This window comes from Varanus komodoensis, unplaced genomic scaffold, assembly GCF_004798865.1.
Source record: "Varanus komodoensis strain SLA01 unplaced genomic scaffold, ASM479886v1 scaffold14_1, whole genome shotgun sequence".
Lineage (NCBI taxonomy): Eukaryota > Metazoa > Chordata > Lepidosauria > Squamata > Varanidae > Varanus > Varanus komodoensis.
In genome coordinates, this window is record NW_025335438.1 from 1,736,448 (window position 1) to 1,800,710 (window position 64,263).

The 64,263-nt window shown below is 41.8% G+C and overlaps 4 protein-coding genes across 7 annotated transcripts in view; 2 read left to right on the forward strand and 2 right to left on the reverse strand.

Moving 5' to 3' along the window:
* The first annotated feature begins 1,336 nt into the window (after positions 1-1,336).
* On the forward strand, positions 1,337-14,992 carry TP53INP1 (tumor protein p53 inducible nuclear protein 1). Of its 2 annotated transcripts, XM_044424156.1 has the most exons (5): positions 1,337-1,465; positions 1,873-2,052; positions 7,693-7,975; positions 8,696-9,083; positions 10,280-14,992. In XM_044424156.1, exons 3-5 carry the CDS (start codon positions 7,864-7,866, stop codon positions 10,527-10,529), a joined length of 750 nt encoding a protein of 249 aa, XP_044280091.1. In that variant the 5' UTR covers positions 1,337-1,465; positions 1,873-2,052; positions 7,693-7,863; the 3' UTR covers positions 10,530-14,992. The 2 variants fall into 2 exon arrangements, with proteins under 2 accessions (XP_044280091.1, XP_044280090.1); XM_044424155.1 differs by lacking the exon at positions 1,873-2,052.
* Positions 14,993-20,892: 5,900 nt separating this feature from the next.
* Positions 20,893-32,844, forward strand: CCNE2 (cyclin E2). Its single transcript, XM_044424003.1, has 11 exons — positions 20,893-20,921; positions 21,013-21,115; positions 21,942-21,992; positions 22,513-22,664; positions 24,344-24,479; positions 25,409-25,555; positions 27,017-27,112; positions 27,599-27,733; positions 28,686-28,797; positions 30,957-31,111; positions 32,629-32,844. Exons 1-11 carry the CDS (start codon positions 20,908-20,910, stop codon positions 32,725-32,727), a joined length of 1,200 nt encoding a protein of 399 aa, XP_044279938.1. The 5' UTR covers positions 20,893-20,907; the 3' UTR covers positions 32,728-32,844.
* A 692-nt stretch (positions 32,845-33,536) lies between these two features.
* On the reverse strand, positions 33,537-61,004 carry INTS8 (integrator complex subunit 8). Of its 3 annotated transcripts, none has more exons than XM_044424002.1 (28): positions 60,881-61,004; positions 59,528-59,725; positions 58,760-58,934; positions 58,196-58,336; positions 57,538-57,609; positions 56,866-56,917; positions 55,517-55,699; positions 54,443-54,550; positions 53,462-53,611; positions 52,624-52,724; positions 50,831-50,972; positions 49,931-50,001; positions 48,904-49,079; positions 47,605-47,738; positions 47,416-47,526; positions 46,400-46,601; positions 44,209-44,330; positions 43,393-43,577; positions 42,704-42,737; positions 42,281-42,337; positions 42,138-42,199; positions 40,503-40,621; positions 39,769-39,872; positions 34,971-35,021; positions 34,713-34,786; positions 34,568-34,632; positions 33,913-33,956; positions 33,537-33,754 (listed from the first exon to the last, which is right to left on the reverse strand). In XM_044424002.1, the coding sequence occupies exons 2-28, from the start codon at positions 59,655-59,657 to the stop codon at positions 33,638-33,640; spliced, it is 2,982 nt and encodes a 993-aa protein (XP_044279937.1). In that variant the 5' UTR covers positions 59,658-59,725; positions 60,881-61,004; the 3' UTR covers positions 33,537-33,637. The 3 variants fall into 3 exon arrangements, 2 of the variants coding, with proteins under 2 accessions (XP_044279937.1, XP_044279936.1); XM_044424001.1 differs by having other exon boundaries at positions 58,760-58,937; XR_006414076.1 differs by lacking the exon at positions 33,537-33,754 and having other exon boundaries at positions 34,713-34,782; positions 58,760-58,937.
* A 1,912-nt stretch (positions 61,005-62,916) lies between these two features.
* The window catches only part of LOC123020504 (neural-cadherin-like), a 53,758-nt gene continuing 52,411 nt past the window's right edge, over positions 62,917-64,263 (reverse strand). Inside the window, exon 32 of the mRNA XM_044424324.1 lies at positions 62,917-63,338. Within this exon, the coding sequence (XP_044280259.1) occupies positions 62,917-63,338 (422 nt within the window). The remainder of the gene's footprint in view (positions 63,339-64,263) is intronic.

Sequence of the window (64,263 nt, forward strand, 5' to 3'; positions counted from 1 at the left end):
CTTGAACTCCATAGACCTCAACTGTGAGGGATCTAAGGGAAATATGCATAGGAATGCTTCAGGGAATATGGCAGACCATGTCATCAGCCTCCTTGTTCGCTTAATTCATGGCTCAAACATAAAGTTATGGTACAGTTAGGTCCAAGAGATCCAGGGGAATCTCCACCCTGGCTGCAACCCATTAGTATGGCAAAAAGTGAAGGTTAAATTGTAAATCATACTGGAGGATATTTATAAACACTTACTTCCCAGTATCTGTGTGCCTGTCATCCAGATCTTGTGAGATTTGCTGGAGCAAAACATGCAGCATTGGAACAGTGAACTGCTGATTGAGGCCCTTCTTCAGAAGAGTGAGTTTATGCTGGTGCAGTTAAACTACAACTTGCAGGTTGAGAGAGAAATATTTTTGTTTCCTTATGTGACATGTTTTTTCAAGAACTGCTGGGCTTGGTGCTTTGTTCCTCCTTTCTGTTTATGCACATCAGGACATTGATCCCAAGGCCAGTGGGGCAGAATGATGCTTGTAGTTGTTTCTCATCACACCCCATCCCATCCTGTCTAGCTATAAATACAAATATAGCTATGTACCTCTGTACGGAAAGGGAGAGGGCCTTTGCTGCAAGTTTTTACTGGGGACACCTGATGGTTTCTGACCTCTACTTAACTCCACCCAGAGAGTCTGTTATTTTCCTTGCTCAGGTATTGGAAGCTTCCAGAAAACAGTGGAGCTCTGAAGTTGTGGGAAAGTTGTGCGGGAGCCGGTAAGATAACGCCCTCTCCGTCTCTGGATGTTTACTGATCACCGGGATGAGAATGTATCATCTCTGAGCAGTAAGGAGTGTGGAAATAAACAAGGAGAGAGCATTTCCTGGCTTTTCCCCAAGCCTCCTTCCGCCCTTTCTCCGCTGATCTTGTTTTTTTCCACTTTGCCATCCCTCTCTTAGCCTCTCTGTTCACCCCCCTCCCCGCCTGCTTCCTTCCCCCCGTGCTTTCTCGTTCTCCCTGTCTTTTCTTCCTCCCCCCCCCCCCAGCTCCCTTCTTCCTCCTCCCCCCTTTTGTTGCCCGGGCTTGCTCCCGGCTGCAGACTTGTCTTGCTCTGTAGTTCAGGGACGCGTCACGTGCGTTAGTGACAGCCTGTCCCGGCGCGGCCCCGAGCGCGGAGCGGCTCACATTGGTGCAGTCGGAGCTGGAGTCCACCCTCCGCCCCGCGCGCACTCCCCGCACAGCCTCCACAGCATGGGAAGGGAGCGGGGGAGGGCGGCGGGGCGGGGCCAGGGGCGGCCTCTGCTGATCAGCTGTTCGCAGGGTTCTATAACAACAAAAGATTCTGCGGGGAGCTGAGACGGCCGATGCAACAGGGCTCGGGAGCCCAGGAAGAGCCGAACGGGACCGCCGCTGCCTCCCCGCCATCTACCTCTATAGCTGCCGTCCAAGCTTTCTTTTGTGCCACCGGGGTTTGCGGACGGTGAGTGAGGGCACCTCTGTCTGCCTTTCGTCCCGGGCTGGGTTTCCACAGTGACCGTTCTTACACGCTCCGCGATAGATGCACGGTAGCGCTGCCCGGGCATGTTCTGCTCAGATGCGCTTCCGAACGGGCGAGTCTCTTTCGACCACTTTTCGAGCCGGGACTGTTTTAAGAATGTAGACGGGGAAGGCCACGAAATTCTTCCTCGTCGCTGTCTCTGAACGTTCGTGTGTATGATGGTGCGTGTATTAAATATCTGTGGGCAGAAGAAGCAGACAAGGCAGCGCTTTGGAAGAAATCTGTCCCGCCTCCGTAAAGTTGGGTGCCCAAAACGGATTCATGCGGGGAGGGCTGACTCCTCTAGAATAATAGTTTCCCCCTCCCTCCTCCCCACTTCTTCCTCAAAGGTATATTTATAGGGAGATGTCCCTCGGAGCTTTGTCGTGACTGCACCCCACAAGCCACTTGTGGCGTAGTTTTGTTAGCGGCAGTTTCCTCGAGAGCAAGCGCGCCACTAAATTCGATGAGGCTCACTTTCTGATAAGTATACAGCCTAGGACTGCGTCTATGAAGCTGCGAGCGTAAAGGTACGATCTATTCAGTTACTCCCGAGTAGCCCCATTAACGTAATTAGGACTCCACCAAAAGAGGGCAGATCTCTCTCTCTCTCTCTCTCTCACACACACACTCACACGAGAACCGCAAATTTAACCCGATTTTCGGAAGAGTCAACCGTTTTAACCGGCAACCCCATCAGCTCTTAATATTAAGATTCAAAAACACACAAACCCTCAATCGTAAACGCGTTTAAACTTCCTAGGAAAGCCGGGTTGATTTGCTTTCAGTGGAACTCCGATTCAAATAGAGGGCTTTGAAGAGGAAGCTCGGCGGGAAATCCCACGGGAATTTACTCCCTTGCAGTTGTGCATAGGATTGCAGCCACCAAATCGGTTTAAGCTGACTGCGGATCCGTGGCGCTTGGAATCCTGTTTCGGTAGCTAGAGAAGCGGCTCGTGGACAGTAGCACCTGGGTCGTGCGCAGTCCTGCCGCGAAGTAACTCCCGTGGGAACAAACTTTACGTAACAGAAGCAAGGAGGAAGCGAGTGCCTGATGTGCGCACTCGGGCCGCCGAGTCGGCATTCAACGGTGGCGGGTGACGGACGAGGTTAGCCCTACGCTGGCTGCAGGAGAAGGGGCTCCTTCCTCGCAGAGCTACGGGCCAAAGGCGGTCAGCCGGCCAGAGCCCTGGCGTGGACAAAGGGACCTCTCCGGCCTTGGAGATGCCCTTTCCAAGCTTGCGGCTCTCCGGGGGCGCGGAGGATGTGTGCCGGAGTTGCAACGGAAGCCGGGCGGCGCGGCCGTGGCGTGCAGCGGCCCCGCGCGGCAACCCGCGTGCTCTGCCGACGGGCGCCACTTCCTCTGCCCCTTTCGCGAGCGGGCGCGGTAGCTGCGTCCGCAGTTTGTCCGCCCGCCCACTTGTCTCTGCCCACCCCCTGGGGTGGGGGTACTTGATCCGCCCAAGGGGGTGGAAGAGATCGGGTTGCCTTTCTTCCTTCGCATATCCTGTTGTGTTGACAGGATCGAGGGACTGCCCTGTATTCTTTTTTAAGCCTTCCTCTTCCTCCGGGCGGGCCTTGGACTCTTTCTCTGAGCGGCGCTCAGGTGTGACTAAGCTTAGCGGAGCAGCCGGCGCCGTCGCCGAGGGAGAGGTCAGCCTGCGATCAAAACAAATTTCTGACTTGTATTATTTCTGACTTGTATTACTCCAGACTCCTCCAAACCAGCTATTTTCAAATAACTCCCATTGCACCTCTTCAGCCGGGAATGATGGGAGCTGTAGTTCAGCACATCTGGAATTCAGTGGTGTGGGGAAGCCTGCATTACCCTTTTCTAGGGAGCTATCACGCACCTGGAAAGGGATCATTTTCTCTTATAGGAAGGTTTATATAACCTTATAAGGTTTATAATTCTTATTTCAGGTTTCCTTAATTTGGTGAGCTCCAGATGTTTTGGACTTTGACTCCCATCAATGCCAGGCAGCATGGCTAGTGGTCAGAAATTATGAAGGTTGTAGTTCAAAACACCTGGAAGATGTGAGGTTAAGGAAGGCTAGCTCAGATATGGAATCAGCGAGAACAGCAAACTGCATACTCTGAGAATAAAACGCATCCTTGCCCACAAAGAATGACCAGTTGTGCAGCCTGGTCCTAGCCATATCTGCACAGAAGTAAGACTAAATGAAGGGGTGTATGACCACCTCTCCATGCATTGAATTCCTTGACCCTTTGAGGAAGGAGAGTATATCTTTTTCAAGTTCCATAAGTGTTTATTTTTACCCAAAGTAGCCAGGATTGAGCAACTGTTCTGGTGTGTTTGTTTTCCTTTGCAAGAACATTTCACATCGTTTTCTGTAAGTCTGAGTCACTTAAATCTGGTGCAATCTCAAAGCATTGTTACAAATGTGTGCCTTTTTAACAAGGCTGTGGACAGAGGAAAAAAAACCTTAGCACTGCATCTAGTTTATAACTAGAAGACCTTTGCAGGATTTTTTTAAAAAAGCCATGTAAGTAGATCCATCCATATTTACATTTTCCACTAGAAACTATTTTCTATCTTCTTTCTACAGTCAATAACTATGCAACCTGTTTAAATAATGGCTTTTCTTTAAAGCATGGGGTAAGCAGAATAAGGTGGCAGAGTCCTATTGTACTACAGGCTGTATCATGTAAACCACATTGCCTTCCCACAAGGAAAACTACGGTAGGGTATGGATATGGAATTGGTTAAAGCATTCCCCCAGCCACTTTCTCCACCATTTGGTAACCTTTTACAGAACTGACAGTGTAGTGGTTAAGAGACTGCACATTGGATTTTTTTGTTTTTGTTTTGGTCTTTCAACACCTCTCTTGTTTATTGGCATATGTCTGAATTTTAGTAGTAATTGTTAAAAAGAATGGAATTTTTTTTGTAAATGACACTCTTTTACTGCAGCCTGAATGGGTGCAGTACATTCTTGCATTTCATTCTTTTTCATATGCAGATCAGAACCAAATCTACCAGATTAGAACTAGTTGGGCACTGTTTGCACTACTATAACTTCTAGGGTACAGATGCAGGCCTGCAGACCACATCCAACCCTCTGGGTTTTCCCAGAAAGCCCTGCCTTTTTTTCTTGATGAAAAAGAGCCCCTCACACTGAAAATTAGCATGCAGAATCAGATTGTGCTGGGTGCAGAACAATGACTGACTGGGAAAGAATGGGTGGTTTTAAAATTCTCCAATCAATGCATATTGGTGGGGGCAGGGGTGGAATCACAGCTCTTTAGGGAAGCGTGCCCAAAGTTTCATTGTTTGCTAGTAGTGTTTCCTTGGATTTTCAAACCCATGTCAACAAGGCCTTGTTGAACCAGCCTTGTGTACATGTGCAACAGAGGGTGTAGAACAGCAATTGCAAAGCACCCATCCATGGGGTGTGTACATCACTGCAAGCTGGCAAGACCAGAACACTGGAGAAACATATAACCAGAGCTGTTGGTCTCTCTTGGGGGTGGGTCATTCTGTTGTGGTTCTTCATTGGATGCAATTTCATCAGGCAATCACTCCTGATGGAGAGACCCAGTCAGGAAGTACATTCAGAACAGTGACTCATGCAGATGATGTCAGGTGGACTCTGGACAATGGGTGGTTCTTCAGCACACTCATCAGTTGGAGCCTTTTGGATCAGACCAAAGGCCCAGCTAGTCCAGCCTTCCATTCCTGCTGTGACCAGTCAGATGCCCACAAATTGGACAGGAGCGAAACTACAACCCTCAGCAATTGGTGTACGTGGATATACTGCTTCTGATCTTAGAAGTGGCATATGACCACCATGCCTGCTAGCCTTAATCCTCACAAGTTTGTCTAATACCCTTTTAAAACTATTCAGGTTGCTGGCCATCACTACATGTTAAAGCAGCAAATTCAATAGTTTATCTATGCACTGTGGGAAGAAGTACTTTGTTTTGTCTGTCCTGAACCTCCTCCTACCACCATCCTTACTTGCCTTTTTTTTTTTCCTCAAGTTTGAAAACTCCAAACATGAAAACTTTGCCTTTTGGGAGAGTTCCTTCAGCCTCCTTTTCAGATGTTTAGGTCTAGAAAAGCATAGACCTGGCCTATGAGAGTATGTTATTCCTGGCATATGTATTGACTGCTGGGTGCTGTTAAGTCAACCCCCTGGTGCCTGAGTACACAGGCTATTCAAATAGGCAGGTGGCACTCACTTAAAGCAGGTTATCTGCAGCTGGAATCTGGCTGCTGGAAGGTGCTGGGATTAATGAAAAGACAGAAGCAGTCCTGTGGCACTTACTTCTGGATTTAACTCCTGCACTTCTGGGCCCCCTGCTGGAAGCTGTTATATTGCTGCTCCTGAAATAGCAAAGTTAGCAAGGCCCTGGGGCAGTCATGTTTTTGGAAGGGAGGGGAAGCCCAAGGCTCAGCTTGCCTTTGCTGGGAGGCAGCAACATTTTTTATGATTTTATGATTCAATAAAACACCCTGAAAAAACTCCATTTTTTAAAAAAGTAGCTTAAAGTGCTGGAGTTTACGAAGTGGAGCTTCCATGGAGCACAGCCTGAGCACATCACTTTTTGGAAGCTAGCTGTGGCTTGAGATATGGTCAAGGAGATAATGGTCAGGATCTAACCTGGTTGGGGGCTAGTGCAAATGAGAGTTTTTTCTCCCCTTCCCATAATACTATAACCCAAGGTCACACCATGAAGCTGATTGGCAAGAGGTTCAGGACAAAGGAAATACTTTTCACACAGTGCAGAGTCAAACTGGAATTTACTTCCATGAGATGTAGTGAGGGCTAGCTTTAAGCTGAACGGCTTTAAAAGGGGATTGGGCACATTTTCAGAGGAAAAGGCATATCAGTGGCTCCTAGTCCATTGATGTAGGCTATCCGTGGTATCAAAGATAGTATGACTGTGTGTACTAGCTGCTGGGAAACTTGGGCAGGAGGCTGCTGTTGCACTCAATTCTGACCTGTGGGATCCCATGGACAACCATTAGCTCACTGTGAACCAAATGCTGGACTAGATGGACCCTTGATCTGATCCCCACGTTCTTAAGTTCTGAACCAGTTCCAGCAAGATACCCATAGTGACTGCTGGGGTGTGTACGTATGCTATCTCTCTCTCTGCTACACAGCTCAATAGCTGAAGCTCACTGGATGGTTGCTTAGAGGTAAGACCAAAATATTGGTCTTGTGCTACTATTTATTTATGCTTGCACCATGTCATTTGCACTAGTGCCTGAGCACCACTGGATCCTGCCCTATGTTTCCCTTTGCAAAATGTTGTCTCCTTCCTTGAGTCCTACATGGTGACCTCCTCTTCACTACCCTAGAATTGGCCCTGCTTTGAAGGCTCAAGGTGACTTCCAATTCCTTTGTGCACACTTAAGTACCTTGGCTTACCCTGCTGAGGTGCACACATCAGTAACCAACGACCAGAAGATCTGAGGTTCTGAGTTTGGTAAGAATTGGGGAACAAAGTGAACCACCAGCAGCCATGGTGCATCTAGGGCTGGCCCTTGAGGCCAAAGTGCAGGGCCCTGCAGCTGAGTCCCCTCCCTCCAAATGACCACCAAGAGAGCAGCATGTGATGAAAATATCAGGGCAGCAGAAGTAAATGCCATTTTATTCCTGTAGTCATGGTGGTACTATGATTTAAATGAACTTAAAATGCAAAGCTGTACATATGCTCAGCGTTATTTTTCACATCAGAGTTGGCAAATATTCTAACTAATCAGACATGCAGAAGACGTTTTTAAGCTTGGAGTAGCAGTTGTAGGAGCAGGGGAAGAAAAAGTTATTTGATGTGCTGCACAACTGAAGTATTATGCAAGGCTCTCAAATGGTTCCTCACCACAAGACCATTAAGTCCAGGATATAAGGTAACTGAACCACTGGGTCACACACAAAGCTTTTAGCATGTGGCAGCTTCATCTCCCCTTCTTCATCACAGAATTTGAGGGAAAGGGGGAATCAAGAAACTACCGTGCAATGTGGAAATGAGAACAACTTATCATACAGGTACACTAATCAGAGATTTTCTGTAACTCCTTGTAAGTAAGTGGGAAACCTGTTTATTCTGCCATGAAATGTGTGAAAGCCTCTTGGACAGTAAAGGTTTTATGCATGCCTATAGTATTAAGATTTCTTCTCCCCTCTTGTTCTTTGCAGGATCTTGTAGCACCTGCTTATAAGTCATGCCTCCCCATATTCTGTGCCTAAGCTGATAGTCTTTATGCACTTTAATCTTCTACCTGCACCCTTGGCTAGTACATTGTGGCACTGTACCTTAACTCTTGGAGACCGAGAAGTACTAGCTGCAGTCCTGCGATTGCCTTAGTAATGTTCCAGAGGCTGAATAATATGTTTGTGAGAGAAATCAATAACTTACCCAGTCAAGAGCCTGAGTTCAGCGAGAAAGAGGAGGAGGAGTGGATTCTGGTGGACTTCATAGGTATGATACCTGTTGAATAAACACTGTGCAGAGGGAGAAAACTTTAAGGCAGGAAAGGTTTCAGACTAAGCATGACTATATAAAAGAAAGAAGGAAAATCATTCAGACAAGTTTGTTTAGACTGGGAGGTGTCTTTTTTTAGAGTGTTTCCTGGGTCATTCAAGCTTTACCATATTTGCTTCTGTGAGTTAAATCCAACACAATATTCTCAGAAGTAAACTTGCATAAAGAGAATTTCCAAGATTGGGATGGCTTAGAGCAGGGGTGAGGAACATTCTTCAGCCTGGGCCTTCAGAATTTTAATTTGGGAAAGGACTTGGACCAAGATCCATCTGTGGGTGTGGCCAAAATCAGCCTGGGTGGAACCCAGAATGAGATTACTATCAATTCTAAGCCTACTCACACAAGTAGGCAGTGTAAACATCTAGCTGTCTGCTCAGAAAGAAGCAGAACTGAATCACTCAACAGCATTTTCCAGTAGTGTTCCAAGTATCAAGCCCTCTGCATGTCAGTTCAGGAATTCTCTATGCTGCCAGGAAACCTACTCCAGAGGGTTTCCCAGCACTCCAGAGCAGATTTTGAGGGGGAGCAATAAGTTGTAGGTCACACTTTTACCCTTTTACACATCACAGTATAAAATTGTGCATTTTTGTTTTCATCTGATCTCTGGCTGCTTCCATCAACTTTTTCCATCTGAATGGTTATTGTCACTCCCAATAGACACCTGTAGTAACTTTTCAATGGTTGAAGAAGAAGAGGAGGAGGAGGAAGATGATGCCATCTGTGAAGCATCACCTGTTGACCATTCGCCTGTCTTCTCCTGTCTGCCTTCTACCTTGGAATGTTTGGCTGATGCTAGCGAATCCTGCTTTATCCAGTTTGACTCATGTCCCATGGAGGAGAGCTGGTTTATTACGCCACCCCCGTGTTTCACAGCAGGTGGCTTGACCGCCCTCAAAGTGGAAACAAGCCCCTTGGAAAACCTTTTGATCGAGCATCCCAGCATGTCTGTATATGCGGTCCACAATGCCTGCCATAGCCTCAACAAGACCAGTTGTGGTGATGAGGAGGAGGAAGGGCCAGAGCCTCATGAAGCAAGCAGTTCTCGGTAAGTTCTGTGCTCCTTGATTCAGACACAGTCAGTGTTGTTAATTATTGAAAGAGTATAAAATAAGCATAGGTAAGAAGATTCTATGCAGGCTCTAGGATTTTGGGAGGTGAACAGTGCCCTTAGTGCCACCACCTCCTTGTGAGGGTCCACCTTTTCTTCACCACACTCTCCTCACCTGTCTTCAGTATCCCTACCCAATCCATGCAGCTGCCAAAAAGAAGGTGGAGAAGTGAGAGGGGTTGCTGCCCAATCTGCTCACTCCTATTGCTGCTTGCTTACAATTAGAAAACAAAGGCAAGGAGCAAGAATAGTTAGGCCAGGGGACTTCAGTTGTCAAAGGTGAGCCACCTGCCAAGTTGTGGGACTTGGCAAGTGCCCAACATTGCTGATGTCTAATGCAGGCTCTGCTTGGCTTCACTGACTTGCCAGCATCCCTGTAACACAGACAGATACAATGAAGTCAACCCAGATGCCTTCCATAAATAAAGAGATGGACAAATGTGACGCTCCACATTGCAGTGTCCTCCAAAGTCAGGGAGAAACTATCCAGGGGACTAACATTTCTGCCTGGAAAGGCCAGTGTGGAGAAGGCCAGGCATGCTGCAGTGGCGTATTGCTCCTGTTTTTGCTATTGCTAACATGAACCAGAATGTACTGTTAGAGTGAGAAAGAAAACAGCAATATTCCTTGCACTTTCTGTAGTGGGAATGGTGAACATCCAGTAATGAAAACTGCTTCATTCAGCACCATGGCAGGATATACACATTGTTGCGAAGGCCATAAGTTGTGCTGCAAACCTAGTTATCTAGAAAACTATTTTTCATCAGTATTTCTTTATCAGCCCTCGCACACAGAGTTCACCATTACCCACAGGATAGCAGCTTATAAAAAGGCAATGGGTTCAAGCAATGTATACAGATGCTATTTTTAAGACTTTCCACTTTCTTCAGAGACTTTCTGCTGATGGAGTCTTGCAGGATTTTCTGTCTCGTGGGACTACTGGTCATAACCATAGCCCAAAGAGCCGCCTTCATGGCAGCTATAGCAGGACACACGGGCTACTCCAGCATCCAGGCGAATCATCTGCCTTGTGTCTTCCACTCGGAGAATGTCTTCGCCTGCCCCCAGGAGTCCTATCCTGCAGGCAGTCAAAAGTTGCACTGTAACTTCAGTACCTTTGCTTTGAATTTTAGATCAGAAGCCCAGAATGAAATGGGCCAACACATCCGATGCTACATTGCCGCAGTTACTGCTCATTCAACCTTTCTTGAACAGACCCATAGCTTTCGTCCTCCCAGGTGGACAAAAGAACACAATGCAAGACAATATCTGAACAGAAACTGCCTCCGTCGCCAAAACCTTACCAGGGATTGCTACTCTCGGCAACTCAAGAACAACGGATTTTTTGTTCACCAGCCGTGCCAGCGTCAGTATAATTACTGAGGGTGTTTTACATTATTATTATTGTTTTTTTCAAAAATAATATTGGTTAACTATTGCTCGTTTGTGTTGGTGTGTGTATGTGGATAAGGAAGGCGAGATCTATCTATCTTAGACTGAATGTCAGTTGTTTCTACACAATCACTTAAGTGTTACAGTTAGGTTGTAAACCACATTGACGTGAATGCTGTACCGAAGGATGCCTTTACAATATTTTATTTGTGGCTCAGAAACATATCAGTTTAGTGGTGTTTGTGTGAATGGGCTTTTTTGTTCTTTGTGTGTGTGTGAAATTTTATGATGTACGGATGGGTTTGTTTTTATATTTGTATTTTTAACCAAGACATAGCAGGCAATTTTCCATCATATTGCGGTTACAGAATTTCTCAGGGTCAGCCATACACTTACAAAGATCTGTGTATACTGTATATCCTCTTAATATTCTAATACAGCCGTTAAAATGTGATGGACTGAATGGCATTAGACTCCTAATGAGGAGTGAATAATGTATGTAGAGCGGGGAGGGAGAAAATGGATTGTGTGACCCAATTTCCTCCTATCGACTTGTCTTTATCCTCCATGGTTTAATGCAGTTTACTCAGTTTCCTACACAAAGGAGGTACCTCACAGGAAGTATGAAGCAGCCCTAGAAATGAGATTTAGTGTAGCTAGATAGTACTCTTTCAATGCCTCATGTTTTGAAATATTACCATTTGGGTACTTCTTAAGAAGTGTCCCATGCAAACATCTCTAACTGTAAGAGGAAGCATTCAATTGAAAGACTCTGAAAACAAACCTTTATGTGTGGCTATCATTAGGAATGGAATGGATAAGCTTTGGGCCTCCACTTAGTTAGAATGACTACAATAAGTGGGCATCTATTTCTTTTTCCATTCCCTCTTTACATTTCAGTGCATAAGACACAAAACCTCTTGTTCAGTCCTGTTATCTCAGTATGTTGTTGGCCTGCACCAGGCCTTAAGCTTATAGTCATAACGCTGAAATGACTTGGACCTTTTTCTTAAATCAGCACCATGTAAATGAAAGTTATAATATTTGATTTTTAAATGAACTGAAATTCATAGTGGCCTTCTCAAAATGCCCTACTGAAATATACTTTGTAAAAGGAACAGGGTGTTTACCTCAGTAGGAATCCGTTGAGGCTCCAAACTGTGCAGATGCTGGTTTTATAGACAATCCAGTGTAGTGGCAACATCCAATTTCCTCACAACCCCATTTTACTTGACATACTACCAGCTTAACTAATTTAATGGATGTTCAAAGGAAAAATAAGAGGAGTTTATGCTTTTATGGAATTTATACAATCCTACGTGGAAAGTCCTGGCTGGCCTTTGTAGTTGCCCGATGCCAGACTTCACATTCTACTAGTTAATATTGAATCATCTGTTACTCAGTTTCTGAAACTCATCAGAACCATTTCTCTGTTGAATTTGGTTGTCCTGGATCTAGTCAGTTCATTAATGTTTTATTATATACAGAACCATATCTATATAATATGGTTTTATTATATACAGAACCATTTTTTTCATTCTTACTCCAGTAGCCATCCAATATTCTTGCTTTCATGAACAAACACCACAAATGCATTTTTAAACTCAGGAATCTTTCAACGTTTGGCACATACCTAAATATTTTTACCTGGAGGTTTTACTGATTGAAGCCAAATGCCAGCAAGTATAGTTCTGCAAGTTCATAGCCTTCACCTTTATTACTATAACTCATTCAATGTTTAACTTGCATTTTCAGGACTCTTAAAATGAGGATCACTTTTCCTACTCTTACCTTCTTTGTCCCTGTTACTGGTTTAGCAGGTATTTGAAGGAAGATCTTTTGCTAGCTGAGAGATACTAGTTTTCTCTTACTGTACTGGATAACACACTAGTGATGGAAGCTTATGTTTTAAAAGATAAACACAGGCATTGCACAAACATGCGCTTTTCAGTTCTTAATGTTGGAAATAATGCTGTTCTGGGAGGAATGGTGGCATATACAACATTGCATCAGACTCTTAATTACCTTACATATTTATGTTCTTAACTCTGTAATGTGCCTGAACGTCTTGGATTATTAGATTTGTGTGCTTTGTGGATAGGTATGACTTTTTATATAGTTTTTCTCCCTTCAAAAATGTATTAACTTGTAAAAGTGCAGGACTTGTACTGTATTGAATGGTGTTTCATAATTTTGCTGAAACTGAAACTGGTTTTTCATTTGTATTGTAAACAAACTGTGCCTTTTCAAGTGACTTGTACACAGCAGACTTGAAGACTACAAAAAGGGACAATTCTGTTGAGATAATTACTGTACATCAGTCTATGCATTATCAATGATAGCTTCTTTGTGGAGCAATTTTTTTCCTTGTAGCTGTAGCAGTTCTTTACATATTCACAATTCCGTTACCCTGATACTATGAGATCCATGTAGCTGTAATAACTCAGAGTAGCTTGTACTTCAGTAGCTACTTCTACAACCTTCTGAGCAAGGACAAAGAAGGCTTCAAGCCCTGTTAACACTGCCTGTTCACTGCAACCATCTTACAAAAGGTTAATGCAGTATATCAGGTGCATAACTTAGAGCCAGTATAGCTGGTTCCATATACCATTTATCTAGCTGAACAGCCTACACATTTTGGGCAGAGAGCCTCCTCTTTGGGTGTCGTCATCGTAAGCAGGCCTGGTCTATACCGGTAGCAGATCGCCTGATAAAAGTGGTTCCCAGTGCATTCTGAAGCATGCAGGAGGAAAAAAAAGTTCTTCCAAATTTTCATATCTAAACTTTCATTTTTCATTCATCCAAACGATTTGTTTTTCCATTATCAGTTTATTCTTTTTGTCTGTTTCTCCTTTGATTTCAGTAGAAGACAGAGCTGGTCTTCTACCGCCTCTACCTTTAATGACTTGCCGTCCAAGAGGAAGAAATTAGCAGGCATTCTGATATACACATAACATTAAACCTGCCAAATTCACTTAGATAGGACAAGTGGTTCCTCTTTCACAGGCAACTTTAAAAGGTGCACAGAAGCAATCTTAACTGCTGCTTAATACTAGATAGAGATTTCCAGCCTGCCAATTTCATATGGCTGTACCCAGTGTTCATCCTGCTTTGAGTAAACGTGTGCTTTAAATTGGACTCACATGGAAGACAGTCCATTGTGATCTGTCTTAGTCCTGTGCGCACTTCCACCACCACTCGCCCTTTTTTTTGTAACCAATATACTGTTCCAAACTAAGACTCCATCATAAAGTACATTAATGGCAACTCCTTAGATTTCATCTGTGTTTGTTTTCTCATTTAATTTTGTTATAAAATTGAATAGGGCTTGTTCAATGTCATTGTTTTTAAATAAACAAAATCATGTTCTTATGAGTGTGTCACTACAGCTAGGTAATTGACATGTCTGAATGCAGATGTGCATGTATAGGGGGAAAAAATGTCCCCGCGCCTAGAAAACTAGATAGCTGAGAGATATTTTCTAATAAGGACCTTCTAGAGATGCTTGTTTTCTAGATGTGGAGGCTTCTATTCCATTAAGTGTTGTTTGTGTAGACTGAGCTGTAGATCAATTCAACAGCACTTTCTTGATAGCATCATCCATGCACCTTGTACATACAGAAAAGTAGTGTTCTTACTGGAGAGGGGGGTGTCTGCCCCCACCTGGGGAACTTGCTCCTTTTGGAAACCTATTTAAAGGTGTAATCCTCAGCATTTCCTCAGACGTTGTGCAAACCCTTGTGTTTGCTAGATTTTGGAGTACGCAATTGTGTTTCATGTCCTATGGGCTTCCCATAGGCCTCTGATTGTCCCGCTGTGGGATCAGAATACTGGACTACATAGGCTTTGGTTACATCTAGCACTTCCCTAATGTTTAGTGGCCACAGTTTTTTAGTGGTCTTAAGATTTCATTGTATTAAACAACCAATATTTGCCTGTAACATAGGTAGGTGAACATAGGCATATTTTCAGCTTTTGCTCACTCCAAAGCCCAGTGGATGGAGCAGGTGGACATTTCAATTAATGCGTTGCACCCAGTCATGGCCCTGTTCTGCCTGCTCCTCCGCTATCTTAGGGCAGCAGATGGTACAATGAAACAGCTGGCCCGCCATGGCCTTATGTGCCTGTTGCAGCCATGCTGGCCGACCCTGCAGTTTCTTTTTTGTATCCGACACTGCTGTGTATGCAGTGAGGTGTCCCAGGAGTTTATCACACCTCATTCTCAATGTTGCTGATTTGTAGCATAGCAGACTTGCAAGGTCCCGCTTCATTAAGAGCCTCCAGAAAAAGAGGAAGAACAAATCAATGCAGCATCCCTAAAAGCAACAGGAAACATAAGGAAAAGCAATATTGGTTTATAGCTAATCTGTAATGATTGACAGTTTCTGTATTTCATGGTGCAAGCTGGAACTCTGGAGGAGCAGAATCAATAAAAGGGTCTACTGTGACAACGAGAACTCAATCTGGTCTTTGTTCTCTGCTTCCATTAATACCATTCTACAATACAAGGGAATATTTTGAGAATGCGCACATACTAACTACAATTGTGTATTTGCTGTTGCATCTCAAAACGCACTGTCTGGGTTCACAAGACACAGCAAAGAATCCTGTGCCGTTCAAATGGCACATGGATTTTTGCCTGAGCTTATCGGTCAGATGATCTCAGTTTCCTAGACAGTACAGTTCCTGCACTCCCAATGCCACCTTCCCAGCCTCACAAGCAAACTTCCTTGTCCCTTCTCCATTCTTGCTTTTGAACCACAACTTTTCCCCCCGTGATTGGTTTGCTACAGATCACCCCCCTCCCCAGTGTGCCTGCATGTCTGTGGTACTTTACGGCTGCTCCAGTCCCCGCAGAGATGTTATTAAATAAAAAAAAAGTTTTGCTGGGAGTGCCCCCATGTATTTTCATGCTGCCTCTCAATTTCCAAAAGTAAACAGGGAGATGGACACATCACAGGACCAGTGGGGATGAAGCAAGTGATGTAACTGTTAGGGAGCAGAAGGCAGTAGGGATCAAGAGCTAGAAGTGGCAACTTCTGTGGCCACTTTTGCCAGAAGACTCTGATGTTTCCATACCAGCAATGGTGAAACGCCAATCCTGACTGGAAACCTTAGAACAAACTGTTGATTCTCTCTCCCTGTGGAAACTGGACAACCATCTGCCACAGCAGGGGGCTGGACCCAATGGCCTTCATGGCCCCTTCCAACTATAGTCTATGATTCTATGAACTAATCCTTTTGTTCAGGAACTCTGAAACTGGGTGGTTGAGGTGGAAAATATCATAAACATCTTTTGATTTAGCACAATAGCTTTTTTTTTTTTTGGAGGGGTGAGTGTACAGCCACTGCAAAAGTATCAAAATCAGCATCAGAATCAACTGTAATGGTAACCCGGCTCTCCTTTTACACCTTCCACAATGCAAGCAGTCAGGGAGAGTATTGTAAACAGCTCCAGGAAAGAAGTGGAGCTAGTGCTGTGCCCAAATCTATCTGCTAATTTATATTCACTTATAACTTACTTGGATGTCAGTATTGGATTGTATCCATCAGCAGTGAAGTGCAGCCAAAGTAAACCATAGATCTGCAGTCATTTCATGTTTTTATACAACAGGTTTGTTTACTACAGCTACATCAATGTTACACCAGCATTTCTTACTGTAGTATTTCTTACTATTGTAAACTTAAAGGTGAAGGGCAAATGCACTTCATTTTTCTTGCCCCAACTCCTTTTGCTTGTCTATATGAGTATGATTTTCCGAATCCATCTTTATCCTTCATCATTTCTACAAGGCTATTACTGGAACACTGCCACACAAAAACAAATAACAAAAGACCTATTTTGATCCTCATGCTGTACTTCCTTAATATTGCCTGTTGCTTTGTCCATGGTGCCTATTTCTTTATTGCTGAGAGAGAGCAATGGCTGCACACCACTGATTTTAAAGGTAGGGTTAATAAACAAAGAGATTGTTATATATTTCAGGGCTTGGTCTATCATGCCCTTAGTATTGCCATGACCGGATGGCATGTAACAACAAAACATAATGCTTCCCATGGCAACACCACTCTATTCAAATACACTTCCCAAATCTATTTTGTAATAGTCTGTTTATGTTATGGACAAATGGCCAGCATGCATTTTAAACCTGAGGAGGGGACACATGTTGAATGCATGCAGGGGCAAGTATCATGGGAAGGCTGATAATTCAGTGGTAGACCACTTACTTTGCATGCAGAAGGTCCAAGCCTCAATCCCCAGTATCTCCAGGCAGAGCTAGGAGTCTGGTTATTAGCCACTGCAGTCTTTCATGATCTGGTCTCTCCTTGTGATATTACTCACAAAGAGGAAGGTCAAAATCTCTTCTTACTGATACCAGAAATGTAGGACAGGAAATAAACAAGTCAACTTGCAATAACCCAGGTTCAGGCTAGATAAGTTCAGGAAGTTTTCTCATTGTCAGAACAATACGACAGTAGAACCAGCTGCCTAGAGAGGTTATGGGCTCTTCCACGCTAGAGAAATGTAAAAAAGAAACTGGACAGCCATCTGAGTGGAATGGTGTAAATTGGTGTCCTACAACAGCAGGGGGTTCGACCCGATGGCCTTCATGGCCCCTCCCAACTCTACTAATCTTTGACTCTATGATCGTATCGTATTGCAGACCTTCAGCCCTGAAAGAAGGACCACATTCCCTGATCACACATTCCCTGTTTTATTTACTTGTTACTTTTATGCCCCACCTTTTCCCTCTCGCAAAGAACCTATGGCAGCTTCCTTTCCACTTCGTGAAGCCACGACTGCATTCAAATCCTTAGTTTAAAAAAAGATAAAGCACCCGTCCCGCCCGCTCCGATTGACCTCCCTCATCTGTCAGCCTTCAAGCAGGCTTTGTTTACATTTTGCGGACAGCTCCACGTTGCCGAGCCGTTCCTCCTCCTCATTGGCTGCGGCGCGCTCCGAGGCTCTGCCCAGGGGCGGAGCTCAGCGCTCGAAACTGTCTACGGCTGGTTGCAAGGGCGAGGGAAGCGAGCGCAGCATTCTGCCGCGGGCCTGACGACCTTAAAGGAAGGCGTGGGAGAGAGCAACTGGTGGCCGCCGCGAAAATATACCGGGAGTGGGCCGTGTCCTATGTGGAAAGGGACTCTGTGTCGGAGAGGTCCAGTTCTTTATCGATGAACGAGTGCCCTTTCCCCACAGTTTCCACGTGTGCCCAGCGCCTCCTTCCAGAGACTGGCTCCTGCCAAACTTCCTTCGTGCTTAGCCGTTCCAGAGCGGGTGTGGGTTTTAATGGCATAATACGGCGAGGTGTCCCGCCACCGTCTGCAACGATGGTGTTTGAGCGAAGTGCATTAGGCGGGACCGGGAAGGGGAAGCAGGACGTCCTTCTGGCGCGCCAAGACTGAGCACTACGATTACGCTGTGCTTAAGGGTGTGGGGGTCGGGAGGAGAATTAAGCGTGCGCAAGCTGTCCAGCGGTGCTTCCCTGCGTTGCACCGAAGAATGCGTGGGGGGCTACATTCGCCATTGCGTGCTCGATAAAACCGAGACAGCCTTGTATTTGCATTCGGATTTTAAATGGCGTTTCCATCCGCCACTGCCGCCGCCTCTTCCCCCTCCTTTTTCTGGGAAATGACAGCGGAAACCAGGCCAGGGTTATAGAGAGCGCGTGTTGGGGGAGACGGAAAGATTATTTCCCTGGTCGATGGCTGCACTGAGTATTAGGGTTCCTGGGGAGGTAGGTAAGTAGGTAGCAGGGCCGGCGGGCGGGAGAATAGGCAGCCTGGGAACTGAAGGCGGTGACGGGAGGACTGAAACCCACGCTGACGCATGCGCAGCGGTGCTCTATATAGCGCCTTGGCGCCGGCGCCAGCTGAGAGCAGTTCAGGTCTGGGCGCCAGGAGCCGCGGCAGCTGAGGTGCAGTACTGGGGGGGCCCCAGGAGGGAGTGACAGTACCTGGGGAAGGGCGGGGGGGTCGCGTCGCCTGCGCGCCCCGGGAATTAGGGCTGCCCCGGTGGCGGGCTGGAAAGGCGAGTGCCTGCCTTCGCGGGCTGGTGGTCGTGGGTGGGTCGGTGCGTGGATGGGTGTCCCCCCTAAATTTTGAGGGGGTCTTCATCGAAGTAGGCATAAGGGGTACAGGTTCGCGTGGGCTGGGGTGGCGAAGGTCCGCCGCAGGGGCTTGTTCGGAGAAGGAAGCGAGAAAGCAGCAGCGGCAGAAGGCGGGATGCCCGCCCTCCCGCTTGCCGGCTTGGTTTTTTGGAGGGAGAATGAGGCGCGGAGGGGGAAATAGCGGGGATCCCCGGCCCATCCGACCTCGGGGCCGCTCCGCGGGGCCTCGGTGGGGGGTGTCGGGGATGGGAAGCGGAGTGTCCATTTCCTTGGGACATTGCCCCGATTTGATTGCTCCCTCCAACCTTTTCCTTCTCAGTGGAGCCCTGGGCGTGATGGGAGGCTCTTCTTTTGGGAGGGGGGATTTCGGCGCCCCCCACCTTCTGCCCCCGGGGGGGGGAGGCCTGCAGACCTCCTGCATGCGCGCCCGAGCGGGGTGCCTACGAGCGGGTTGATCGGCCTGCCCTTGCTGGTTGCGCGTGAGTTTTGGAGGGAGAGTCCGCGAAAGTTTCTCCTTCGGGGCAAAGGAGGGAAAAGGGGTGAGATCCCGCCTGGCCGCCTCCCGGGCTGCCCCGTGCGCTTTACCTCTCTTTCACCCCATATTGTATGTGGGGCTCTGGAAGAAAAGCGCGGCATGTGTGTACGTGACGGGAAGAATCGCCCGTTCCCCCACTTAGAGTGAGAGGACGGGAAGGCGGGAGAGAGAGGCAGGTTGGGGAGCGTCCTCTGCCCTGCCCGGTCGCCCGCTTGGGTCATGGATTTGCCGCCTGGGGTAGCGCGGTGGAGGGGTGCAATCGGTGGTGCCTTTTGGGGGGTGGGGCGGGGCGGGAAGGTGCGTGTCTCTGTGCTTGCCCTCCTTGGAGGGAAGTTGCCTTACTGCAGCACGGGGGGAGGGAATCGGAGCTTATAACTCCCCCTTCTCAGTATTTCATTTTCCTGCATTGGTTGCGAATATATGGCTTCACTTCTCAGGATGGCTTAAACGGAGGCGGGAAAAGAGATGTGTGTGTAATGGGCGCTTTTCCCCCCACCTGAAATCACTCTCGCGTGGGTCTCCTCTCCGCCCGGCCTTGGGCCAGACTTTTAAATCTTTTTTTGGTCTGCGCCGTCCTCTATTTGCACCGACCCTTCGGGGGCGACGGCAGCTTCACTCGCGCGGTGGGTGGAAGGCGGCGGCGGCGGCGGCGGCAAGCGGGGAGGGCAGCCCGAGAGAGTCCAGCCTGCTGTCGCCGCCTCCTCCACTTACGCGGGTTTTGCAAATTGGCGCGGGGACGGAGAGTCCCGAAGAGCCGGCTCGGCTGCTTGAAGGAGGGGTGGCTTCAGGGGCTGCCCCCCCGCCCCCCGCCACCAGCTTGGCAGGGAGGTAGAGCAAATGGCAACCCCAGGCAGAAAGAAGGGAGGAACTCAAGCTGGTTTTTTGGGGTGGCTGGTCGGTGGAGTGATTAAGAACCGCAGAGGGCCCCTTTGCAGCAATAACCATTATAATAGAGTGCTGGGAAAAGCAGAAATTAGAGATTTTTTTGCATGTGTGATTTATGTGCACAAAATATTTTCCTGTACACAATTAGCTATTTATACACACACAAGTTATCCCAGTTCTCAAGCATGTTATGAGGGTGGTTTTTTAGGTCTTAGTAGATGGTTTCTGTTTGTAAAGTAAACAAAGCAGTATATTTATTGCAGTACAAAACTTGCCTGAATAATGCTTAGAGCAAGGCATTAAAATTGGGAACAAAATGGCTACTGGCAGATATTGAGAGGCAACAGATGGAAGCTGGCTGAACCTGAAATTGACTGCTATGCACACAGATGATGGGAAGGACGACCTTCACGTTTATGTTTATAAACAAAATGTTGCCTTGAGAGTTCATGTGGAGGGCCCTAGTCTGGGTGACTGGTGCATCGTTCTGCCATCTCGACCCCAATAATTCAGGTGCACAGAACTTTTTCAGTTTGGGCAATTTGCCCAGATGACTTCCTTTTCTAAGCGCAGCGTTGTCGCGAGGCAACAGGTGCTTGCTTCACTCTGGAGCCCTTGTGTGCTTCTGGCCGTGCATTGCTGTGCTTTGCTGGGACTTAGGGTGTGCCCTCAAGTTCACACATCAGCCTTTTGTTCTTGCTCTCAGAGATTGCTGCAACAGTAATATGGCTAGTAGTAGTGTGCTGGTGAGCTTAATTGTGCTAAATAGTGTTTTATTTATGCCTTGAGTCAACATATGTTCTCTCATTTGCAGGCAATTATCTGGATTTTTAATAAGATGTCAAGGCGCAGGTAACTTGTCACATTTTTGATAAGCTACAATGTATGCTTACCACTGCCTTCCTGCTGTTTTGATGAAAGAAATGTCTTTGTCTTTCCACAGTAGTCGTTTGCAAGCTAAACTGCATCAGCCTTGCCAAGATACATCTCCACAAGAACTGCAGGCACCAGTGTCTCTTCAGAGCAGAAAAAGAAAAGCAATGCAGGTGGGTAGGAGTTCTAAGAGTTCTCAGAATTGGGTGTAGAGTAATGGATAAGAATCTGAGCTGGGACAGCCCGATTCAAGTCCTGGGCAAGAATTCACTAGGTAGCCTTTGGAAAGCCATGATCTCTTGGCCTGACCTGAATATAGAGGTATATTTATCTACAGAGCTGTTATCAGCACCAGGCATCCCTGAGCACTTTCCAAGGCCCATAGATGCCACCTGTTGCTGTCTTTACCTGCTCACCTCCCCCCCAGCCCTATTGCAGTTTGCAGTGAGTTGCATATGGTTTAAATTTTCCTCAGTGCCCTAGAGTGGTTCATTGTGATGAAATTAAAAATGGCTCCCAGCCACTCTTCCAGTTGCGGCTTTGTTGCCACTGTCACCACTAGAAGGCTTACTGGAGTGTTGACTTGGAGCATGCCACACCAGGCAGCACCCCTCATGCCTAGTGCCAGTTTTGTTTGTATACCACTCTGTATGAATACAGACAGTGCCTTGTGTGGAAGTTAAATCAGCAAAAACACTGAATTAAGTATTATAGGAGAGTGGATACTGCTAAGGGAATTCTGCTTCTTGTTTCTCATAGGCTTGAGGTATCCCCTTCTCAGGGATAATCTTTATCTTACAGTTTTTAACAGCTGTGGTCCTTGGTCATATGGATATACGTTATCAGGAATTTAACATATATGACTTTCAAAGGCAAGTAGTGCATTGAAAACCTGTGCTTGAGGGAGGCTGTGAGAGTTTTTAATAGAAGTGGTGAGCTGAACATTTGTTGGTTACTGGTTTATATTAAGCAGTTTACATCCTTGTTTGCTTTCCAAAGGACCCAGAAAGAAAGGAAGAAAGCAATATGAAACATCAGTATGAAATTAAGGTAATAATGACTTGTGTAAACTTCACTTTGCAACTGAGATAGTCTAAGTCCATTGTGATATTCTAAAATTGTTAAAATTTAGGGTGTTCACATGATAATCAGCTTGAGTAGGAGGTTTTTATTTTATTGTTGAGAAAAGCTGTACTGTTTTACTTAGGGGGACTGCCCATCCCTAGTGGCTTTTATTATTTATGCCATTGAAAAGGTAGTAGGTATTGGGTGTTAGTATGTAATGGAATGATGCTGCAGTTTCTTTATAGTGACGGTGTATTCTAGCAAGGTAAAAATTTTGTTTGCCTTCTCAACAGTGTAATGTAAAAAATGGTTATTTACTACAATGAACACAAAATATATTGCTTTCATGGTTTGGGTAAAATATTCTGGGATGCTTTTCCGAGTAAATTTATTAGAAACAAGTGGAAGGTTTCTAAAAGGTGAAATAGGGACACTTGCAGTTTTTCAGTGAGATATCTTGCTCAAAATTATTGTTCAAAACTAATTCTTAATATCTCATTTGTAGAGCTGTTGGCCATCCACAATATCAGGTGGCATTTCCCCTTGTATAATAATAGAAACTCCTCACAAAGAAACAGGAACCACTGATTTCTCTAGATTCAAACAATACAGGTTCAGAAACCTCTTCATAAATCCATCACCTTTACCGGAACTTAGGTAAGATAACTATAACTAAAAACAGTTGTGATGTTGCTGCATTTTGATATATTAGCAGAAATAATGTTTGAAAATGTATTGAGTTTGAAAATTCAAAGCACCAAAGTAATGAGTAAGGAAGGTAATGGTTAGATTTAATGATATTTGCAAATTTGGCAGCTTATTTTCCCTCTGCCTGCATGCCAGTCACAGCCAAATAACTTTCACTGGGTATGGGTTGTTATGACTGGCTGGAGTGGTCGACCTGGTGGCTTGCAAACCATTCCGGCCACCCAGCCTCATTGCGTTTAGAAATCACAACAGCCTCTGCCCTCTGATAGTTATGCTAATTTTTCAGGAATGAAAAATAAGCCCCAGTGGATTATTTTCCTACAGTGATTTTGCAGTGCTTTGGGGCACTTGCTTTTAGTTCTTCGCCTAAACACTTTGCATATTTTCAAGAAAAATGCTGACAAATAAGTTGTAAGGGCCTAATGAATCAGTTGCATCTTAGAAAAACTGTCATGATATAAGGCACAAATGGTTTGTAACTTAAAGATCACAGCTGCAATTCATCAAGTGTTGTGGCTATGAAGGCCGTCTTATACTGGTAATTTTTAATTGCATGAGTAGAAGGTGGTGAGATTTTGGATTAACATGTATACAGCAGATTAAATATGTTTTCTGCATCTAGTTTTCTGTCCTTTCTCCCTTCTTCCCTTCAAGGGCAAACATTGGCATTATATTTAAAGTTCTTTTGGTGCTAAGTTTAAAAAAAAACTGTCAGCATTTTTGTGCAGCTGTTTGTTAAAACTAACTGAAGCAATTGATAACATTTGGTCACTTGAAGAGCAGTGAGTCTCACATTGGAGTGGCTGCAATCCAGAGAGCAAACATCCTACTTTTTAAAAACTGCAACAAATCTTACAGGTTTTAGGAAGACCAATTGCTTAGAAAGTGAGTGATTTGAGCAGTGGCTTTACATATGAAATGGTTAGATTTCCTAACTTAAAAACAGCCCCAATGACCCCTTAATTGGGACAGTAATGCTGAGAAAAGATTGGTTTTCCCCTAGTTTAAGGTTAAGGCAGGCATTCTTATAATGTCTCGAGGGGCTTGGTAATTTGATAATGAAAATAGTATATAGTGTAAAATTAAGAGCACCATCCAATGTGGCAGCCTGAAATCTTCTGAACTTGGAAAAGTACAGGCATTCAATTGAGTATAACAGGAAGCAAAGATTGCCTCTGCACTTCTCTTATCCTACCATCTGTGTCTCTTGCCCTGGTCACAAAGAGGAGGTGCTCGGGCATTGCTGGGATTCCACATACCCTGGAAGAGCCGCACCCCTCCTAGCCCCCTCCAATGCCTCTCCCGCAGCTCCAAAGCCACACATGCTGTGTTGGAGCTGCAGAGAGCCTGGAAAGAAACTTGCAAGCTCTGAGGGCAGAGTGGGGATGCCCCACGGACTAAGTTTCAGCTTCAGCCTTGAAACACATTTCCACACTATCTAGTTAGTATCTAGGATTGCAGTCTAAGATGCTTTGACTTAGTAACTAGAAATAGTAGATTCACCAAATCAAGCATCTTGTTTCAACCCACCAAAGTCAATGTCTTTACCCGAGACAACCCATTATTGTTATACTGGAATATCTGTTTCTTTTTCTAATCTGAAACTGAAATGCCTGCCTTGGTTTTAGTTGGGGAAGTTCTAAAGATGTATGGTTCAACATCCTCAAGAAAGAAAACAAATATTCTCACTGCAAGCATTTCACATCTCTGCATTCAAACCTACAGCCACATATGCGATCAATCCTATTGGATTGGCTTTTGGAGGTGAGTATTAAAGCATGAATTTAGTAAGCATTATACAGAGGCAGTACTGAAAATTGTAAACTGCTTAAAGGCTTGGACTATGTCCTATTATATTCAAAGGAAAGTAGGATGTGGGTTCCAGTCACTCTGGAAGAGTGGTCATATTTTGGGAGAAAAGCGAATATATATTCCACTGCCTTTGTGTTATATGAAACTTGTCTTTAGGTTGACAGTGGACTGGTACCAAATATCACTTCAAATAATCGAAAATAAGCAGTCAAAAACCTGTTGAAAATGTGGATGAATCAAAAGTAATACCTCTCCACTGTTGATCTTGCTGGGATGCCGGAGCATATTGGCAGCATAACATCAAGTGTGTAATGATAGTATAAAGGAAATCTGATCAATAAATCAAAATCATGTTAACTTTTCTTAAAAAATAAAAATCAAACCCCTATTTTCACCTGTTTATGACTACCAGGGTTGTGTGTATCAAATATTAGAAGCACCCTCAAATTCCGAGGATTGATATAGGGTTTAGCTGTACATATTAAATTTACAGGATCATTGTTGGTATGATAGGAGGAACAGAGATCCAGTCTTTAGAAATACTGGTTTTAGTGCTTTTTAATCATGATTCAGTGTTTCAGTTAAATAGTTTTATATTGTTTGTATCCTTATTTTAATTGTGCATTTATGTGAATTGAATTGGTGACATTGGTGGAAAGGCAGTATATAAATAAATAACAAACTCTTAACTTTTTGCCTTTACTACAAAGAAGTTTCACAAATTATGTCAGGTGTTGGCAGAATACTGTATTTGTTTTGCTTTAATATCCTAAATATTATGAGTTCGTGAATTATAAAGGGGAAAAACATATTTGGTTTGTATTCAGACTATTGTTTGCAGTTCAAGTGACCCTGAGTAAACAAAGTTCATTCCGTAATAGGTATGTGAAGTATACACACTCCATAGAGAAACATTCTACTTGGCACAAGACTTCTTTGATAGATTTATGTTGACTCAAAAGAACATAAACAAAACCATGCTTCAGCTCATTGGAATTACAGCATTGTTTATTGCTTCTAAGCTTGAGGTAAGTAGCTCTAAGCCCATAATTGTAGAACATCTTCTGATTTTTAGTTTTTAAAAATTATAAAATAATATATACAAAAATCCAATAGTATGGATCTGGATATAGGTACATGTAGCTGGGCTACCAGAACTTGCTGTCCCCTGTCCTCTTCCTCACAGCATGCCCTGAAAACACTGCACCATAGTTAGAGAGGTTGCTGAATGCAGTGAGCTGGGATGCAGTAGTGGAACAAGGGAGGATACCCGAATTTGGGTGGGGCCCTCTCTTCATGCAGCTCTCTTATCCCCAGGCATCAGATTCAGGATTGAATTTTATGTATTGACTGATTTATTTGATACAATTTCTATTTCACCCCTTAACTGACATTAATAACTAGCTAACAACATAAAGATAAAATTGATATACATAGTGTGCAAATGCCCATCCCAGTATAGTTGGTAACAGAGAAATTGTTAGGTTAGCTTGGTTTATTATGAGTAGAAGGGTTCTCTGAACTCTTAACCCAAGTTCATTATTAATGTTATTAATTTTATTTCCAACTGGCCAATAGTTGATGCTCTCTGGTTACAGCAGCACATAAAATACAATATACAATATACAACTGTAGATAACCAAAAATTGCAAAAATTTAAAACCAAATTTAAAACCCTAAAATAGGTAACACAAATTAATTGAAGACCTGTTAGCAGCTGACATAATATATATACTTAATATACTAAATATATACTATATATATTATTATTAGAACATTTCTATGCCACCTCTTGCTGAAGCCTCAGGGCGGCTTACAAACACAATAAAATACAATAAAATACAAAAATAACAATATAAAATTAAAATTAACAATATAAAATAAATAAAAATATAATATATGATAGTTTTAATATACTAGTAAAGAGCAGTCTTAACCTGGTGCCAAATTTTTTTTGAACTTGCCACTAGGCAAGCTTTTCACCATACTTTGAGTCATAGTGAAATGCATCCCTCAAAAACTAAAGGCAGGAAGTAGTATGATTCTTGCTGAGCCAAAACACTTTAGTTTTATTTGGAGTCCAGCCTTTCCTTCATGTTGCTGAGCGGGGACTTGGATCTGGGTCGTCTTTCTCCTAGTCTAGAGGCTCTAAGTACTGTACCAAACTGGGTCTTGCTGACATCTATTGAAAGAGAAGGCCTTTCAGGTGCCTGTGCCTAACATTATGGGGACATCGCAAAACATGGATTGCTGGAGCGCCCTTCAGATGTTTTTAACTGTAACTCCTATCAGACCCAGTTAGCATGGCTGGTGGTCAGGTTTTGTGCAAGTTGTCGTCCAGAGCATCTGATTGACAAACTCAGCATGTTTTATAACAAACCTGAGTCATTCTGTCAAATGGAAATTATAAGGAAGTCTGAACAGGTTTGCAGTTAATAGTACCATGTGATTTTTTCTTAGACTGTTTTATTTTCCTTTCTCTTTACAAGGAGATATATGCTCCCAAACTGCAGGAGTTTGCCTATGTCACTGATGGTGCATGTAGTGAAGAAGATATTTTAAGGATGGAGCTCATTATATTGAAGGTAACAAAAGGAAGATGCTAACCGCTTTAGCATATATCTAGAGCTGGTAGTTTATGAATTGCTGTACTGGCTTTTTCATAGAATCAGGAACATTGCTTAAAAATATCAAGTGTTGAATCATAGTTGTAGTGTGTGCTATAAAAGCTGCTGAAATACATCCTGTATGAAGGAAGGATGGATCATTTTAAGTGTAACATTTGTTGGAGAGTTCTGACTACTTTACCTTCGGTAGAAGAGTTGGAGCATGGAGCTAATTAGTTCATGCAGTGAAAAGCTTCAGAGAAACTATAATTTTCTCTGAGAAGCTAGTGATATAGTACAAACATTGGTATGCCTATTTGCGAGACCTGAGCCAGTGCTCAATAGCGATAAATGAATGAAAGCTTACTTTCTAAGATTGAAGATTTAGATACCATGCAGCCCAATAGCTAAACAATGGCACTTGTCTGTTCTAAAACTTTTGCTATTATGTTTGATCATCTATAGGCTTTAAAGTGGGAACTATGCCCAGTAACAGTAATCTCTTGGCTGAACCTTTACCTGCAAGTGGATGCTCTGAAAGATATCCCAAAGGTGCTGCTACCTCAGTATTCTCAGGAAAAGTTTATTGAAATAGCACAGGTGAGTTATTACTCTAGTACATGTATATAATAGCATTAGGTAAGCAGTGAATCTAGAGAGGAGACTATGTGGTTCTGGTTGATGCACTGCCAGGTGGGAGTAAATTTCAAACATGGATAAATGATTATAAGAGAGATGGCTTTGGGATTCAGAATAAGAAGCCATATGAAGCACCTTGACCGTTTCCCCTTATCGCTGTCCGTCTTCCTTTATACATACCCCACCCCCTCAATGTTACAGTCTCAATGAGAATGTAATTGTGTATGAGAGCACTCTGTAAGAGAGCATTGTTCCGAAGCACATATACTATAATACCAAGCATTTGGCGGGAACTAACTCTTCCAAGAATACTTGGAGTTGCTCAATATTGCTTTTTCCCATCAGGGTAGAAGTGGGGAAAATCTTTGATTTCTGGGACTCTAATTTGTTTTCTCAAAAGAATCTTAGTGGCAAGAGAATTAAATATAAAGTGTGCATAAAAATAAAGCATTCAGTGTACTAAGCTCTTGGAAGTTAAAAAAAGAATAAGTTTTGACTCTCCTTGGAGCTTGATGGGATGGAGGGATTCTTTGAGCTAGAATCAGTACAATGGTGATCTCAGGAAATTAAAGAAATTAAGATGACAGCTTGCAACTTTGTTTCACCTGTTCCACCTGAATCCAGTAGATTAAAGTGATCAGAAGTAGCAATCCTGTTCAAAGGCCAAGATTATAAGTGTTGAAGGAAAGCTAATTTGTATTAGCAACAGTGACATTAGCGCGGTGGATCTGGTGTATACATCAGGATAGATGGTGTATGTACCATTACTTTAGTGAGCACCTAAGTAAGTAACGTAATTTGACAATCTTGCTTAGATCATAGCAGTACAATAATTAACATTGCTATTCCTTGTTGTAGAATATCTGTCTTGGATATAATGACATTTTCCTAACAGTATGTATGTTTTCTTCAGCTTTTAGATCTCTGTATTCTAGACGTTAATTCTTTGGACTTCCAGTACAGGGTATTGGTAGCGGCTGCACTCTGCTGTTATACCTCAGTACTAGTAGTTAAGAGAGTATCAGGTATGGTAAACCATTATGTGCCTTGTTTGCTGTACATTTGTCCTTGGTTTTGTTACATAGCACTGCGATACATATTCAGGACACCAATTGCCACTTGAAAGTGCCAAGTATAAACCAAGAGATACAGTACATTATTTTGTGGTGGGGTCTCCAGTGTATTTCCATAGTCTGTATGTTATTCAGAGCTGTGACTGAGGGGACCATTGCCTCAGGATTTAAAGGTAGTTCTCTCTCTGAAGGAATGGCACCAGAGGGTCTTGCCTTTTCTGTTGCTGATCCAGCCTTTTTCTTCCTTTCCACCTTTGCTCTTAGTTTCTCTCCTTGTAACTTTTTGCTTCCTTGGAGCCTTGCCTTATCTATTCATAGCACAATCACAGCTATGTTAAAATCTTGGTTCTCTCCACTGATTTTTCTGGAGGGCCCTCATGTCTGCTTACTCTCATGTAACCTCTACTGCTCTGTGATTTTTAGCCGCCTTCTTTAATTTACTCTTCCCCCAGTCATCTTTTCCAACAGATTCTCTGTTCCATGACTACTGAACATGCTCAGTCTATACTGTGCTGTGGCAGGGAGGCAAGGAAAGGTGGGGTGGGGTGAGACACACTATTTTTGATATTCCCAAGCACTGAAATAATCAGAACTGAGTGGGGCCTTGGGGTTCATCTGGTCCAACCCCCTTCTCAGTGCAGGTTTTGCAATACAGCTAGAACATCCCTGACAGATGACTGCCCATTGCTTAAATGCATTCAGTGACTGAGAACCCACTACCATTGACTTAGCCTTGTTCCACTGCTGAACAGTTTTCACCATTAAGAAGTTTTTCTTATTGCTTAGCCAAAATCCGTTTCCCTGTAATTTCCACTTGCTCTCTGGAGCAATGTACAACTTGGCCCCATCTTCTCCATGACTGCTTTTCAGGTAAAGATTGTTTCCCTTTAATATATTTTTTTTCCTGCTGGAGTATCATCCTAAGCATACTACCAATCCCTTTCAGCCTTTCCTTGGTTTCCAGCGTTGTCACCATCCTCACTGCTCTCCTTTGGAAGCCCTTCTCCAGTTTGACAATATCATCCTTAAAAAGAGGTGGTCAGGACCACTGCACTGTAAAATTGTACTGCTGCTTCATATTCAGCTTGTGATTCATTAAGCCACTGATTTCCTGCCAGATCAGATCTTTGCTATCCTATACTCATGCCTTTGCTTTTTGTTGTATCTAAATGTAACAGTTTGTGTTTATCACTGAAGTGCAGTTTGTTTTGGCCTATATTCTAGCAGGTCAGGATCCTTTCAAATCTTTATCTTCTGTTGTGTTGGTTATCCTTCGTCTTCTGCAAATTTGATAACTCTCATCCAGGTTATTTATAAAAACACTGAATGCAACAGACCTAGGGCAAAACCCTAGATCTTAGGAATGCTGCTTGAGCCTTCCTACCAGCTTGATGCAGAAGCATTAATAAGGATTTCTTGAATATAATTGCTTAATATGCCACTGATTGATTCATTGGATGTATCCAACCCACCTTTTCAACAAGGATATTGTGGAAAATCCTGTCAGATGCTTTGCTGAAGTCAATATATGCTATGGTAATAGCATTTCAAATTAGTGCCTTTTTCAAAATAAGGAAATGTGATGAGCTTTTCAAGACCAATTCCTGACAAACCCATGGTGGCTTCTAAAAATCAATGCAGTGTATTCTATATACTTGTAGACTGAAACGTTCTCTTCTAGAACATAATGAGTTAGACCTACTTCTTTGTTAGCTTCCTGGATTCCCCTTCTTGAAAATAAGGACTTTTGCCCATCCCCAATCCTGCTGTATTTACTATTAGATATTGAGTGCTAATGGAGTTTAATTTCAGCAAAGCATTTGGCAGAACAGAATGTAAGCCAGAAAGCTCCCAATTGTATTTTGCTGACCTACTTCTACACACCATGGCTTATTACTTAAACATCTAAACTGCATACCTTATTTGCAGGGCAGGTTGCTATTTTGTGCACACAAACACTATTTCATTTTTCTACTGCCCATTAGCCAAAGGCTGGGCTGTTAACAAAGTTAAAATACTACGATGAAACATTCATGCTGATTTTCTACATTGCAGAGATAAACATGCAATTCCAGTAGCTGAAGCCAGGTGGTCTTTTTTGTTGTCTTTAGGCTTAGATTGGGACAATATTGCAGAATGTGTGGAGTGGATGGAACCATTTGTTAAGATAGCAAAAAAATCCCCAGTGAAATTGAAGAATTTTAAGAAAATTCCAGCAGAAGACAGACATAATATACAAACCCACACAAACTACTTGGACATGTTGGTAAGAGTTTTTCCTCTTCTCTTTGAATGAGCTTGGTCTTTATGGTGATGGCAGGCACACTTCACATGAATGGGTCTTTAGCCCACTTAGAATGTAACAAGTTACTAGTAACGTGCATATCTTTAGGAGTTCTGAGATGACAAAGCCGTATTTGTTTAGTACAACAGACATGTATAAAATAACTTGCTATGGGCCAGTAGCTGGTACAGTTGGGGCCAAATCTGCTTTCATTCTTCTCCACCTGAAGCACACGGTATTGTGGAGAACCTAGCCTACGTTCAAGAACATTGTTAAATACTAATACATTAGTATTAGTAATAGCATTAGAAACTAAAACTTTTGGGGCAACCTGAATGAATGATCCTACATTAAGTGGCATGATTTATTGGTCCTAGTGGAGGTAGCACTGTTGTTATTGGATGGTGCATTAATAGTGTTTAATTGTGTTCATTACTATATTAAGTATGTTTATGTAAATTTGATAAACATTAAAATAAATTAAAATAAAGGTTACCATGATATAAAAAACAAACTAAAACCAACAGATGCATACAGGATCTGCCCTCTGTGGAGAGAAGGCCCCTCTATATGGAAGGTTAGGATCTCTTAAGCAGTTAGCAATGGAGAGAGGACAACATACATTAGACTTGCCAAATGTGTATTGTAGCACTCTGTATTTTAAAGTGTACCATTAGTTAGCAAGGTTAGAAGAGAGATTGCATGCAGACAGCACAGAGGTAGGAAGACAACAGGGCAACGTAGAAAGAACTAAACAAAAAAATGTAGATACCTAGTTATTCCAGATGAACCGTGTACAGACAGCTTAGTGCAGGTGTGTCCATGTTACTTCATCAAGTTTAAGGAGGAATGTGTGGAACCACCTGCACTGAGGCAATATATGTATTAGAGGCTTAGAGCCTTCTGCTTCGCTTTTGATTATCGTGGCAGCTCTTAATACATGCCACCTTAGTTCCACAGGCATGTTCTTCAGACTAGGAAAAAGGGAAACACTTGTCCCCTTAAGGATTGTACGTTAGTATGTTGTATAGTGGCTTCTGTGTTTAATTTCTATAACAACTTGGACAGCATTAACAGGACTCTGAATTTCTGGAAGAATAAAAGTGGGGTAGTTCCACAGGTATGGATTGTTTTTTTCCAGCTAATAATGTTTTTACTGCTGACTGGGAGGATGGGAAGATTTTTTAATTCAAGCTTATGCAAAGGCCTCTTCCCCAAAAGCTGCAGAGACAATGAACTCCTGTACCCTAGAGATTAAACTAACTCAGAAAGAATGGAAGAGTATTATAAAACATACTATTTTTGTTTTTGGAGCTAGTGGAAGCTGTGCCTATTTCTCCACTTCAGATAGACCAATTGCTTTCACTCCTCTAGAAATGGTTCTTCAGTCATACTTTTCCTATTCCAGAGCTGGAATATCCTTTTAGCTATGAGCTGAGATGGTAATGCGGAGGTAACTGGTCTTCAGCTTTCTAATTACCGTTCTTTTTATTAAATAGGAGGAAGTTAACTATGAAGTAACTGTTGCTGTACCAGGCCAGCTATCACCAGTGTCTACAGGAGGAATAATTACACCCCCAAAGAGTTCTGAAAAGTGAAAGCCTTGTATCTATGAAGGTGTGTCAAGTCCAGGAACTATGAGTGGCTGAGAAGACTATCAATAAGAAACCTTAAAGCAACTGCTCTGAACTTTTAAATTTGCAGGCTAACCACTTCTACTGCTGAACAGAAACCGGATGTTTCCTGAGCAATTAAATTCCTAACAAGGGATTTTAATCAGCTTAAGAAGCTTTCAATTTTTATTATGGACTCGGGCATCTCTCTCAGTGGTTTAGCTGTGTTATGAACTTACAAACCGTCCATGCAGACTACCTGAAGCACATGCCCGTTCTGGGAGAAATGAGACACAATCCTGACTTGTGGTAAATGACTAGTTTTTGCAGTCTGAAACTGCACTCATTAGTTCTTATCAGACTTCAGCCTAACAGCACAGCCACCCCTGCTGTAAAAAAACAATCTTTCTACCTTTATACACTTACTAGTGTAGCTATGGAATGAGGTAGAATTGACTTAATCTTTGGTTTAAGTAACAAGGGGTGAAAAGACTTTGACTGTCTATTCCTTGTGAAAAGACAAGAACCTGATGCACATAACTGGAAAACACCTTCAGTTGATATATACTACCTCTTTCTTCATGAGGTGCTACCGTAACTTCTATACAAGCTGCCACAAACCAAGAGAAAACAGCAGTTTAAACTACTAGGGGGGTTAGTAGTTCACTGTTGAGGCTGCCTCTCTCCATTCCAGCTTGCATCTTTGTAATGCATTACAAAATCTAACCTACTTCTGTATAGTCTTGTAAAAATGAAAAGAATTTAAGTTTTCTAAATAGGAAAATACCACACAGTATGTTTATAAATATGTATTGTAAAAATGTCATGAGTTAAATAAACTATTGGAGTATCTTACAGCTGCTATATTTTGTCCCACTATATTAAAAAGTGGTCTTTAAAAGTAAAGTTTTGCCATTGCTTGCAGAAACTTCTTTTTTCGCCTTTGAGCAGCAAGCTGTAGTACTTCCTCTGGATTACTAGAATTCAGTTCTGTCTGTCCAATAGCTTTAATCTGTGTAAAAAAACAACAGGCAATAAGTAGGTTCAAGATTCATCTTTAGAACATTTTATACTTTCGGGAGGGGGTAGTCAGAATTCAGATTGGTTGCATCTCTATTTAATGGCTGCACATAACAGTAGAAAAGGGTAAGTGTTCAAACAGTAACTTACAGCTATTTGTCTCTTGTCTGTCTCTCCTCGCTTATGATGAAGATCTGAAATAACATTAAGGAGATCTAGGAGTATGATGAGCAAAACTTTAGTTTTAGATTCAGATGACACGTGTGCCAATTATTTTCAGGTTCTTTATCCTCATACAATGACATAGATCCTAACTTTTTGCTCCCTGAACAGAACAAGTATTATAATCCTTCTAAAGGCATAATTTGCCTTTTTGGGTTATAAAGTTCAATATTCAAGCAGATACCTTTGGCACATGTCCACTGTTTTACACAGAATGTTGGACTTAACCTGTATACAAGTCCTACCCATTGGGCTATACTAAATGCAGCCATCAACAAGCGAGGTGGGATAAGTACGCTTCACTTTTCGTTTTCCCACCATGAAGAATATATTTGTATTGTTCTTCCCGCCTACTTCAGTAGGATGTGAAAAGGGCTTATATATTATCCATTTAGCATGAGTGAAAAGCCCCACATTAGTTTCCTTTGTTTTCTTCTCTGTTTGTGGTATTTGGGAACTCTACTTTTTTGAAAATGTAGCCACTGCTATCAGCCTATTTAGTATAAATTGAGGATTTGATACTGCTTAAGATACTGGTCTTCAAAACAAATCAGTTCTTTATTTTAAAGAAATAAAAGGATACATGTCAAATATTCCAAGATGGTAATATCCCAGATATAGTCATAATAGGAGTCCATCGCATCATGACTGAAAAAGAAAGCTTTAGTTAATCCATGTCAATCTATTATACAATATGTAAACATCTGAAAATCAAACAATTTGTTTACCTGTTTTGCTCCTGAAGTGCTTTAAATGCAGTTTTATAATCTACTTCTCGAAGAAATTGGCATAAAATTGCTACCTTGACGGGAAAAAAAAGATGAGCCATCACACCATGCACTACTTATACAAGTACCATATTTTCATAGGAGCGTATTTTACCATTTATATTACACTTCAAAGGCATGTGTAGGCCTGCCAGTTTATTCTGGTAATCTTGTTTGAGGAGGACATTATATAGTTAACAGCTGGATACATATTCTTACCTGTGTATGGCAATTAAGCAGAGAACAGCATTTTATCATTCGTTTTATCACCTAGAGAAAAATACATGTAACATTTTAAGCTAGCCTATAAATGCATCCACACAATTACATGAGATAGCTATGCAATACTTGGGGTATACCATTCAGCTCCCATAAAGAAACACTATTTTGCTTCTGCCCAAAAAAGCACCACAGCAAAATAACCATAAATTATTCTTCATTCCCCAGGGATATACTCTCACTATTCAAGCTTCTGCTTTGCCTAGGATTAGAGTTCTTTGGCTGTGAGGATGCCAAAAGTAGAAAAAGCTATTCGTGTTGTAATCAGTAAGGTATTCTAGTTAGCTGTTGCTACCGGAAATGAAAGAAACAAAAATGCCTCTGAGTAACTAGCCAGGGTGGGTTGCTGTGATGTTCAAACCCGGACTGCAATAAGCCATACTGACAACCCATGGCTTGCTCTAAAGATTGTGGGACCCAGAACAAAAACCCTGTTGTAGGAATCAGTGAGCAAGCTGCTTTGCAAGATCTGTGGTAATCTTGCTATTTGTCACAGGAGAGCTGCTGCCACCTTGTATAATCAGTCCTGGATAGTGGATTGTTCATAGGTTAAACTCCAAGTTAACCTGTGATTGATTTTCAGATTAAAGTGCTTAATCCATACTTATCCAGGTTCATATTTCACACAATCTTCCAACTGGAAAACTGGAGGTTAATTATGCCAAGCAGAAAAAACTCACACGTGAAACATTACCAAAAAAATTGTGGACTGATTAATTAACAATGATTTGTCGCCACCACATGCAAGCAAAGTCAACATATAACATTCCCGCGCAGCTTAACACAGGTTTTTCTGCTAGGTGGGCTTGAACTGGCAGCACATGTATTTCCTTTATATGGAGATGTTCCCAAGAAGAAATTGTTGCAAACAGTATGAATTATGTATGGGACCAATTCAGGTAGCAGTGGCAAATTTCCAGACTGCAAGAACCTACCATAACAAAAGCATTCTTGTCTCCATAGTGGGACATGGTAGGGGAGAGGTTTTTCAACTGATAATTTAGTTGGAATGTTATTTGTTTAAAAACTTCTATAATATCTGACTCCTTCATGGATCACTGCCTTGTTGTGGCGAAGGGACTTGCATAGCTCAATGAAGCTATGAGCTATGCCATGCCGGGGCACCCAAGACATACAGGTCATAGCAGAGAGCTCTGACAAAACGTGATCCACTGGAGAAGGAAATGGCAACCCACTCCAGTATCTTTGCCATGAAAACCCCATGGACCGTACCAAAAGGCAAAAAGATATGATGCCAGAAGATGAGCCCCTCAGGTCAGAAGGTGTCCAATATGCTACTCGGGAAGAGCAGAGGGCTAGTACTAGTAGCGCCAGAAAGAATGAAGCAACTGGGTCAAAGCTGAAAGGACACTCAGTTGCTGATGTATCTGGTGGTGAAAGGAGAGTCCGATGCTGCAAAGATCTATACTCCATAGGAACCTGGAATGTAAGATCCGTGAATCAAGGCAAGCTGGATGTGGTCAAACAAGAGATGACAAGACTGAACACCGACATCTTAGGAATCAGTGAACTAAAATGGACAGGAATGGGTGAATTTAATTCAGATGACCATCAGGTATATTACTGTGGGCAAGAATCCCTCAGAAGAAATGGAGTAGCCTTCATAGTCAATAAAAGATAGGAAAAGCAGTACTGGGATACAATCTCCAAAATGACAGAATGATCCCAGTTCGAATCCAAGGCAAACCATTCAACATCACAACAGTCCAGGTCTATGCCCCAGCCACTGGTGCTGAAGAGGCTGAAGTTGACCGGTTCTATGAAGGCCTAAAACACCTTCTAGAATTAACTCCAAAAAATGATGTCCTTATCATCATGGGGGATTGGAATGCTAAAGTAGGAAGCCAAAAGATAACCGGAATAACAGGCAAGTTTGGCCTTGGAGTACAAATGAAGCAGGGCACAGGCTGGTAGAATTCTGTCAAGAGAACACGATGGTCATAGCAAACACTCTTCCAACAACCTGAGAGACGACTCTACACATGGACAACACCAGATGGTCAACACAGAAATCAGATTGACTATGTGCTCTGCAGCCAAAGATGGAGCAGCTCTATACAGTCAGTAAAAACTAGACCAGGAGCTGACTGTGGTTCAGATCATGAGCTTCTGGTTGCAAAATTTAGGCTTAAGTTGAAGAAAGTAGGGAAAAGCACTAGGCCACTCAGGTATGACCTAAATCATATCCCTGATGAATATACAGTAGAGGTGACAAATAGATTGAAGGAATGAGATCTGATAGGCAGAGTGCCTGAAGAACTACGGACGAAGGTTTGCAACATTGTACAAGAGGTAACAACTAAAGCCATCCCAAAGAAAAAGAAATGCAAGAAAGCAAAATGGCTGTCTGAGGAAGCATTACAAATAGCTGAGGAAAGAAGGGGAGCAAAAGGCAAGGGAGAAAGAGAAAGATACACCCAGTTGAATGCAGAATTCCAGAGAATAGCTAGAAGAGATAAGAATGCCTTCTTAAATGAACAGTGCAAAGAAATAGAAGAAAACACTAGAATAGGGAGACCAGAGATCTCTTCAAGAAAATTGGAGATGTGAAGGAAACGTTTCATGCAAAGATGGGCATGATAAAGGACCAAAATGGCAGGGACCTAACAGAGGCAGAAAAGATTAAGAAGAGGTGGCAAGATTACACAGAAGAACTATACAAAAAAGAGCTTAATGTCCCTGATAACCACGATGGAGTGGTCACCGACCTTGAGCCAGACATCCTGGAATGTGAAGTCAAAGGGGCCTTAGGAAGTCTAAGCAAAAACAAAGCTAGTGGAGGCGACAGTATTCCAGCTGAGCTATTCAAAAACTTAAAAGACGATGCAGTAAAAGTGCTACACTCAATATGCCAACAAATTTGGAAAACTCAACAGGGGCCACAGGATTGGAAAAGGTCAGTTTACATTCCGATCCCAAAGAAGGGCAATGCCAGAGAATGTTCAAACTACTGTACCACTGCACTCATTTCACATGCTAGCAAAGTGATGCTCAAAATCCTACAAGCTAGGCTCCAGCAGTATGTGGACCGAGAACTACCAGAAGTACAGGCAGGATTTCGAAGAGGGAGAGGAACTAGAGATCAAATTGCCAACATATGCTGGATCACGGAGAAAGCTAGGGAGTTCCAGAAAAACATCTACTTCTGCTTCATTGACTATGCTAAAGCCTTTGATTGTGTGGATCATGACAAATTGTGGCAAGTTCTTAAAGAGATGGGAGTACCAGACTATCTTATTTGTCTCTTGAGAAACCTATGTGCGAGTCAAGAAGCAATAGTGAGAGCTGGACACGGAACCACTGACTGGTTCAAAATTGAGAAAGGAGTTTGGTAAGGCTGTATACTGTCACCCTGCCTATTTAACTTGCGTGCAGAGCACATCATGAGAAAGGCGGGGCGAGATGAATCACCAGTTAGACTTAAGATTGCTGGGAGAAATATCAACAACCTCAGATATGCAGATGATACCACTCTCATGGCAGAAAGTGAAGAGGAACTAAGAGCCTCTTGATGCAGGTGAAGGAGGAGAGTGAAAAAGTTGGCTTGAAACTCAACATTAAGAAAACTAAGATCATGGCATCCGGTCCTCTCACTTCCTGGCAAATAGATGGAGAAGAAATGGAGGTAGTGCCAGATTTTATTTTTCTGGGCTCACTGCAGATGGGGATTGCAGCCAAGAAATTAAAAAACGCTTGCTCCTGGGAAGGAAAGCTATGGCAAATCTAGACAACATACTAAAAAGCAGAGACGTCACCCTGCCAACAAAAGTGCGTATAGTCAAGGCTATGGTTTTCCCAGTTGCAATGTATGGCTGTGAAAGCTGGACCATAAGGAAGGCTGAGCGCAAAAGGATTGAGGCCTTTGAATTGTGGTGCTGGAGGAGACTCCTGCGAGTCCCTTGGACCGCAAGGCGATAAAACCGGTCAGTCCTAGAGGAGATCAACTCTGACTGCTCTTTAGAAGGCCAGATCCTGAAGATGAAACTCAAATACTTTGGCCACCTAATGAGAAGGAAGGACGCCATGCAGAAGAGCCTAATGCTGGGAACAATTGATGGCAGAAGAAGAAGGGGACGGCAGAGGATAAGGTGGCTAGATGGAGTCACTGAAGTAGGCGGTGAGCTTTGGTGGACTCTGGGGGATGGTGGAGGACAGGAAGGCCTGGAGGAGTGTTGTCCATGGGGTCGCGATGGGTCGGACACGACTTCACGACTAACAACAATAATATCTGATTTATAGCCTGCCCCATTTTAAGGGCTTTGGCTAGCTCACAAGGCACTAACAATTCTATCCCACTCCTGGTCAGTAACAGCCAATTTGAATATAGACTTTATACTACTTCTAAAGATACCCAAGTTTGGAAAGCCCTCGAAAGATAAAGTTGGGAGAAAGCCATAAACAATGCTTTTTTGTGTGCTCTTGCAGATCTGATTTACATAGGTGACACTTAATGAGAGTGTTCCGGGGTAATCTTAAAGGTTCCTGGCAGCACTTCTAAGCATTCAATCCATTCTACAGAGGGTCTGCAGCACTTGAGTAGCTGAGGAAAGCATGAGAGGAAATGGATTCAGTAAGTCTGGAATCTTGAACTTTAACCAATGGGTCATCATTATTAAACTTGTGTTATCAAGCTCTCAGAACACAACTTCTATTTTACATTTGTAAAGTATAACAAACCTATACAGCTGTTTTACTTGTTCACTGCCACATAACTCACCTGATCAGTATAGACATCAGGTGGGACCATTTTAGTAAAGAAATCTGAGCACACAGCTCCTGCCTGAAGATAGTAGTGAAGGGCAGCAGAGTACTGATTCGTTGCTGAATTGGAGACAGACAAAAAAAGAAGTAAATGCCAAGTTAACACAATTATTTACTCAGTTCAGTTTCTATCCCGCATTTTTAAAAAAAAGCTTGCAATGAGTAAGAATAATCTTGAGTGAGTAGGCAAAGCTGTCAACTTCAACATGTCCTTATAGTTAATCTAAGGAAAACTGAAAAGGAAAATGTGGCAGCAATGGAGACCAGCAAGCAGTATATGAAAGGCAACTATATTACTTTAGGATGTATTTTTAAATTACCAACAAGAGCCAGTGGCTCATCGAAGAGAAGAGAAGCATTTGAACTGAAAAAGAAGTTGGACAGTGGGGTGGGGCCTGAATTGGCAGCTCTTGATAAAGATGTGCCAGTTATCAAATAGAAATTGAGGTGTCTTCAGACTCTGAAAGTTTACTCATGGAAAATACAAATCCAATTAAAGTACAATGAGAATGTATGCTTGTGATAATCTGCCTGCTTGCAATATCAGACATTCCTGTTATAGAAATCTCAAAAGCTGCACTGTGCTGGGTCTAGTAAACCTGTCCTCATACCCTGCATATAAAGGAAAACATCTGAAATCAGCCAGCAAGATAACCACAGAACTGACAGAAAGGGGTGCATTCGACTTACCAAAATATATATCGGCCTGAATGATTAACCAGAAGTGATTGTTTGAATTGATAGTCAGTGTGTAACTGACAAGCTCTTTGATACTAACAGCTACTGCTTCAAAATCCACAGACTGTAAGCTAAAATGATAAAAGTTTTATGACATTAGGAATGGTAAATATAGCTAAACCTTGAAGTAATCATACACAATTTAAATCATTTTTCCTGAAATACTCCCTTACTTGGGGATTTTAGGAGAAACTAGCAAGAAGCAAGAGTGCAAAAGCTAGACTGTACTACGGGTAAAAACTGCACTACTTCATTTTTGCCTTATGCCTTATCTATAGTAAGAAAGTACTGCAATCTTTAAAAAAAAAGTGTCTATCTACAGTGGCCTACACAAGCTGAAAAAGGCTCTCAGCTTGTCTGAAATACTCTGCTTTTCAGACAGATCTCTTGTACTTCCTTACCAATATCATCAGCTATGTTTGTGGAACCAACCCCCACCTGCCCCACCTGCCCAGACTGTGTTACATAGCCATTCTAACAAAACAAAGCAATATGTACACCAGAAAAGGGTTTAATCCTTGGTAGTATGTTGGGCCCAGCTTTAAGACTGTTGCTATATAATGTGTAATTGAAAATGGTCTAGCTCAATCAACTACCAGTTTAAACCACCCTAGGGAAAACATGGAATCGCCTAGTAGTGTTCTCATGCATCCCTTTGCCATAATCCCTCCATGCCTGTAAGTACTGTATCTACTTCCAAAACATCTTGTTCTAGTCTCCAAAAATAATATAAACTAAAACAATAAAACTTATACGTTACTGCGGTCTTCCCCAATTTGGTGTCTTCCAGATGTTTTAAACTGTAACTTCCACCAATTTTAACCAATGGCCATGCTGGCTGAAGCTGAAGGGAACCGAAGTTAGGAAATGCTGCCTTAGGTCACAATCTTATGGTTACCAGAGGCTGTCTAAATGGCCACAGGATAGGTCAGAGTCCCAGCTCTGGCATTAGAAGCCACAACTAGGATTCAGATTGTAGAATCCTCTCCCTCTGTCTTGCAGTCTGCTCCCCCTCGCCCCGCACTGGCTCTAACCCCAAATCTTCAAGTGCAACTTCAGAGTCAGCAGAGAGTTGGGCTGCACCAGGATACAAGGCATCCCAGCAGTTTCAGCCCTTCCCTGTGCAACTATGGGAAAAAGATACAGATGGTTGAATTAAGCTATCTTTGCCTTTTGCAGGGCCAGAGAAGCACAGAATCTATCCTTTCTTTCACACTCCTTCTGTGCTTGATTGGATGCCTGTAATCCTCCAAGTTCAAAGAGTTACAAGAAGCCACAATGGGATGGCGCCCTTACTGTATTACCTCTAAGGCTTCACTCATATCCTACTACAAAGCACACATACTTATCTCCTCCAGTTTGGAGGGCTAAGGACGTTAAAAAAAAACTGATCCACTGAAGATGGTAATTTTACAGCTTTCTTGATACCCAGCTGGTAAGTTCACAGTTCTGTGTGCTTCTCAGCTGTTCCCAGCACCAAAAAAAGACAGTCTTGAGGTGAGGGATCCAGGCCCAAGAAAGCATAGAATTATCTGCATAGAATTGGAGGTACATTTATTTCATAGAGTTGAAATACAGTTTTCTTACTTTGGAATAGATGATGGCCAAATTGAAATATGTTCTGCTGTGATATCATTCACAATGTCTTCCTAGAAGAGGAAAATATTATGTATGAACTAGGTCAGAAAAGACAAAGTCAAAGGTTTAGGCAAGGTAAGTACTGCACTGACCCGAACATTATGCAGCTTTACAAACAAGGATAATATTGTCGTCAACACGAGAGGTTCCTACAAGAATAGTGAGAAAATATAAAAGTTTACAATTGTTTTTGGTGTCAATGAAGTCTAGTTTTCCTGAACATACTTTCACTATGTTTATGCAAACTTACACTGATCCTGTATTCACAATTTTTAGGTTACGGAGTGATAATAATTTTCTGCAAAACATGCAATATTCTAATGATTATGAGGGTCACAGTTTAATAAGGCCCCTTCCAACTGCCCAAGTCTGTCAATGAAGTTTAAAAGCTAGACTGATTATCATGTACACTTTTAAAATCACTCTCTTACTAAATATCCTTTACAATACAAATATGAACTATTAACCACAAGAAAAGTCAGTTTGAGTGTTTTAATTTTTCACACCAAACTCACCCGCAGTTTTTTGACAAAAGAGATCAGTTCACTCCTAAAGAAAAGAATGTCTTATTTAGTGTATTATTAGTATACTGGCAGCATTTATTCAATTGCTTTCTTTGCCTGGAGGCATGAAGCAACAAATAAAGGTTTAAACAGAAATTTTTAACCCAGGAATTGAGGGGCATAAGCCACATGCTGTTTTTTTCACGTTTAAGTAACACTGCAGGAACACTCCATTTCTGGGTGTTTTATTACAATATGTGAAAACCAAAACTGTGAGTTGCATATCAGTAAAACACCCCAGAGTAAATCCATTAACAAAGCATGACTTAACTCTGGACTATTTAATCCCTAATCTACCCAGAGGTTTTGGATTTAATCATCATGAAATCAACCCAGGAATGGGGAAATGAAGCTGAAAGCAGAAATGATGAGTGCACAGAGACAGCATGCTTATCACTTAGCTTGTCTCCAGAAACCTTTTGGTTGAACAATTCAGGAATTGCCAGGATTCCATGCAAACCATTAACATAATGATCCTTCCTTTTTTTTAAGGTATTACTGGTACACCACCTAGTCCATATATAGTAATTAGCAGTTTAATAAAGTTAGGATTGCAGCATTGTTATGGATACTTTTTATTATTTTAATAAAATTAATAAAAATTATGGCTAATTGCTTATTTTGGCTTTATAGCAACTTACCTGTACAAAATGCCTAATGTTGATTCTCTCTGTTTTATTAAACTCACTCTGCCATCATTCCCTCTTTTGTGCTGACTGGATACACTGCAGATTTGTACAACAACCTCCCAGAGGTCTTTAGCTGCCCGTCTACTTTCTTTTGGTCCAGGAAGATCTTTACATGTGGCAGCCAAAAGCTGTCCTAACTAAGCAGAAGACACCACTGAGAATAAGGAACAGGCAAGCCTCTGCGGTGTTTCAAAGGACAATGTGTTTCTGTCTCTAACAATTTATAGGTGGATAGAATTAGGAAAAACAAACTGGGTAACGAAATCCTTGACTACAATAAAGAAAACTACTTTAAGCAAACCCTAGAAGCTTGCACTTGCCCAAGATTTTTTTTCTTTACCTTTCTCTGGACACAGCAAATGAACTACACACCTTGTATAACACTCCACTTTTGACATTCAGAATTTGAAATGCTGAATGATGTGCAATGTAGGAGCATTTACTCTTTAAAATAACTAATTGCGCCACCTCTAAACCCATTGTCCACTCACACAGAAATAGTCATAGTCTCTGGCCTATGCTTTTCTAACCATAGACTTGAACTATATTTTACTTATATAAGAGTTATAAGAGCAAATGTGAGCAGTAACTGTAAAGATTATCAGGAGGAATTTACTTATAAATCCAAGTGTTTCATTATTCAAGTATAAGGGATAGAAACTGACATTTCTAAAACATACACATGATAAAAGCAAAGGACAGTGCAGATAAGTCTTAAGTCCACTGGAGAACCATACAATTTCAAATATATTTTGAAATATACATTACCTTCACGTAAGGATTGGCCTGAACAAGAGGGAGAGGAACTTGCATAGTTAAGTACTCATTCTCCCGCCAGTTTAACAGAAAGGCAACACATTCTTCTGCTACAACTTGCCGAAGAGGAATATCTAAAAGAATTTTAAAGAGCAACTGGTAAGATATTTTGACACAAAATTAAAAGGTTTAGGGCAGAGTTCAGGTTTGTGAAATCTATTTTTTACTACAAGACCAAAGTTTACAAATTAGTACAAGCAGTGGCTAAGTCCACATACCATAGTGACCTATTCTGTGAACAAACAAGGGTGGGTTATTCACTAAACGACCTAAGGTGCTCCTGAAAGATCCGCAGGCTCACTCACCATTCTCCCTCTGTCTTCTCCATAGGTCCTCCAGAAAGGATCCCAGGGGATTTGGCAGCTAAAGCTGCTTGTCGCTTTTCTCTTCTCTGAGGTTGGGCCCTGTTCTACTCACTGCTGCTTTTTTCATCCTTTCCCTTTTTCAAAGATTGCTGAAAGCAGCACATTGGAGGAGTTTTCAGAGGTTTGCTATTTTTTTCCTGCAAAACTGAATGTGAACAAGTATGTTTGTGGGGGGGTGGAGGGGTGGGTAGAAAGATGAAAGACCCACAATTGTGCAGGTATATATATGTGCACATGTATATGTGCCTGCATACATCTCCCCACCCCAAATAATACGTGTGTATGATGCGCATGTGTGTACAGCTGGTTTTCTGGAGTTCTGCAATTGTACAACTCTGAATAGCCAAAATGGTAAGGTTTCCCTGAGCAATATCCTGCTAAGTGCCTTCTGTCAAAGTATAGCAGCTACCAACCACAGACATGTACAAGAGCTGGCAAACAGGTTATTTCATTATGTTGCATTCACTTGGCAGCTGGCAAAGGGTCTTTGCTTGCAAAACAGGGCAGCAACTTTTACATGCAAAGGCTTTTCTTTTTAAAACTTTCCAGAAAATCTCCACATTTGTTTTGTTTTTTTTAATAGAGAAATATGCAGCCATGAATCTGCATGTATTTCCCTAGCAAACCTTCCAATTTCAGCTATTTGGAGTTGCACAACTCTGGAAAACCACCAAAATACATATATTTACAAAAATATTTGCTCATGTTCAGTTATGCAGGAAAAATAGTGGGCCGTGCTTGGGAACTCTGGAAGGGCTCTCAGTGATTATCTCTTCAGAAATCACAAATAGGGGCTTCTGGAAAAAGGGAAAAGGCAGAAAAGCTGCAGTTAGAAAAAAGGGCTTATGACTGTACTCTCACTGGGCCTGTGTCTACTCCCACATCACCATCATCAATAGTTGCTGCTGCACCTTCTCACTTCTACCACCTGCTTGCTTGCTTGCTCACTCACTGGTTCTCTGTGTGGCAAGAAGACAGCAACAGCTACTGTACTTCCTTGCATTCTGGTTGTTTGCCTGTTTGTTCTCATTCCTTTGGTCACGGTGTCAGCTGGATGAACAAGCATGTTCCAAAGGTGAAGGGGAGAAGTAAGTCAAGGGGGCTCTTGTCAGAGACCCTGTGGAGGTGTGGTCCCTCAGCAGGTGCTCCTTGATGCAGCCATGGGATCCAGATACAAAATATTCCAGGATGGAGGAGGCCAGATTACCTAGATGAAAACTAATGGTTCAGGCAGAAATGTCAATTATCTGGGGCTTATGTCTGCAGTAGACTGCGATAGCCGGAATACACAAAACTGCAACTGAGTTATTATGGAGGTGGGATTGTAACATAGCACTAAATTTGTCTAACACAACTGCACAAATACCTGGTCAAAGGCAACCAGCTGGTCAGCAGGGCTACATGAATACCTGGACAGCTACTTGACAGGTGAGGAATACTGAGGCTCAGAAATAAGCAACTGGCACAACTGTGGCAGGGAACTGCTCTTACTTTAAAAAAAAACACTATTGTTAAACAACTGGAAATCAAACCCATGGCAATCACTGCAAATCAACTAGGTATTTACCAGTAGATTCAGATCGACCATTTGCCAGCTTTCAGTTTAGGGTAAAAAAAAAATCAATCTGGAAACATTCACAGCTGTGTAAGTTATCTTCTAACTTCATACAATTTTTAACAAGAATCCTAATCCAATATCATGTCTGAGAACTCCTGATTTTTGCTAGAGTTACAATGAAAAAAGATTCCTGCTGTGTATATATGTCATGCATTCTTACCAGGTAACCTCATTTCTAAGTATCCTCGAACTCTGCTGATCAGGTCTGAGGGAGGACGTTCTCCTGAAAGCCCTGCTCCTGCTTCATGGGTATAAATATCCAGAAGAAGCATCTCATTCAGCATGACTTGGCGAAGCTTTGGAGAAAACTCTGTTACAAGCTCCAGGCAAGCAGCAAAAAGCTGTTTTGCATGGATAAAATCCTGTAATAAGAGCAACTGTGAGCAGTTGGTCTATTTCACAGTTACAAATATAATTCTTAAAACAAATCATTTTAATAGTGTACAACAGCCTGGTCCAAACTGGAACTCTCCACAGGTTTCTAATTACAACTCTTAGTTGTAATCTCTAATTACAGGATGATTGGTGTGATAGGAATTACAAACTAACATGCCTGTTGGGCACCAGGCAAGGTAAGGGTGATGTTGTACAACAAAAAGACTGAGTCCCATGATACCTTAAAACCAACACATTTACCCTATGCAAGCTCATCCAATAGCAGCTTTCACAGACATTGAGGGAAAGATGACTACTACTACATGGCATTTATATACTGCCTGAAGCCAAAGGTCTCCGGGCAGTTCACAACATTTTAAGTTACCCATCCAGATTTCAATCAAGGCAGACCCCACTTAGCTTTCAAGATTAGGCAGGCTCAGGCATTCCAGGCTATATGGAAGCTATATGAAAGTATTTATTAATATATATCATTTATTTGAAGTATTTTAATGCCACTCAGCCAAAAATGCTCCCAAAGCAACTTACATATAACCAATTAAGCCATACAGTCTGTCCACAGGCTTACAATCTAAAATGATGCTATAAGGAAAAAGGGATGCAGAGGGGAAATGGTCGGACACGGACACATCCCATGTACATTCTTACATAGTAGATCATAATATTTTAAAAGTACAAAAGATTTTCTAAACTATAGTTTTATTTGGAAGCTGTTTTTCTTTGCTGTATCTAAGAATGTTAATAAGCAACCTTTATAAAGAAAGATAAAGGCTTCCTCACCTTGATTGTACTGCAATGTAGCCCTTTGGCCATCAGGATGTAGACCAAATCTCTTGTCAAATTATCTTTAATTCCTAGAATAACGCTACCATAAACATTTGGTACTTCCCACTAAAAAGAGAAAAATATACTAAGTCACCAATTGTGACTTATTATACATTTAAATAATTTAAAGGAAAATAAAAGTACCTTGTTAGAAACTGTCCAGAACTGACGTTCTGATGTCATGCCATGCAACTCAATTAAAATCTGACGAATTCTCCAGGGATCTACTGATAATATTAGTTGGTGTTCCAGCTGGCCAATGTTCACACTGGCTGAGGCTGGAAGAAAAATGGTAACATAGGTCACTAAGCAAAAATGTAAGGATTCTCCTCAGACTAACAACAACTTGAGGCAATAGATAAGTAAAAAATTAAAAATAACAGAAGTGGGATAAATCAAAGATGTATTATTTTAGCCAAATAAAATTATAATGACGTTTGCTATCACATAAACCCTTGAAAGCACAGTACGAGTTGCAGTCAGTTGCTAACACACACACACACACACCCTTCTTGACACATTAGGTTTTGGCTTCCCAGAAGGGTTACACCTAAAAGACTTTCCGCATTGTTTTGTCATTCTTTTCAGAATCACATAAGCCAATTTCTGCACCATGGCTCGGTAAAACAGTCCCAAAAAATTGAACAGGACAGCATGACAAAACAATGCAACTTCCCATTGTTTCAGACACAGTATAAAAGCAGCCTTTGCCCTAGCTGGTGTCACTGGTTATGCTGGCTGGGAATGATGAACGTTGTAAAGCAACACATCTGGAACATACTAGTTAGGAAAGGCTATTCAAAAGAATGCCTCCTGTTCTCTCCAATCTAAAAACTGGCCATCACAGCAGCATCTTGGAAAGACATGTGAAAAAACCCAATTCTTTTCCTGCACACCCAAATCCAAGCTGATCTGTTCACTAGCTCTCCAGACTGCAGTTGGGAAGACCAGCACAGAGCTGCTTTGCACTTCTCATGTGCATCTCATACTGTCACCTTGGTAAGTTGCATACTTGATTCTATGATTTTTGTTCCCACCTAGAGTTCCAGTAGTATAGTGTCAATAAAACAAAAGGCAAAGCCACCTTCTTAACTTCAAATGATAGTGGGCTGCCACAGCTCTCACTCAGATCAGCAGTGCAGGTAGCACTTCTACACGTGCAGCCTGAATGTTTCATTCAGATGCTTTCCAGAGAAGCAATTCCTACTCACCCCAGTAAAGCAGGCTGAGTAGTGAACTGGGGTATTTGATATTCCAACTGAGCTGTAAGCCCCTGTACCTGGTAGTCAGAAATATGAAGAGCAGCTGTAGTAATTACTATCACATATGCTTCACATAAGCACAATTACTTCTTTGCACCATGCATACCTATTCTTAAAGAAAATGGCAGGACCATAACATCAAATGTTTGTGAATATTTTAAAAAGAAGTAGAAGAAATAACCTGGAATATCATAAAACGAAGTTATAGGCTTAGTGCCTAGGTTGACTCGAGGTGACCTTTTCCTCATTTGGTCAATGAGAAGCTTTCGTTCATCATCTTTTAATAATGCTATGAAGAGCTCATGGGAGGAAATCATGAAGACAAACTGAAGATCTTCCAAACCCAAACACAGATTCCTGCATAAAATCAAAGGTCACTCATTGAGCAAATACTGACATAAAGAATATTTGCTTTTGGGGAGCAGTTTTTCTGTAGCAATGACATTTGGAAAATGTACTAGAGGCCGGAGAGGGGAACTTCTGGCCCTTGGGCCTTATTGGCCCTATGGAGTTTTCCTTGGATTCTTTTCTGGAGGATTCCCAACTGTTATCTCTGCTCTACGACTGGATATAAAAGTGGGGAAATCACTGCCTCTGAGTACTGTGCAAAAGAACCGTCACTGCTACCTCCAGCCACAAATAACAGCAGAGGGTGTGGGCAAAGCTTCCCTGGTGGAGCAGGTGATTACAGTGCTCCTGCAGCTGCTGGCTCTGACACAATGTTTTTGCTGTGCTTTACCTATCTTAAAGATTGAACAAGATGTTAGCTACTGGTTGCTGCACTTACTTCAGGATTTCAGAGAATCCAATGGACTGGGTGGCTGTTGGGATGCAATATTATTGTCTTCTGCACAGCAGAGGCTAAAGAGAGCAGAAAGCCTTAACTGCCTTTTATACCATGCAACTAGAGAGCATCATTACACTGGACAATGTGTAATTTGGTGTTGGCTTGGCCATGAATTATGTCAGACGACAGTGACCTCAGCGACTACTGCAAACTTTCAAAGTCGTGCAAGCAGTGGTCCTATTCAGAGCAACAGAACAGAGTAGTGGACTGAAATTTCAGGAATACTTAACTTAGATTCATTCTTTCATAAGTCTCTTTTTCCTGATACCTGTGGTAACTCATCTCTTAACATAGCTGGCCCTAGTTATACTTCTGAAAGACAAGTTTGACGAGCAAGCAATCCACTGTCGCACATACTCACTTCAGAAAATAGGCTATTTTCCTTTTTGAAGATTCTGAAGCACTTTCCACATGTATTGATTTTGAACATACCTAGGAAATTTAAATATTGAACAATTAGGTTTTTGTGGAAAACCCAGTATACTTTTCCATACTTTCATTACAAAGTACATCCAATTCCATCTTGTAGAGTTTAAAATTTTGCCATATATTGCCTATAGCAACCAGTGAAATTAAACTGCTCTACTTTGAGAGAACAGCATTTTACATAGTCCCCAAGAGAAAGGGGGGGGGGGGAGGCACAATAAAGGACTAAGGGAGCGACAAAGAGGAAAAATAACCAATTGTAACAGCTTCATAGTCAGAACCAGGAATTACCAGATCATGAGAAAAGCACCTCTGTGCAAGGGTAGACATAGAACATTAGTAAAAATCATATTTGAAAAGCATTCATTTGTTGAAGAGAATTGGGGAAAGAAAATGTAAATGCTTCTACACAGTCCGAAGTGCCTGATCCTGCCTGATCTTGGAAACTAAGCAGCATCAGACCTGGTTGAAATCTGGATGGGTGACTTAAATGTGAACCGCCCAGAGAGCTTCAGCTATGGGCAGTACAGAAAATGTAATTAATACTGATGATCATGAAATCACAAGCTAGTGCTTGCGTCTGATCACCTTATCACTCCAGCAATAATTAGTAACATGCAGATGCATCAAGTCAACTAAGAAGCCACCTGGTAACCTACTTGAACAAATTAATGATTCATCAACATAGGTGTTTTCAGACTAGAACCTTTTAGCTCCAATATAATATGTAAAGATATATGATTTAAAGGGAGCATTAAATTGAATACTTTTATGAAATAAATATAGTGGTTATGCCTAAAACTGGTTAGGTCTAAAACTGGGAACAATTCTTTACCTCAAGGAGAAAGTCTATTTTTTCTTTAGTGGGTCTAAGAAACAATTGGTTAAACTGGATTCCAACTGGTCGACCCTGCATCACATCACAAACAGTGTTGCATGCACACACCTTGAAACATATTTCATCCAGGACACTTTCCCTACATAAAAATAAGAACAGTTTTAAAAAGATATCCTTAGCAACAGGGAATATAAAAATCAAGTAAGGCGTTATCTATACCTCTGTAAAACAAATTGACCATGTAAGGCTGGAGCAGGTGCACCTAGTACCTTGGCAATGTTGCTGAAAGAGTGACCCAGACACTAGCCCTCTTGGTTATGAACATAATCTTGAAAAACAAAAGTCATTATCTGCTGCAAGTCTGAGATCAGAAGTCGTATGGAAAGTCTTCCAGTGACCAAAGCAATAATTTAACATCACTAAAAATGCTATGGTTTCATCTTATGTTCATCAGTATCATATTAACATACTGCCTCATTGAAATATGTTTCAGAACACATATTAGTAAACCATTTTTCAGCACTTTTCAGTATCTGAAGTTACAGTTATAAACCTAGTTTGGGACCCTACCATTCTGAACTTTTGTGGCCTCTGAGTTTGCATATTTTCAAGTCTGAAACTTGCAGATTTTAACATTTTAGCAATCCTTCCACATACATATTGCATACTTTCAATTATACTGTTAATAAAAATTCTGAAATTATTTCTCCTCTTGTTTTCACTTTGACTGAACAAATGGGATCACTGCAGAAGTAAGCTTTGGAAATCTATTGATTATTTACTCCCTTAAATTCAGGGATATATTAGAATATCTTGGGGCAACTGATATTCTCAACTTCTTTTAGCCATTATTTAATGCCTGTTTATCAATATAAGAGATGGCAAAAATAATGAATGCTACAGGGATGCGTCTATACACACTCTAAAACTTTACTGTCAGAAATTCTTCATTTGAAAGAAGACTCTCTTCCAAGTATGCTAAATTAAATGTCTCACAGTTGGTGACTGTGAACATTCAGATGTCAACACATCTTTGCTTGATATTTGTGCTAATATTCGTGACAGATGAAGTTTTGTGAGTGTCCAGAAAAACTCAAGAGATATATTCAGGAATGCTGACGGTTGCCTAAATAATCATTGATCAGGCATGCACAAAATTCATCCAAGATTGTCAATATGCACATTTTGGGTTTTGACTGTAACATCTATGTTGTTGTACACTGTGCGCAGAACTGAATCTTTCATAAGTGAACAAGACTTTTTCCAGTCCTCCTCCTCTCAAGACCTGCTCAGCTGGGCTTCCCAGCCCTTCAGAGCAGATGTTAAAGGCATAGGGGAGATGCAGAGGGAGGAAGAATCACCCTATTTCTGTTGTGCTGACAAACACCAACTAGAGTCCAGCCTGTGAATTTTTATTTTAAATAGTGTTATTTGCAAAATAAAACTAAGTTCATGGTCCAGGCATTAGAACTGAATGCTTATTAGCGAGCTCTGTACTGAACTGGCAACATTTACATTGTTCACAGCACATTAGTCTTGGTGAGCTGGCACCAAGAATTATTCTATTTCTGCCTGAACTATTACAACGAAGAGCAAATACTTCAGAACTTTAGAATATTGCTATTCAGGCAGTTATTAGTAAGTTCTGTGCGACTAATGACCACTTGAAGGTTTGACAAAAAAGTCCAAAGGAATGTACCATACAGAAATCCATACAATTCTGCCTAGCATTAACTATTATGTAATAGATAACATGCTTCTGAATGATTTCTCATGCAAGAGAATCTCACCCTTGTTGAGCTTTCTGGGAGAGCTCCCTTAGCACTGATTGCCTGAACTGAATAGGTAAACTGGGTGTTTGGTTATCTTCAAGGAAAATCTTCACTAGTTCCTAGAATCCAAACACAAGGAAAACATGGCAGTTTTATGACAATAAAGATAAAAGGACTTCAGTTTAATATTGTGTTGCTGCACGTGGACAACTGAGCTTGAGCATGGAAGCCACAGGTTAGCATCCTGGCTCATCCAATGCAGTTTATTTGGTGACTTCGACGAGTCATTACCTTTCCACCTAACCAGCCTCGCAGGGTTATTGTGAGATTAAATCTCAGTACTCTGAGCTCCTTGCAAAAGGATAAGGTACAAATTTAACAAACAATACAGAGAAACTAACATGTAAACTGACCAAAGAAAGCAGTAAGTACAGCTGTAATATTAAACCACAGTTAGAGTTAAAAGTCCAATCTGTCTTCTTTTAAGAGCTTAGGTAAATGGCAAAAGATCTTACTTGTTTTATTTGTTTATTGTTCAGAAAATCTAAGAATGAAGATAAAAAATCCTTTGGGAATTTTGACTACACAAACACTCTGTATACTGCAAAACTATACTGCTAAGCAAATGCCATATGACACCTAGGTTTATATTTCAGATTCAATACAGTTTTTATGTTATGTCTCTGAAAGTAACTTTAATAGTAAACTAAATAAAACATCTATGTACAACAAGCTACTTCAAATAGTAACATATTGAAGTTACTACTTCCAGTGGCAATATATTTGAGGGATGAAGTAAATAATAGAAATGATCTAATTAACAACTAATAGCAGCGCATGCTTTGCAATAGTTTACCTGATAATTGCCAGATCTTAGACAGCTATGAATTTGACTGTAGGGAGTTGATGGTTGCGTGGCAGTATCTGAAGGTGCAAGAACTCCACATGCTTGACAGTAACCAGCTAACCTCTTTTCATCAATGATACAATGAAGTGATGAGCCAATCTGTAAGATAACAATGTGTCAAATTTGTTTGGTGACTTGAAACAGACACCTGCAAAGAAGATATTTAGTAGTTTAAGTTCAAAATTAGTATGTGTGCACATTTTAACAGCCTTCCCTCAAACTAATGCCCTTTAGATGTTTTGGGCTACAATTATTTCAAAATCATTAGTCCCAGCCACCATGGCCAATAATCAGCGAGTCTAGGAATGGAAGTGCAGAACATCGGAAAGGACTTTATAATTATCCAGGGGACTTACATGTTGCAATTGACTCAACTTTCTTGAGCTTGACAAAGGATCACATAGATCTAGATAACTTTTATCTGTTCAATGAATTCACAGTCCTGTTATTTTTCTACTTGTGAAACTGCTGAATAAACACTGATAATTAATTCTTAGGCTATGATCTAATGCAGATTCTTCACATGACCTAGAGAGTAAGCTTCACTGGACACAGCGACAGAGTTCAGACAACATTCCATGGCTTGTCTTGAGTGCCAAGTTGCTTATGCAATTGATCCTGACAAGACATCCTGTCATCCAAACCTGGCAACCCTTTTATACATAAGGGTTAAACATTCCTAAAAAAGGCCATGGATTGTATAATCCAAACTCAACATGTTAACATAACATGACAACCATCAAGCAGAGGTTGCAGCTTCACACATTCTGCATGCGACACAGTCTTCCCATGGGTTAAATAACCCACCCACAAACATGGGCTGTCATGGTGTGTCAAAAATTCCAAGCACATGTAGCACTGCGCAGAATGAAAATTAAGTCTTTGATTATACTGGTACAAACTGGAATGAGTTAACATGGAACAACCCACCTTGGAAATCAGTTCTTTTGTTCGAAAAAACTTTTCCCTAGCTTTTTCATACAGATCAGAGTTTGTGGAACCTTGCTGAAAGTAGATAGCCCCTAAATCATAGCAGACCTAAAAAACAGAGAGAGGTGGGGGGGGGGATTACAGTAGAACATTTCTCTGCCAGAATCTTTAAGATAAAAAGCTGAAAGAATGTTAACTATCCTTATGTTAAAATAAAAGAAAAATTCTTAGGTGCCTGGAAAAATATTTATTTTTCCAACACATTTTGAAAACAAGCTCTTCCATCAGACTCTGCAATTAAAATTCTGCCTTAAAACATTGTTTACATTTTGCATTATTGTAAGACTGCCTTCTGCTTAGTAAGACGGAGGCTCAGGTGCTACAAGGAAGGAAGTGTGAGGAATTCGGGGGGGGGGATCCCCAGACTCTGCTCTGCTTAACATCAACCCCGAGCCTGAGTCCTGGCAAACACTCTCAGTGTTTGTAGGTCACCTGCCAGGAACTGAGCCCCATGTGCTGCAGTGCTCCTCACGCCCATTAGTGCCACTGCAAGCAGCATCTAGCAGGAAAGAAGAACGGCCTCCAGGAGTGACACCTGACACAGCCATTTGCAGTGTCCTTCTTCTGTGTCCATCACTGCCAAAAGCAGTGGGTAGAGAAGCAGGCTAGTTGGGGAATGGCGCCTGGCATGCCTGCCCAGAGATCCCCCCTTTGTATCTGCTGTGCAGTGTTGGGTGGAAAAGAATGTTGGTTGCTGGCGTCTGGCATGCCTGTTCGCAGCACCTCTTTTCTACATCCTGCAGCCCCTCTAGGCAGGAGAGGCTGTCAGTTGCAAAACTGGGGGTCCATTTGCATTCTTCTTGGCACAGCTCACTTTGCAGAACAAGGCTGAGCACAAGAGAAAGTCTGCGGATGCTAGAGGGATGGATTCCAAAGCATTCATCTCACCCCCTAGCTTCAAGTCATCCGTAACAACTTTGAATATGGAATGTCATATTGAGGCATTATGAATCATATCACAAACCCTCCACATAGTTATAGCAGCTGTATTTTCAGTAAAAGCATCTGGCATACCTGGCAATGCATTTCATCAGCACTGATACTAAATCCAGCTGTAGAACTCTCAGTTTCTCCATTAACCATACAAGGTTCCATAGCAAGCAAATCTAGAGTCCTTATTGTGTGTATGTAAAGATCTGTATTTAACTGGAGTGCACCTTCCAACACCAGAATAGAATCTGCAGCCTGCTCTTTTAGCTGTAACCCAGAACAAATATTAATATTATTTATATTTTTAGAATACTTATGAGAAAGTTTTCATTTTTTCTAGTCCAAGACGAACAATGTATGATTAAATTCCACACTAACAAATGCCAACCATTCTCCTTCTCAAGGAAAGCTACAAAGTCATATACCCTCAAGCAACGACCTTCAACTTGCTTCAAGTTCATTTGTACACTGAAAGAATAAGTCAAGATGCTGAAGTCAGATGAGAAAAAAAACCCACGACTGCATTATTCATTCTCCTATTTTTGTCTTGGAGATAATACTTGTTATGTAGTTCCCATAGATGTCTTCCTGAACCACTGAAAATAGAGAATTTTATCTTTGCTGGGAGGAAAGGTAATTTAAAGCCAGACTGATAAATCTGGAGCAAAAGGAACAGAACAGGAAAAAGAAATGTGTGTGTGGGTGTGCATGAGAGAGAGCAAGAGAGAGAAATGGCCACTCACTGTTCTTTCAACAGGAAGGATGAGTTAAATGGCAGAACATATGCAACACACATTCACTGAAATGAATGTTTTTACTATGGAGCTATGCTTTCAATTTCAAAGAGATCAATGGGCCACACAATGAACTGCATGGGAACATTTCCTGTCTTCGCATGCCAAGACACACATGCCTCATAAGCATGCGCAACGCACACAGTCCCTGCAGCTTGGAACATTCCTACCAGTGCAAACTTGGCTCAGAATTCTGCAAAGCAATTCCATGAACACCTGTTCTGAATGGAAGCACAACTATTTGTTCTTTTCTCATGCTGTTGCCACTTGCCTGCAGGAGAAAGTATATAAAATAACTTACCCTCCTAAGGCAGACCAAAGAGACAGCAGTTAAAGGAATCACAGTTTTGTAACACCGTGAAAAATAAATCCAGTATCAAATTCATTTTCTCTGGCTGTACTTTTGTGGCCTAGTTTCTTGCACCACAATGCTCCTCCCAGAAAAAAAGTTCCTTGAAGAAAGTCTTCAAATCAAACATGGAACTGGCGAATAAGCCAGTACCAAATTTCACAGAAAACTTACATGGGAACAGTGCTTAAATGGAAATTTTAATTTGGTATGTGCATCAAGTCCCATGTTCTTTATTTTAAAATATAAATCCACTCACACTCATGTACAATAAAGAGAAAGGGACTTACCACTTTTAAAATATTTTCTGTTACTTCCTTTTCTTGTTGAATCTGATTCATCCTAGGCAAAAAACAACACCTATCCTAAATTTACTATTCAAAGTAATAACAGTTATAGACTGCTCTGTCTCTTGTGTATCTTACACATTTAAACTGGAAGAAAACAAAAATTATTTACAGCATTTCAAACGCCTTGTTTTTTAAAGATTCTTTTTCAAGAATTGATATCTGATTCATTTTAATTTTTAAGATGTTTTTCCAAGCTTATCAGAATAGGATTTGCAACTTAATGGACAGAACATATTGACCTGGTTTGTACAAAAGGTGGTGCCAGTGGAGGTGCAGGGAAACACTAGATTTATCTGTTTGCCATCATCATTTTGCATAGGAAACTTCCAACTGATGGTTGTATATGCAAAATGATAGTACACACCATGACAAATTTTGGGTTACTTAATTCATGTTCTGCCAGTGTTATGTGTGAATAGCTCCACTTACAGTTTAGGGATCTTCCATTTTTTTTAAAAAAGTATCTTTAGTAACACAATTTTCTAACAGTCAGTTGATAATGTAACTAACATAAATATCAGATAAACATTGGTAAACAATTCCTGAATTAGGGTTAATTTGATTTGATAAGCGTAGCATCAGTAAGGGTCAGAGTTATATGCATAAACTTACACATTTAACTGAGGTGGACCAGGTTTCACTTGCTTGACAGGGAAGCTACTTTTGACTATGGTCCTAATAGCCCTAATAAAAGAAAGTGAAAAAATTATCACTGAATATTTAATAATTTCAACAGCCTGTTCTTGGGGCTTAAAACAGAAGTCTGTGTGGCTGCAAGTAAAACCCAAAGAATGACGCAGCCATTAGCTATTTAAAAGTCTTAACAATGTCTCTGTTTATGTAAATGTCATGCACAGTACCATACATAAAATTGCCAACTTTCCTATTCTGCATACACACGCTGGGATGTTAAAGTCACCAAAGCCCCAAACTAAATAACAAATTGATTTCTAGAGATTTCTGATTTCCTAAAATGTGCACTGAATAGCAGTCAACCTCCTTTCAGGTTCAGTAACATATACCTCCTTTTAGTTTGTAATTTTACAGAAAAAATGTTAAAATTAGGGAGTTAACATATACAGTGTTTTATTTATGACAACTACTAAAAAATGCTCACCCATGTACACAAACTAATTTCTGAACTAGGATTCCAGAATCTATCCAAGCAAAGCCAATTCAGTTAAAGGTTTATAATCAAATTAGGATTTATTTAATCTTGATGTCCCACTACGTATTTGAACTATAACACCCCAAACAATTAATATCTCACCATCTGTTGTACAGCAGTATAGCCATTGCAGTAGTTGGTGGCAAACTGGCAAGGTCCACATCTACATGTTTAGTTCCTGGAGGAACCTTACTAATACACAGCAGTTCATTGAGCAGCATGTTCAATACAGGAACAGATAGGCTAAAATATAAGACCAAAGACCATTAATATTATGAAGATCAGAGCTTAGTTTTGTTACAGAACTCCCTTAAATAACAAACATGACCCTCCAGCAGGAGCTTATCAGCCATTATTATTATATTAATATTCACTGTTCTAGGATGGCACATGTCAGTTTTTGAAGGTGCTCTTTCATTCAGGCATCAACAAGACTCAGACCTGCTTAATTTCATTAAGATTGTTGCACCGGGGTTAGGAGTTAATAGTATCAGTCTATAGGTCCTTTAAAAGCAGATTTACATTACTGCTTGTGCTACTTTAAATTGGAGCCCAGAGAACAACATGAGAGTCAATAAAAACCCAGAAAGCCACACAAATAATCTGAAAATACAATCTGTGTCATCATTCTACATTAGCAACATTAACCAAGAAATCCACCAATACCTTTTCTCCAACACATCCAAATCCCACTTTAAATGTGCACCAACTTTCAGAGCAAGTAACTTTAAAATTCGGTTTCTTTTGTTATCAGGCGGAGGCTGAACCTGATTCTGCTCATTCACTAAAGGTTTGGAAGCTTGCTCCAAAAACTGAACAATTAGTTGAACTGGTGACGGATCTACTGGGCAGAAAAGAAAGGTTTTAAAACTAACATTCTGAATAGAAACACCACAGCGGAAGAAGGCAGTAAAGACACAGTAAGCAGCACTGTTTTCAGGGCCACCCAAACTATGATTTTCTTTGGGAGAAATCTTAATGTTATTTAACACTGCAGTGCTGTGTATATATGGCCATTTCACAGATTGCAAAGAAAGAAATAACACACTGTTACCAAGTGTGCAGGGAACTATAGTCAATTGTAGCTTCATACAAGATATTTGTGTTTCCAAATATTTATAATACTCATATTCAAGCATACACCTGTATTTCACATCTCCAAAGTATGTACACATGAAAAACAAAGTAATGTACAATATAGCCTTAGGCTAAAACTCCACTGATTTCAAGGGAATTTAAGCAGCTTAACTGTGCACAGAACTGCAACCTCAGACAACTGAGATTAGCAAACAATAGTTTTAACTGCCCATGGCATAACAAAAGGGCCAATACAATTAAAGAGCATCCCAACAACTCTAAAAGAAAACACAATAAAACTCACTTAGCCTTTGCAATCATTTATAAAGATTGTTGTTTAGACCACGGCTTACTAACCAGGAGAAACTTTTTTCAGATGCTTTTCCAGCAGGGACTCTTCTAACAGGAACTCAAACCAGGAGGTCTGAGGTGGGGTGCATGGCCGGCTAGAAGTGGCAGCTTCCCGGTCAGCAGCTTCTACACTCATTGTCCTCTCTGAAGTTTCTTTCAATTTCTGGGAGCAATCCGTTGAGCCAGTAGCAACACCAGATGCCTCTGATTTAAAAGAAATATGCTTTAAGCTAGACACGACTACTCCGTAAAACATAAAATCTTATCACAAAACAACACATTCCCACTGCATTCCACAATGCAATCACAAAAAAGCTGGACAGTCAAGTGGGCAAGGAAGAGAGAAGCATCTCGTATTCAGAAACTTTGTTTTAAATAATTTTGCCACAAACCAACTAGAACCCTCAAATAAACGGAAACTTATATAAAAATAAACATAAACACCACATTGCTACATGTGCACATACACACTCCCCTGTAGCACCTTAGTGGCATTTATTTTTGTGGCTCATCAGATGCATTGTTATTATCAGTGAGCAAGTACCATGTTCACTGATAAAAGAGAAAAAATAGAGCTAAAGCCAGAGAGAGAAAAAACTGTAAACCATGAAGTTTGCACAGAAATATCACAATCCAGACTTTTTGAACCAGTTTAGACTGCTTCCACTAAACCTGTGCATGTGTGTACTTCACCCAAGGATAACAATTCAGGTACCTGAGGAATTGCATTCCAGTCCACACCACAAATGTCACACAATAAACCTGTTATGCCATGCATCCACTTTTTTTGCTATTAATAGCCATACTCAGGCACCACCATCCCTGCATTTATCAAAAACCTTATTGTACTTGAAAGACTTAACCGTACAACACACAATTCCTTAATCGGGCTCTCTTTTATTCCAGAACCATGCAGGCTTCTGGAATGCACATTGTGCGCGTGTGTTTTCACAACTAGAAAGTGAAGGTCCACCTTAAGTTATCAGTCTGGTGCTAAATAGCAGCCCAGGGCAACCGCACAGCTAGAATTACAGAACATAGCGTCTCTTATTGTATGGCTCAGACCGAGAACCTCGTTTCATTATGACCATCCTTTTACACAAAAATCTCCCCCTGCTCCCCCAACGATTCATTTCAGCCAGCTAGTTTAGATAAGAGAGCCTTCTTATCGCTGCCGGGGGTCAGAAAACCTTGCAGGTCTACAGTAACCGTCTTACCGGAAAGCCACCTGTCCATCCCCACTTCTCCTCCCCTCTCCTGAGCCTCCCATCCCCTCTGAGAGACCCCAAACATCAAACCCTGCCCCAGTTACTCCCGGCTGCCCACACCATGACAGTTCTTTTCTCAGATTACACGTACGTTTTCATGCGTGCTCCCACACGCGGGGCCGGAAAAGCTAGCTCGGTGCTCCCGCCTCTTCGCTCCCTCGCCCTGCCGCTAAGCCCCGGGAGGAACTCGCCCCTTCTCACGCCCGCCCTCCAAAATGGCCGCCCGTGCCGCTCGCGCCCTCGCGCCGCCTCGCTCTCCTCCGGAAGGGGCGGGGCGCAGCGGGACGGGCTTTGCTCCGCCTCCTCGCCGAGGCTGGCCGCTCGAGTGGCGGCGGAAGGCCGGGCTCCGTTGGACTTGGCTGTTGTGTGTTCCCTAAGCGCGTGCCAAGGAGAAATCCAGCGGTTGGAGCTTCCTCGATGCAGTGGTGTGATGGGCAAAAAATTGTTGATCAGTTCTTACTTCTTGAGGAAAGAAACGGTCGTGTAACTCTGAGTCCGTGGAGTGTTAACTCTTTAAAGTGCAGGCGCTCTGCATGACAGGTCCCCAAGGAGGGCGCAAACACGCAGGCAGTGACGTTGATCCATGCCAACAAACCAGGGCTAGTAACTTGTATTTGCTAGAAGCAGGTCTTTTGTAAAGGAAATACTTGATCAGTCTGCGCAAAGTGGAACTGTAGAATTCACTTCCACCAATTTGGTCAGCTTTGGAAGGGGACTGGACAAATTCATGGAGGAAGCTATCGATAGCTGCTATCCTGAATGCCATCTGCAGTGTCAGGGCAGTATGCCCTTATACACCAGATATTGGGGAACTTGAGCAGGGAAGGTGCTATACTCATGTCTTGGTTGTGAGGTTTTCACGGGGTTTTTGTTGGCTGGCCACAGCGTGAAAAGGATGCTAGGCCAAATAGACCCTTGATCTGATCTAGCACTCCTTTCATGTTAGATGGGGACAATACATGTTCCTAAAGGCTGTTGGTACACGTGGCAGACGTTTGTTTAAGAATCATGGGAATGTGTTTTTCTTACATTAATACTCTACAGTTCATGGTTGAGGAGAGAGGCTTGAAAATATGCAGGTTATACTTGCAAAAAAGTTCTTTGTAGCCAAATAGAAGCTGCACAGACATACTTAAGATGCTTTAACATCATGTGATTTCATTGTCCATTTTGTTTTCATAAGACGATTTTAAAAGCTAGAGTGTAGCAATTTAGGAAGTACTTTCTAAGGAAAGACAATCTTACGTTACATGATGTCACTGCCGAAGTGCAAATGTTGTAGCATGGGTAGGTAACTTGCATCCCTCCACTTAGTTTAAGAAGCCCTCTGCAAGTGGGTCAGCACAGAACTCTGGCAACAACCATCTGTCTGTCCCCCTGGCAGCCCTTCAGGGTGAAGTGGCGGGGGACTGGGTTTCACTACTTGCTGTGGTGCTACACACTGCTGGCTTCGGATTCCCAACAGATTACACCCAGAAGAAGGCAGCTCTCCCCAGTATAGCCCCTTTTAGAGAGCTGCAGCAAATGTATTCTTGCATGTGCCACTGTCTGTTCACTATTACATTGTTGTGGCAGTGAGTTCCACTTTCACAAAAGCTTCATGCAAAACCTAGATTTCCTTCATGGTTCTTCCTGCTTCCTATATTCTCAGCTATTTTCCTTCTCTACTTTAGGGAAATGAGTTAAGGCAGTGCAGTGAAATGTGACTCTAAGCTGCCTTTGATGTTTGGCTCCATAGAAATATGAATCCTTTTTATTGAAGCTCAAGTACAAAAGAGCAAACTAAACAAGCATTCAAATTTACCAACACAAAACTTTTTACTATAACAGAAGGTAGCAGAAACTTAATAGTTGCACCTCTAGAATATTACCTGTGTTGTAAGTTAAAGGTACTTAATGCTATTTTATTACTACAAAATTTCTTTGTTTTGAAGCATTCAGGGAACTTCATAACAAATTTTCCTTTAACTTTATTTACACAGCACATACAAAAATCTTGAATTCAGAAAGGGGAGGAGACACTACTTCACTGTTCCCAAATAACCAGCATTAATAAATAGGATGCTTTGATTACATAAGATACTAAAAAGTTGTTTCAAGTGTGTTCTCCTAAAAGTAAGGTTCATCTCAGCAGTGTATTTGCTTCTTAACTCCATGTTTCATAACTAACTGTTGAGTAGGAAATTCATAGAGTTCTTTTAGTGTTATAAAACTCGGTCCCCATTCTTCAAGGTAATCATAATTTAAGTCTTCATCTATGCTGGAGCTCTCTGAGGAACTCAAACTTCCACTCAAAAACTGCTGATCCTCTAGGTAATAGAAATGCAACATGTCCGCTGGAAGTCTCTGCAAATCTTTGTCTGGATCCTGTATTATTTGGGACACATTATGCTTGAAGTCTGTAACACTGGTAACCAAAGGAGTCAATTCACTCAGCTGTACAGGATTCCCAAGTGGGTTACTTTGCTTTCTGGAATGTAAGGTAAGGAGTAGTATAGCAGTTCGTGAGGTAAACTGGGATATACTTTGTGGAGATTTCTTTAATGCATCTGTATTAAAAGCATTCTGGGAGAGGAGAGGAGGAAAGGAAAAATTAATGCAAAAATTTCTACCTGTAATTCTTTTCAGCAGATTTACCCATAGAATACTTCATACTCTTTACTGTGCTTACTATTCCAATGCCTCCGAAGACCAGTTGGTCACTGCTAGCTCTGCTTTACAGAGTGGGACCAAGGCAGAAAGGTATCTTGCCCAATCCCCTTGCCCAAATCCAGTCTAACCATGGAAGACTTTGACGAGTCTTCCTGATACAAGTGCATCTTTCTCTGTACTGGACCATGCAGATTCTTAAAAGCCCAGTCAATAGACGGCAATGCTTGACATCAGGGGTGCAGAATGTCAGGCTCAGGGGCCATATCCAGCTTTGCAGGGGTCCCCAGAAAGCCACACCACTTTGCCTGCCTTCATCCCCCCCCCCCCAGTTGCCAATTACTTGGTGATATCTTGGTTTTTGTGCAGTCCCCCTCCCCCATTCTAAAAGGTTGAAGTAGTAATAATAATAATACTAAATTTATTTCATTTCAATATGACCCATGGGTGAAGATCTCTGGGCATTTCACAGCAGATATGCCTCTCCCGAGGCTTAGTTGCTAACAATTAAAAGCTAAAATGACCAGTATTTTTAGTATTCTAGCCACCTTTTTGTATTTGGCCCCACCTAGCAGTAGAATGCAGCCCCTGAGAAACTGACCCTTGGACAGAAATGGGTTCTGCACCAGTTGCTTTACATATTGGTCTTTCCCACCCATAGCCCTACCCACCAAATGCATACTTCCACATATCAGCAAGGCTGCTGCAACAACATTTTCTGCAGATTTTTGTATCTTGCTATAATTTCACAGAATAACAGGTCCTTGGATCCATGTACTCATGTTAGGAAAGAACACTCACACTGCAACTCAGCCTTTCCCAACC

Coding starts and splice junctions, on each gene's coding strand:
- CCNE2 (XM_044424003.1), top strand. Junction 24,480..25,408: donor TATTGGATTGGCTTTTGGAG/GTGAGTATTAAA, acceptor ATTCCGTAATAG/GTATGTGAAGTATACACACT. Junction 28,798..30,956: donor AGTAGTTAAGAGAGTATCAG/GTATGGTAAACC, acceptor TGTTGTCTTTAG/GCTTAGATTGGGACAATATT.
- TP53INP1 (XM_044424156.1), top strand. CDS start 7,864: ATGTTCCAGAGGCTGAATAATATGTTTGTGAGAGAAATCAATAACTTA. Junction 7,976..8,695: donor GATTCTGGTGGACTTCATAG/GTATGATACCTG, acceptor CACTCCCAATAG/ACACCTGTAGTAACTTTTCA. Junction 9,084..10,279: donor CATGAAGCAAGCAGTTCTCG/GTAAGTTCTGTG, acceptor TTTGAATTTTAG/ATCAGAAGCCCAGAATGAAA.
- INTS8 (XM_044424001.1), bottom strand. CDS start 59,657: ATGAGTGTAGAAGCTGCTGACCGGGAAGCTGCCACTTCTAGCCGGCCA. Junction 47,527..47,604: donor TCTGGACAGTTTCTAACAAG/GTACTTTTATTT, acceptor TTCTCTTTTTAG/TGGGAAGTACCAAATGTTTA. Junction 34,633..34,712: donor GCACTTCAGGAGCAAAACAG/GTAAACAAATTG, acceptor TTTCTTTTTCAG/TCATGATGCGATGGACTCCT.